The sequence below is a fragment of the Cyprinus carpio genome, chromosome A13 (assembly GCF_018340385.1).
Source record: "Cyprinus carpio isolate SPL01 chromosome A13, ASM1834038v1, whole genome shotgun sequence".
Lineage (NCBI taxonomy): Eukaryota > Metazoa > Chordata > Actinopteri > Cypriniformes > Cyprinidae > Cyprinus > Cyprinus carpio.
Window position 1 is genome coordinate 13,223,778 of NC_056584.1, and position 52,464 is coordinate 13,276,241.

The window sequence follows — 52,464 nt, forward strand, 5'->3', positions numbered from 1 at the left end:
GATATACACATTACAGCTGCTCATGACCGGATCACAGATGTCAGACAGACAGGCGCTGTAAGTACACAGACACTATAAAGCTTTATAAGGAACTCCTTTTGTCAGCCTGAGGCTTTGTTTTACAGTTTTATGTGAACTGTATGCCGGAGAGCTGTAGCTGACAGGTGCGATTGCAGCGTTTTAAACATTTAGTGGCTTCATTCAGGCTTTTCTATCTTTTAAGAGGAAATTCTAGAGGGTTCTGTTCATGTTGAAGCACAATACTTTTAGCACTAGCTGTGTATGGAAGTCATCAGAGATTAACAGTTCGGCTTTTTCTTGGAGTTGTGACCCTGTAAATTTTTTAACTTCGTCTTTGTCACCGCACAGACTTATTTAAGCTTTATTTCATGCAATAAAGTAATAAATTCAATTTGCACAGATCTGTTTTAGTTACCATGAACTGTTGTGCTGTTTCAGAGCATGATAATAATACCTACAGCGGATATGAATCTGCTTCAGGAAATTAATAAAAATATTAGGACTTTAAAACATGCAATGGAAACATGAAAACTGTTGAGGACGAAAACAATAAATTCCAATAGTGACCTATTTTCCATTCTGGTGTAGTATTTATGGAGCAGATGTAGTTTTAGTCAGGCAGCGAGTTTATGCATAAGGAGCCTTTTTGATAATGCATGACTACAGCCCTTGTCTGGGGTAATCACATGACCGAGTGAGTAAAGCATGCCTCGCTGTCCAGGAGGTGTCACTCAGCAAGGATGATGTCATTCAGGAAGTAGATCGAGTAAAACAGGAATAGTTACCCAGACCTCTGAATCACCTGTATGGTCACTCCTTTTTCTCATGAAGGATGTGAATGCAAATTGTGTATTGCATGAAGTGTTTGGTTCATTGTTCTGTGGTTTAGATATGAAAACTTAGATAAGATATGAGTACCCATTTTTCCTCTTTTTCCTCTCCTCTTGCTCTCGAAAAGAGATTTTTGCTGAAGTCCATGCAAATCAAAAAGCAAAATTTAAAAAGTGGTTAAAAAAAAAGTCACATGCTTTTCATAAGCGCTATAAATTTTGAAGTTAAATGTTGTGGGCTGCTAGTTATTTAAAGAGTGTTTTCAACCAGGGAGAATAGATAACATCTCTGTAGGACATTAGAAGGTCAGCATGCGATTTTTGCCTGATTTTTTTTGTTCCCATGTTTAGTGACTGTTTTGTTTTTTGCATAACACAACACTGTTCTCATAAGAATGATTTGACTTTGTCACTAGGTCATTACTGTCAGTGGAGATGCTATGTTGTGGAGATGTTGGCTTATATTAGGAAGGCTATATATTGATATACTGCATGTAATATGGTGTGATCTGTAGGTATCTTATTATAATGACTTGTTGCACAATATGACAATTTCAGGGTTTTGGATATCCGAAATCAAATTCATACACAAAACAAAAACATTACTGCTAGAAAAGTTAATTAGGTGCGAGTTGGAAATAGTATGAGTATGGTGGGGGGGCATCGTTAATGAGTACAGTTGTGAAGCTATGAATACAATTTGTCATGTCTATGGGACAGGGGTGGAAGCTAGTGGTGGAACTAAGAGTGCAAGCATCGGGAATGAAACCTTTTGTTTTTAAACATAAGCTTGTCTTTTCAGTGAATAGCCCATTGTGGGAAACTGTATTGGTTTTCCTTATTTAAATTGTCACTGCTAAAATATTGTTGTTGTTGTTGTTGTTTTTTCTTTTAATTTATTTCTTTTAATTTTTTTTTTTTTTTTGGGGGGGGGGGGGTCTTTTCTGTGAAATATTGCCACTCATTATGTTGGATTGTGGGTTTTTCTCCATCTACTGGTTTCCCTCATAGTCATGATGTTTCTCTTTTTTTGTGGTTTGTGTTTGATTCTCTCAGGGTTTGTTTATGGGTGTGCAGACTGGAAGCTGTACAGCTTTCCTATACATGTTTTTTTGTTGTATTTTACAGTTTAAATTCCATTTCTATGCAGTGATGTGTAAGAACAGTAGCCTCATTTCTTTCTATAATAGAATGGTGTAGAACCGGTTTGGTTTATTCAGCACAAGCATTTCAAAAATCACTGACAACACAAAATGCCATTGTATGTTTGGCACTATCCTGTTATTCAACTTCCTCCAATGTGCCCTGGCAAACTTGTGAAATGATTAGTGAAATTGTTTGAGGCAAAATGTATATTAAATTAAATTGCCTTCGTCATGGTTTATGGTGCTCTGTTGTTCATGCTTTGGTGTGGTCAAATCTTTTTCATACTTAAAAGTTCATTACAGTCACCACATCAGTCAGTTTTTTTCAGAAGGAAAAGCCTTTAACATTTGCCAATGTAAAGTTCTGTGTGGACTGGCCCTCCCTTCCCTTCATTCCTTTGACCTTGCCAAAAACCAACTATATTTCAGTTTAGACGGGGTCTCTGTGAAAAATCATTGCAAAACCTGATACTCTTTTTGGTTTTGACCACAATTTGTCATGTTATGACTGATATACATTAAAATCTTGATTATATTTTACAGCATAAATTGGTTAGGATAAGAAAGAGATGGAAAAAATGAAAATTCTGTCTCCTCTGTTGGAGAGTGTTATATAAAATACAGCAGTGCTTGGTGCATTTTAATCATTAACCAGTGCTAAACTGCACTGCATCATATAATTACCAACCCAAACCATCAATGTATGAATCCAACTCACTAAGACTGCCAACAGTTTCTTTTCCATGCATAATTTTTTATATCCATGTATGTATGTGTTTACTGTCAAATATAAACGGTGAAATCGCTCTGGAATTCTATCCTGTCTTGCCTGCACTCGAGCCACTGACCTGAGCGCCACTTACAGAGTCTTCACTCCTATTGGTTGTTCGCCAGCTCTCCACTGAAAATAAAGGGGATTGTGTCACTGTGTGTCGCTGGCAGTGTGAACAGGGCTTTAGTCATATTTTTCTGATGGGTAATACAAATAGTTTCTCAATCTGTGACACTTAAGTCTTCCCACACGTCATATGTTTTTAATCATGAGTCTTGATGGGAGTTGCTGGCTGCTCTCCAAGTTAAACTGTTCTTATGGCCCTGTTAATTATCTCTGGGTGGAGGAAGTAACTTGCCCCACACACCATGTTATTTTCATTCAATCAGCAGTCAGTTTTTGAAATATGTGCTTGGTGCTTGTCTTCAGACTCAGAGTAAAGTTTTTTTTCTCCATGACTTTAGCTTTTTTTGTCTGTATTTTAAGTTATATGCTGAGTTTATTCTCAAATACAAATACATTTTTGTATTTTATTAGTATCACTTCAACTTAAAAATATGTTGGTGAAGTTTAAGACTGGCTCACAATAACTACCAAAGTCATGTTTTCTAGGAAGCATTGAGGTGAACACATTATACTATCGAGATCTATTGGTTTTTGACAGCTAAATCACAAACCAGTATATGCTCTCTTCCGCATCACCTTTCTGCGATTCTCTGATTTAAGGGCCTTTCACACCAAGGGCGATAACTTAAAAATAACTACAATCAGACTATAAGGTTTAAATAATTGTTCTAATTAATAGGGAAGTCTACACCACAGCTATAATAAGGAACGTGAAGAATGACAAAAACATTGACAGCCAATGGGATGACAGAATTGCAGTGGGTTCGTAATAAACAGAATGCTATCATGCTTTGGAGTGGACACGGTTATTGTTATAGTTATCATTTTTGGTGTGATCATGGCCCTTTATAGGCCTACTAAAAACTAGCATACTTCATAAACCTTCTGTACATCAAGTATGGAAATTTGGACAGCTCATGATTTATGTATTAGTGGGAGGAAAATTCTTACAAAGAGTGTTTGATTGGACAAAAATGTATAGTGCAGGATGAGTCCTCATTTGTGTTTTACTATGTATATATCTAAATGTGCCCCCCCCCCCCAACATTTAAGTGTATACTAGCATATACAGTAGATACCCTCAAAGTTAAAGCAAAGGAACTAGAAGCTATAAATCTACAGTTTTTTGTTTTATTTAATGAGGGCTTTGAAGTGATAAACTCATCTCTTTTCAACAATGGGCACTGCTCAGTAGTTCACCCGCCCCCACTTTATCTCGGTGGCTGCAGGTGATAGCCCCGCCCCTCCCCCTCCCCTCCCCTCCCCGCGGCCCCTCCCCTCCCCGCGTTTGGCCCGCCGCGTCGGGGAGCCGCGGCCCCTCCCCCTGCTCGTCCGAGCTTCCTCTGCATTAGCTCAATAAACGCGCGCCTAATGAATGTGCTGAGACCGGTAACTAAAGCTAACGGCCCCGTTGTCAAGTAACAACCGGATGTTCCAAGCCACAACTTTGTAAGGACGCGGTTTTGAATGAAACCGGTGAGTTTTACAAACATTTTGGGGTTTTTTTTGTGATGAAAAGTTTAGATGAATGGCTCTGGCATTCCTCACAGGTTTTGGTTTGGAAGAGACGCGTATCTGAATCCTTATGGAGCAAAGCTGGAGACAGTTAGCGTTAGTCATTCTTCAGAGGAAACAAATGTCGGTTTCACAAAAAAAGTATACAGTTTCTGAACTAAAACTTTTGAAGAAATGTGCGAGAGTGTAACAGAAATGTAACGTTACCTGTTTCACCAAAGCGCACTGTAGCTAAATAGAAGGTGTAACGTTAAAGTTTTAAGATAAAACTCTTATTTTCTTCGCTCTTGTGTTTTTAAACGCAGCATTGATGTTTCAGAGAATGTTAAGCGCATCTAGAGAAAGTTAAACTTGAACGGGTAAACGTAACGTTATATAACAAGTGCTTAATGTCTGAACGTGTGTGATGTGATTTCATGTGAGAACAATTTTTATCTCAACTTTCAGCTGTTGCGTTCCTTTAATGGTGTGGGATTTTTATAGTTGTGCACCTGCTGAACTAATCGTAATACCAAGATTTTACCTGTTTCCTTTTAGTTTACTATTTCTCGGAGAGATCTGTGATTACATGAGGAACTTGTGAAATGCTGAAGTAGACAAGATGTTAGGCTATGTATCATGACAGAATGTATGACTCTAAACCTGAAATCTGAATATGGTCTGCCCAGAAATACAAGTCTTTAGTGCATACAGACATTTGTGTCAAGAATTCTAGATCAGATTTCTTAGTGGTGCTTAAAGTATTCTACTACCTTGTCTTTACACACCCAATGCTTTGTGTGAATTATGGGAGTAACTTCTGTTAAACTGTGAACATTCAGATACTGCCAATGAACTTGTTTTAAGTCTCCTCACCCTTCAACAATCAATCATCAAAAGGAAACTTTAAGATGTGAAATTGACAAAATAAAGGTGAAAAACACCAAAAGTGCATTTATTCTTAGTGCATTTAAATGAAAAATTAATGTTCAGGACATTAAGGAGAATAGACCACAAGAGTGCAGTATCTGTTGTCTTTTACATTGGAAAGAAAAATAAAATTATCTTGAAGGACATGACAAAGCAGACTGAAATATACATACAGTAGAGAGAAAAAATTGAGTATTGGTTGAGTATTTGGAAAATGTATGGCTTATTCAGTCAAAGGATTAGCAGCCTTATTATTTGAAATGGTTTGCTTCAGTCCTTTTGAGTGGACATTCCCCAAACTGGAGGTACCACCCATAATTTAAAATGCAATAGACTCGATGGGAAAAGGTGGATAGGCTGCTCAAGAGTCAATGGCGTAAAGCGTTGCAGGCCAGCTCTAGCAGTCACATGTCTGATGGCACTAATGTGAGATCTGGCTAAACCTTTGGTCGGGTCAGCTCCAGATCAAACAGACCACACTAACAGGCTTTGGCATACAAAAGAAAGGGCTCGTGGGAAAAAAGCCTGTTGATAGTAAAGCCACAGTAGCATGACAATCGCTATGAGTTCCTGTACTATTTGTGGCTGAATTTGATGAAGAGTATATTTATTTACTGTTGATTAATTATGTTTTGTAGGTATGCAGGTGAAAATTCCTATACATACTACATGTGCTATGCTGGCATTGTAACTATATGGTGAAACGGTGAATTAAAAATATGGAGAAATATAAAGCTTGATTTAAATATGTAGATTAAAAAATATATATTTCATGTTTACTGCGAAATACGCATACAGTATGTACACAATTATTTGTATTCAATCACAGTACTTCATGGGAGTAGGTGCGTGATAGAGAATTTGTTTAGCAGGATTAGCTTGTTTTGATGATCTAATTGTTTTTTTTTCTTTTCTTTTCTTTTTTTCTTTCAGAATCATGGGTAATGTCACGGGGAGTTTTGCTGTTAAACATGAATATCTAAAAATAAGCTAAATGAATGCAGGCTGATGGCTTCAGTAAAAGCATACCATATATTAACAACCTTGTAGCTCACAGAAGGTCTATAAGATGTTGTGAAAAATCAGAAAAATCAGTTCCCCTGTTGAGAATGGGTGAATAGGATTTTTTACTTCCAGAACCTAACTGTTGCACTTTGTGGTGTTCTTTGACTGACCTATGCTTACAACAAAAACTAAAAGAGCTAGCCTATAGTTATTCGCCTTTGCTTGTTTTCAGCTTTTTGAATCTGATGTCTCTTTAGTTCCTGGGGCTTTATGGGACATACTACTTTTTACACACTGTATGTATGCTTGTTCAGACACAGAAGGTTGACATAGATGGATTTGTTGAAGTGACAAAGCATTTGGATGATGATGATGATGTGTAGATGAATTGCTGTTAGATGGAACTTTATTTTCAGGTGTTATTGCTGATTATTTAATGGTTGCGGTTTCAAACAGCTGAATGAATTAACTTGTGTTGTAACAGCATTGAAGCCATTTCTGATGTGACCGACAGGTTAAATTTGCCCTATAGTTGCATTTGTGATCTCAGCCTCTCTCTGCGCTGTGGAGAGAGAGTTTGTATTGAACTGGCCCAGATTCAGGTGGCCTTGCAGCTTCACAGATGGTACGAGGGAAATGCAGTTGCTTGTGCCAGGCCAAAGTGATGCTCACTGGCTCATGCTTACAAGAGAATGACTAAACTCTCCAACCGTGGGTCACATTCTCTGATCTCCTGGTATGTGATCTGTGCCATTTCATGCTATACATTTATGCAGTATTTTTTGTATGACAAAAATGACTTCTTTTTTTTTTATTCAATTTTTTTTTTTTAATCTAAAGTCATCTTGGATGTAATATTGGAATAGGACGTATAAACATAAGGACGCTGTTTGTGCCTGGCTGCATCTTGTGCTTGACCCACCCCATGTGCTTGCACCTCATCCTTCCAAAAACAGCACCAGGTCTATGTCTCCATGGCAACCGCAACCCACCCTGTCTTATTTCTGTTTAGTGGAAAATAACTGCTCTAGCCTGGACCTGTGCTTCCTCAGCACTGGGCTCCTGCTGCGGGATGATGTCAGTCTGGGCCTGATGGAGACGGTGGAGAACGTATCACTCAGGGATGGGCCTGTTTCTGTTTTCTATCGTCCTACTAAACTTCTCTCAGACAGTAAAATAGCCTGAGCTGCTAGTGTGAACATTCAAGGTTTTCTTGTCCTTTCACACTCCAGAAGCGGCCTTTTAAAAGTAGGTTAAGGCTGATTATGTAAGCAGAGTTGTGTCTTATTAATATAATTAACTGGACAGAGAAAATCCCAAACATAGCTTTTGCATTTGCTTTTTCTGTCTAAACAGCATTGTTAATTTGTCATCCAAAGATAAAATGGCATAAAACCTCTGACGAAACTAGAGCTGTCACGATTATGAAATTTGGCTGACGATTCACTGTCTAAAAATAGTCACTGTTATTGCGATTAATTGTGATTATGCCGATTATCACGATTAATTCTGTTTATTTATTTATTTATTTTTTGGCTTTCATTATTAAATTGTGATTAATTTAAGTGTTCAGTAAACTTTTAATCTTTTTTGAGTTATTATTTTGCCGTGTAAGATTACATAGAGTATTCCAAATTCTAAGAATCGGCCAATACCAATCCAACATCAGTGCTATTTTTTTTCTACACCACTACAGAATATCAATGATGTGTTTGTGGAACTAATGGTCACTCTTTTTTTAAACCCTTTGTTAAACGAAATCCACTAAATACTCACTTCCTCATTATAGAGAGAAACTACATTTGAATAAAAATATATAAGCTATGAAATTAAGCTAGCTGACTGTATAATTAAGCAGCTTAAACAATATCTTGGAAAAAAATCTTTGGTGCATATTATACAATTTAAACATGTTTATTCTGTTAACTGTTTGTATTCTTACAAAATACATTTATGAAAATAAAATAGAAATCATGAGAAAAATAAAAGCTTCTAATAATCTTTCTGTGTGCAAAACTTGGATAATGTGAAACGCTTCAAACAGATTGGCACAAAGCTCTTATGCACATCCAGGGTGCAGAATGGTGCACTTGAAGCAACAGGGAGTCGCAGCGCTTATGCACATCTAGGGTGCAGAATGATGTGCTTGAAGCAAAATAAGTCACAGCGCACTGCACTCACAGTACCAACGAAATGAGAGAGCAATGAACTCCAGCCAGATGTCATTTTATGCGAATCCCCTGACATTTATCTACACATCAAGTATTATAATGGGAATAAATCATCTTGGAGAGAGAGTTTTTTTCAAACGTGCTGTTTGAATGCTGAGCGGAGAATGACTGACAGCTGCAGCAGAAGGAAGATCACTTTCTGTAAACTTAAATTTAACAAATATAATTCTGTCCCTCACATTAATATAAGAAATGGCTTCAGATGATATAGGCTATGCAGTGCATGAAAACCAAACTGGTGCTCTTGTTTTTTTTATTTTTTGGTGTATGACTCCCCCTTGTGCCATATAAAAAGCACATAATAAGTTAGATAAAAAAATCGCGATTTAGATGGTTATTTAATTATCGCAACAGGCCTAGATGAAACGGCTTCTAAATCACTTTCGCTAAAGTAAACTGTAGCAGCACTTTGGCCAGATAGATCGCTTGTTTATCATTCACTTTCATTAATAGAAATGGGATGCCAAGACCGTCAGGCTCATCCAACCGCACTGTTGCCCGGCGACATGTTTCCCTCAAGCTTTTGTCCCTGTTGGATATTTTCTCACTGTTGGTTCAAGTGAAGTTTTGGCAAAGCAGTAAGTGTCAGACTGAGGTGTGAAGCTTCTCACCAGTGAGACATTACAGACTTCATTAGTGGCACAAATGTGCCCTGCTGGATTGAAAATGTCAGATAGCTGCGTCAGGGTTGGTGGCTGGGAGGGATGGAATTCTCTCACTGGCTAAATGGGCATCGCTGTTCCTGGTAGAGTCTATTATTGCAGGAATAATCCTGTGACACCTTATGTTAGATTGGGTCAGGGGATCCATCACCTGCATCTTCCTGGCTTTTCCTAAAATGGAAACTGCTAGGCTTGTGGAGCATGCTGATTTGCGCAGTGTGGCAGATGCAATTGACACAAGTTCATGTCAGAGTCCAGTATATCTTAAACCTTTTGTATTAAATTATGCTGGTTTAAGTTCTCTTAGGAAATTGTTTCTCGTCAAAAAAATTTTTTTTAATAGAGTCAAACCAGTATCCATTTCAGAGTTTTTATCCAAATCCTTATATAGGTTTTCAAACGGCTCTTTTATAGTATTTCAACTTGTTATTCACTATAAAAAAATCCAAGGAAGCTGGCATGGAGTTAAAACACCAACCAACCAAACCAATGGATGCAGTTGACCTTTGTTCTTTTAGACCTCTTCTGTTATTGTTCCTTGTGGCCTGCAGAGGATGTTTGGTGCTCAGCATTGATTGTTTGTGTGAGGTGACTGGTGGTTGAATTGTAGCCTGTTGGCCAGAAAGTGAAGTCGTGTGATGGTAGACTAAAGCCAAGTTGAGGCATCATATGTGACCCTAGACCACAAAACCAGTCTTAAGTTGCTGGGGTATATTTTAGCAATAACCAAAAATACATTGTATGGGTCAAAATTATTGATTTTTCTTTTATGCCAAAAATCATTAGGATATTAAGTAAAGATCATGTTCCATGAAGATATTTTGTAAATTTCCTACCTTAACTATTAGGGATGCACGATCATGATTTTTCTTGGCCGATTCCGATACCGATTTTTTTTTTAAATGCAAACTGGCCGATTCCGATACCGATTTCCGATTTTTTTTTTTTTTTTTTTTTTTTTTTTTTATCTTTAAGCAACAAACAAGAAAGAAGGAAAGTGTGCATAAACAAGATGTTTATTTGGTATTTAATAGGCCAAACTGGCTTTTGGCTATTGAAAACGATAACCGTAACCATCTGAAATTAACGCCAGTAACTGCACAGTAAGTAGCCTACATTCAGTATAAACATAGATGGTACAGACATCAGCATTTAGCTTTTGTTTTTGAATTGGGTTGAAACTACATAGAACTGGCCTTAAATTAAAAGATTAACTGTAACCATGTGAAATTAAAGGCAAAAACTACATAGTTCTACAGTCCAAACAACACAATCAACACATATTCAATAAGATGTTTCTTAATCCGCATTCAGTATTTTAGTTTTTAAATTTGGTTTTAAATTAAAAAAAGGTCTTTACCAGTGAGACTAAATAAAAGTATGCTATATAAATACATTATTCCAAAATGTTAAAATCAAATAATGTTGGTGCGAATAAAACAAAGATGCAAAGTGTTTCATTTATCCAATAAAAAAAAAAAAAATAGGGTAATGATTCACATCTGTATTTTTTACTTACTTGATTTTTAAATCAAATTAAGTCGATGTAATTTTAAGGTAAAATAAAAATAATCATCCTATACAGAACTGACGTTTACTTCTGGCTTTTCAAACGTGTATGCAAGTTCTACATTACAAAAAAAAAAGTAAAAACAATTCCGTTTAGACAGTTTCGTTTCTCATCCAACACGCGAGTAGTTGAGCTGAACGTCCCTTCACTATCTCCACTTGTGTAGGGCGCGGACAGCTACAGTAGGCTCGCGCAGCTTTATTTTGTGCAGGAAAGGGGCTCTTATTTGTGCGTCAGTACACCAACAGCTGTTCGCTTCCTGCTATCTGTGCCTCAGACATGTAGCTCTGCACTTCCAGTGCTGAACGGCTGCCCGTGTCCTGCGCACAGATTTCGAAATACTGCCACACAAATGACAAGATAGCGAATGATTACAATGTAGTCTGTGCACGCGGGCGCGCTTCCGAAAAAAAATCGTCCGGAAAAAGACCAAAAACCGTCCGATTGCCGATCGCGTATTTTAAGCAAAAACCGTCTGGTTCCGATTTATGGCCGGTCAACCGGTGCATCCCTATTAAATATATCAAAACGTAATTTTTGATTAGTAATATGCATTGCTAAGAATTAATTTGGACAACTTCAAAGGTGATTTTCTCAGTATTTTGATTATTTTTTTTGCACCCTCAGATTACCAAGATTCCTTGGAAAACCTTACAACAACTTTCAGATGATGTATAAATCTCAGTTTCGAAAAAGTGACACTTAAGACTGGTTTTGTGGTCCAGTGTCACATAAGTGATTAGAGGGACGAAGAGCTCAGTTTCTTCCATAGATATCATGTTGCATAACAGAGTAGAGCCAAACAATTGTCAGAAACCTTTAGGCCGTGTTCTGCCCCCCAAATTAAGACTCAGATTAGGTGAAATGGATGGAGAAGGGTGATACTGTAATAGATTTGTTAAAGCTACACTATAGCCCCTTTCACACTGCACGTCGGACCCGGCAAATTGTCGGAACATTGCCGGGTCGACTTCTGTGTGAAAGCAAACACGTCCCGGGATTGATTCCGGGATTGAACCCGGGTCGGGGACCCAGTAACATTGCCGGGTTCAGTCCCGGAACGAGCGCTGTGTGAACAAAAGCCAGAACTAATGCCGTGTCGTAGTGATGATGCGTGTTATCGTGCGACTCTTTTACCAGGTGTTTTGAAGGCAGATCAACGTTCGCGACGAAAAATATGTGCAAACTGTAACGAAGCAGAGGTCAGTTAGTTCCTTACTTTCCGCACTGAAGCTGAGATCGTTCACCAGCTTGAGTGAAAGTTAATGTGCCTAATGTTTTCGACTCGTACATTTCACGTCACACCCTGACATCACGTATCTTTTACGGGACCTTTACGGGTTGTGTGTGAACGCACGCACATATTCCGGGTAATCACTGGCAGTGTGAAAGTGCAAAATCTAGCGACCCGGGTACAAATGCAGGGACACATTACCCGTGTATTTGCCGGAATCGCAGTGTGAAAGGGGCTTAAGTAACCTTTGGCCCTCTAGTGGTTAATACATGCAATTTCATGCATCTTAAGGAAGAACATTGTTTTGGTAGTGCTTTGGTGCTGCACCTCTGCACATATGTATGTGGTCCATTAGGGCTGTCAAAAAAAAAAAAAAAAAACGAATTTCGAATATTCGTTTATTTAAAAAAATAAATAAATATCCACATTCGAATGCAAAAACGTTGCATTCGAATTTTAGGTCTGCATCAACCGTCAGGCAGCCTGATCAGTGGCGCATGAAATGTGATGATGATGTAAGTGTAATTGCATTTTAATGCTTTTGTTAGCCTATCCAGTTGAACCCACTAGATGCAGCACTGCTACGTTGTTCATTCAATATATTGTGGAAAACAAGAGCATCAGTGTGGAGATGATGTTGTTTACGTCAAAACTGAAACCAAGCTGTTCGCACAGAATGCATATTTATCACATTTTCTAGAGGGACATCTCTCAGCATTGTACTCGCATCTCGCAAAGAGAGCGGCATCTTTGTATTAAACTATACAGGTGCTGGACATATAATAAGAATATCATCAAAAAGTTGATTTATTTTTACTAATTCCATTCAAAAAGTGAAACTTGTATATTATATTTGTTCATTACACACAGACTGATATATTTCAAATTCTTAAATAAAAAATTAAAATTTCTTTTAATTTTGATGATTATAACTGACAACTAAGGAAAATCCCAAATTCAGTGTCTCAGAAAATTAGAATATTACTTATGACCAATACAAAGAAAGGACTTTTAGAAATCTTGGCCAACTGAAAAGTATGAACATGAAAAGTATGAGCATGGACAGCATTTAATACTTAGGTGGGGCTCCTTTTGCCTGAATTACTGCAGCAATGCGGTGTGGCATGGAGTCGATCAGTATGTGGCACTGCTCAGGTGTTATAAGAGCCCAGGTTGCTCTGATAGTGGCCTTCAGCTCTTCTGCATTCTTGGGTCTGGCATATCGCATCTTCCTCTTCACAGTACCCCATAGATTTTCTATGGAGTTAAGGTCAGGCGAGTTTGCTGGCCAATTAAGAACATGGATACCATGGTCCTTAAACCAGGTACTGGTAGCTTTGGCACTGTGTGCAGTTGCCAAGTCCTGTTGGAAAATTAAATCTGCATCTCCATAAAGTTGGTCAGCAGCAGGAAGCATGAAGTGCTCTAAAACTTCCTGGTTATACGGCTGTGTTGACCTTGGACCTCAGAGAAAACAGTGGACCAACACCAGCAGATGACATGGCACCCCAAACCATCACTGACTGTGGAAACTTTACACTGGACCTTAAGCAACGTGGATTGTGTGCCTCTCCTCTCTTCCTCCAGACTCTGGGACCCTGATTTCCAAAGGAAATGCAAAATTTACTTTCACCAGAGAACATAACTTTGGACCACTCAGCAGCAGTCCAGTCCTTTTTGTCTTTAGCCCAGGTGAGACGCTTCTGACGCTGTTGTTCAAGAGTGGCTTGACACAAGGAAAGCGACAGCTGAAACCTATGTCTTGCATACGCCTGTGTGTAGTGGTTCTTGAAGCACTGACTCCAGCTGCAGTCCACTCTTTGTGAATCTCCCCCACATTTTTGAATGGGTTTTGTTTCACAATCCTCTCCAGGGTGTGGTTATCCCTACTGCTTGTACAACGCCTGTGTGTAGTGGCTTTTCGTCTCTGTATTAATGTGCTTGGACACAGAGCTCTGTGAACAGCCAAGTGATCTTTTGTGTCTTGCCCTCCTTGTGCAAGGTGTCAAGTTTTGGACAACTGTCAAGTCAGCAGTCTTCCCATGATTGTGTAGCCTACAGAACTAGACTGAAAGACCACCATTTAAAGGCCTTTGCAGGTGTTTTGAGTTTAATTAGCTGATTAGAGTGTGGCACAAGCTGTGTTCAATATTGAACCTTTTCACATTACACAATATTTTGCCAAGAAGAATCACAGGCAACTCTGTCTTGTGTACCAAAACGCGTGAGAAGAGATACAAAGAATCACAAAAGACTACGACTCCTTCCCTTATTTCCTAGACCTCTCTCATTTCTCAGGCTTTTGGTGATGCATCTGCGATTCTCTCAGAGTGCGTTTTTGAAAATTTGCACTATGCGATCGTCTCACTCATGTGAACAAGCACAATTTGCCTAAGGCTTTTGTCTGCAATCTTCAGAAAACTATCAGCGAGTAAAAAAACTGGGCCTAAAATTGTGTTGTGTATACCCGGTGAATGGTTTTTGTTTCACAATCCTCTCCAGGGTGTGGTTATCCCTACTGCTTGTACACTTTTTTTTTGCCAATGCTGACTTTGCCCTTTTTGGTGTTTCTTTGTGTTCACAACTGTTGATTATTGTGACAGCTAACTTTCTGCTTCACATTACTCCTGCACCATACATGTGCTAGAATAACCGGAGCTACATTTTTCTGTTTATGGATATGACATGACATGCTCAGGCAAATGCATGCAAAATCTGCTCTAAAATAATAACAGTTATTATAGGCTTACTGCAGTTATTCAGTCCAAGTCTTCAACGTTTTTACTGTATCTCTGTGGCAGAATTACAGCTCCACATACTGGTCTGGCATGTAAACTACATCGTTTTGTGTCGGTTTCGTGTGGATGCATATATTTCTGGAGACGAAGGGGAAAAAAGATCGGATGGGGAAAGCTCTGGCTTAGTGTAGACATAGCCTCAGATGTTGATTCATTAACCAAGGGTTTGTCAGAATGATTCATCTTGATAACTTTGTTAGTGTGTTTGAACTGTTAGACTCATAAGATTCATTTGTTTGTGAATCGGAATACACTGGTCACCCTGTTTGTTTTTGTGTTCAGCTTTTCGATGTGTTTCTTGCCATTATGTTGTGGCACATGGACTATAATGAGTTCTTAAAATATGAGTTCTTGGCACTGTAGATTGTCTGCTGCTGGAAATGGGTGCAAGAAACATCAAATGGATGCATAAAATGATGTAATATTTTATTAATTATACTTAATTATTAAAAAATATTTAAGATTTTAAAAATAAATTGTGCTATATAATAGCATGAATTACAATTTTACTTCACACCTTTCAACAATAAGAAAATAACAATTCAGATGTACATGTTGTTTTTTTGATGACGTTGAGTGACTCTCTGAGACATGATTGTTTATCAGCTTGTGGTTCACCAAAACCAAATGTTTACAAGAACTTACTACAGGGCCCGGCAAGACAGTCTTAGCCACTGTCTGGAAGATAACGAGGGCCTTACAGTAGACACTATTAGTTCTGTTTTCTGCCAGACAGGATAATCCACCGTCTGATCAGGATAATCTGCCTGCCTGACCTGCCATTCGACCACCTTCACCCCCTGCTGACCAAGCAGAGGCACAGTTCAGTCTACCTGGGATGAGGAACCCACCATGAGGGTTTCCTCAGTGTTAAAGTACTTTCTACTATCCTAGTTTAATGTGCAGAGACCTCTAAGAAAGCAATTTTTTTTTTTTGGGGGGTGATTTCCCCAAACAGTGTAAACACCTCTGCTCTGTGGCGCTTTAAACATTGCTTGGCCTGTTTGCATGGCGCAGTGAGGTCTGCAATATCTGGAGAGAGCTACCAGTTAGCTTTCCCATTCATCACATGGCTGTTGCTCACTGCCACTGGACAAATCTGTCCCGAAGACTAATGCAGATGGGTGTTTGAAAGAGGACGTTATAGCATGTTTTAAGAGGGAATTTAGGTGTTAATGTGGTTTCAAAGTCATAAACAAAGGACATGGAATCCATTGACATCAGCAGTGTAAGGTCAGCCAAAGACTCACTGCTGGATAAACACTCATCTTACTAGAATTTCTCTCTCCAGTTCAGTTTCTATCAGTCCCTTTTCTTTGTAAATATTTTTTTCAGTTCATCCATTCACTTCAGCTCTTGTCATCTTTGTTTCTCTCTGCCTTTTCCTGTCAGTCTGTTATCTGTGGTCTTTGTCTTCCTTTCTGTTGTTTTTCCCTCTCTTGTTTTATTCTGTATTCTTTGGAAACTGCCCTCAAGGCTACTTTCCTTAAAAGCACATCAGACAGTGATGGACGTAGCCAGATTTGCTAAACTCTTGAGAGGAACTGCTCGAAGCTGCAACTTTTAAACTTCCTGTCAGGAGCTTGAGGTAAATTCTAAACGTTGCAGGCAATGGATGTCGTCCTCACTGGTTGTCTTTTTCACCTTAAAGCAAGTTTGTTGCCTGGCTAAGTGCTTCTAATATAAGCCTGCCGGTGGGAGACTGGTTTAAGAGCTTTGACTATCGAATCAGTTGTTGAGTTATGTCAGAGTTTCATGTCTGGGAGGTCAGCCTGTGAGTCATGTGTAGGAGTAGCACATGAACGCTCAGCTAAGATGTTCTGTATGCTGGCTTGGACTGGGACAAACAGATAAATCCTTGTCTGCACCCAAGCGTTATTTTATACAGCAGGATGAGATCTGAGTCAGATTGTAAAGGAAATTTCACAGCTACAGTGATAAGACGTGACTATTTGTGTTTTCGTGGAGTGAGAGTCTATGCTCACTCGAGGTGTTCACACATACAGAGATTTTTATTGCTGTAAGTCGCTAAGTGGCTCTAAGGGATAGTTTGCATAAATATACTGTCATTTATTCACTCTCATGTTGTTCCAAACCTGAATGGCTTTCTTTGTTCTCGGAAACATAAAAATCAAGGAAGACCATTATTACTTGATTCGCTTGGTTCCCAAAATATACAGAAAATATGGTGAAGAAACAAAGTCATACAGGTTTAGAAAAACTTCAGGGTGAATAAATGATGATTTTTGGGTGAACTAGCCCTTTTTGGGTTCCCATGGTCATGGAAAAGCTTGAAATATAAGGATTTTTTTAATCAGTTTTTCCCTTTAAGACATGGATATTAATTAAGTCTGAAAAACAGGGATATACTGTATATAAATAGATGAATGTACATTTTAATAGTTATGCTATTATTATTCCTGTATAAAATAAAAAGCCACAGTAGTGTCCAATTTGTGAGAGACTTGTTTTTTTTTTAATTAATTGGTTGAAAATGTACAGAAATTTATTTTAATGCTTTATTAGCGATTTAGTATCAATAATAAAGAATGACTCGAAAGGTTATGGAAATTCATTGGTCAAAAAATATGGGAACCCTGTCTATTATTGCAGGTAATAACTTTTTACTGCTGGATGCTGTAACGTTATTGTTGATATAGCATTGCTTTTGAAAATCAAATGAGATTACAAATTAGATTTAAAAAAAAATGTCATTCTAGTCCCATAAGCAATTATTTTTCTTGTAGCAGAATTTATTTTTATTTTTTAAATCTTCCTGGAGGGGAAGCAGTTTGAATATAAAATGCAGCAGTGCATAATACATCATATCAAGTCATGAACAAGATTAGCAATTATCAATACATGAATCAAACTCAATCAGAATGCAGACAATTACTGACACTGAATATTTTCTATGCACCATTTGTTGTTGTGTCTATGTGATATATGAACTTATATCTTTGGAGCATTTTATTATATCCCTCCCTGTATGTAAGCAGAGACAGATTGTGTAGTGATGTAATCATAAATCAACAAAACAATAACTTCTCATCCATCTTGTCTATGCTAGACTACAGTATCTCAGAGATCATGTGTCCTCCAATGAATTCACTTCTGTGAATCAATTCTGAGTCAATTCACTTCCCATCTGTATGAAGTAAAACTTTCTATGATCCACTGAAAATCAGCAGCTCTCACTGAAAATGAATGACTTGTGGTCACTTTATTACTGCAATTACATTTCAATCTTTATTACTGCAAATGAGCGTGAGGAGATGTTAACGTTTTTATTTCTGTTTATTTTTTCAGATATACAGTGTTGTGAAGATTCACACTTGTTAACAAGCAGGACGAGACACTTGCCGTCAATCTGCACACTGTTGCTACTGTTTAAGGGTGTAGCACAGAGCGCTGCAGTGAAGATCATCACACCACCCACAACCCAGAATCCTGAGTATAATGGTGTGAAATTCCACAACCAAATCCCAGAGAGCAGTTAACAAGGCCAAGAGACAGCATTTGCTTTTTCTGTCTGATGAAACGACAACAAGAAGCCAACGACCTTGGATAAACATTTTTTCCAGAACAATTTTATATATATTTTCTAGTTTATGAAAATTGCCATTTTTAGATCTTACATCTTTTGGATAAAACAGTAATAGATTCGACTCTGGAAAGATGAACTTGGTATTGTTAAGGGGAGGGACGATTTAGAATTCAAGCGATACTGATTTCCTCCACCATGTCATGGAAAAGAAACTACTTTGCATCTGGCAGCAGTGGCTTACAGGGTACATTCACCCCACGAACCATGACATCAGTTGCCCCCAGCAAAGGACTCATCAATGAGCCAGGACAGAACAGCTGCTTCCTGAACAGCGCTCTACAGGTAGGACTACACATGTTCATGTTAACACATCTTAAATGTTACCTTTTATACTTTTAGAAATCTGATTAGGGTCTTTCTGAAATATACAAATAGTTTCTTAGTTGAACAAGACTCTTAACCGAAATGATTAGTCTTTATATGGTGCTTTTAGAGATGTATCTCTGATGTGGCTCAATGTGGTCTCATTATACTTAGCAAACTTTGAGGACACCCCGCATGAGCTTGCTGAGATGTTTTCATCAAATGTTTGGCTCTACTTGTAGTCTGTGAGGATAGGATAAATGTTTTGCAGACTCTCTCATTTATTAATGACTCGTGCAACGCATGACCTCAACAGATGCTTGCTCTCATGGGTAGAAATTACCCCCACCTCCCCTTGTGATTACCCATTTGAAGTAAGAAGTCAAGATGCATATGGCAGCAATAGGAATGGTATGCTGACTCTTCACTTGTTGCTCTCCACACAAATGAGTACTATTAGACAGAAACCGCTGTGCTTTTTATCCATTGTGCTGCTTGTTGGAGCCTGCATTAGATTTAGTGATGATCCAAGCACTGTCTGCACTAGACCCCACAAACAGCTGTCAGACGCACACTGTCCTGGCCGGTTAATTACCCTGCACAGCAACCTGCCATTACTTACCCTCTATTTTTGGATTACTGTATAATCAGCTATATGGAAATACAGGGGCTTAGCTGGCACATAATATGTCTAAAGCTACAAATTAGTGTCAGTTATGATTGGTTTGGGGGGTTGGGTGTTCGAGGGAGCATTGCGGCTGGATTGTCTGTTGCCATGAAGCATTACAGTATGGCAAGACAATGAACTTAAAACCTAGGAGTGAAAACAGTAATTTTTTTTTTTATCTGTACTGTAGAACAAATTGTTGTGCTTTCTTGAATACTTTTCTGAGGATTTGTAAATAATTCTTATTTTTTAAGAACTTCTGTAAAGTCTGTAAAAATGTTACAGACATGAGTTAATTTTGGCTCTGATGGCTTCACAAATTATAATATCGGCCTATTTACATGTAAGGTGAGTTAGTTCTCTAGTATTGTTCTCTGCCCCTCAGTTTTCATGTTCTTTTTACATGAAGTGATAATATCGTTTTATTTTTGCGTTATATGCCCTATAATGCAATAAACTGTCCTTTAAGCTTTCCCAGAAACCCCTTCCAAAATCAATGCAGTTCACACCAGCCATTCAATAAAATGTGTTATGCAATCAATAAGCATAAATGAATTTGAAGGAAGGAGAGGGTATAGAGCATTTGCTTTTTCTGTCTGATGAAACGACAACAAGAAGCCAACGACCTTGGATAAACATTTTTTTTCCAGAACAATTTTATATATATTTTCTAGTTTATGAAAATTGCCATTTTTAGATCTTACATCTTTTGGATAAAACAGTAATAGATTCGACTCTGGAAAGATGAACTTGGTATTGTTTGTTAAGGGGAGGGACGATTTAGAATTCAAGCGATACTGATTTCCTCCACCATGTCATGGAAAAGAAACTACTTTGCATCTGGCAGCAGTGGCTTACAGGGTACATTCACCCCACGAACCATGACATCAGTTGCCCCCAGCAAAGGACTCATCAATGAGCCAGGACAGAACAGCTGCTTCCTGAACAGCGCTCTACAGGTAGGACTACACATGTTCATGTTAACACATCTTAAATGTTACCTTTTATACTTTTAGAAATCTGATTAGGGTCTTTCTGAAATATACAAATAGTTTCTTAGTTGAACAAGACTCTTAACCGAAATGATTAGTCTTTATATGGTGCTTTTAGAGATGTATCTCTGATGTGGCTCAATGTGGTCTCCATTATACTTAGCAAACTTTGAGGACACCCCGCATGAGCTTGCTGAGATGTTTTCATCAACTGTTTGGCTCTACTTGTAGTCTGTGAGGATAGGATAAATGTTTTGCAGACTCTCTCATTTATTAATGACTCGTGCAACGCATGACCCTCAACAGATGCTTGCTCTCATGGGTAGAAATTACCCCCACCTCCCCTTGTGATTACCCATTTGAAGTAAGAAGTCAAGATGCATATGGCAGCAATAGGAATAGTATGCTGACTCTTCACTTGTTGCTCTCCACACAAATGAGTACTATTAGACAGAAACCGCTGTGCTTTTTATCCATTGTGCTGCTTGTTGGAGCCTGCATTAGATTTAGTGATGATCCAAGCACTGTCTGCACTAGACCCCACAAACAGCTGTCAGACGCACACTGTCCTGGCCGGTAATTACCCTGCACAGCAACCTGCCATTACTTACCCTCTATTTTTGGATTACTGTATAATCAGCTATATGGAAATACAGGGGCTTAGCTGGCAGATAATATGTCTAAAGCTACAAATTAGTGTCAGTTATGATTGGTTTGGGGGGTTGGGTGTTCGAGGGAGCATTGCGGCTGGATTGTCTGTTGCCATGAAGCATTACAGTATGGCAAGACAATGAACTTAAAACCTAGGAGTGAAAACAGTAATTTTTTTTTTTATCTGTACTGTAGAACAAATTGTTGTGCTTTCTTGAATACTATTTCTGAGGATTTGTAAATAATTCTTATTTTTTAAGAACTTCTGTAAAGTCTGTAAAAAATGTTACAGACATGAGTTAATTTGGCTCTGATGGCTTCACAAATTATAATATCGGCCTATTTACATGTAAGGTGAGTTAGTTCTCTAGTATTGTTCTCTGCCCCTCAGTTTTCATGTTCTTTTTACATGAAGTGATAATATCGTTTTATTTTTGCGTTATATGCCCTATAATGCAATAAGCTGTCCTTTAAGCTTTCCCAGAAACCCCTTCCAAAATCAATAGAGTTCACAACAGCCATTCAATAAAATGTGTTATGCAATCAATAAACTCCTGATTGAGCATAAATGAATTTGAAGGAAGGAGAGGGAGAGAGTTATGTCTAGACTGGATGGGTTTTCAAAGCTGACATCTTCTGGTCTCCTGCTGATTCTGAGACAGAAGGTAAGTGTCAAGATGTGTAATCAGCATCTTCCTGTTGAGTGCGTCAGCAGCTAAAGGAATGTTTGGTCTTAGGCTATTAATAAATGTTTAGCCAACTTGCTACTAACTTCATTTTTAGTAAAATTCTCTTGATCAGTTAAATCTGAATCAAAAAATTGGACTATTGTATTGTTTGCAAGCTAAGGTGAGTTTGAACGACTTGTACAAAGTCCTCCAAACTCCTATGCTAAGCCAGGCTGCATTTATTTGATCAAAATACAACAGTATTGTGAAATAATATAAATTTTAATTGTGATAATGTGATGGCAAAGCAAAGCTGAATTTAAGTAGCCAGTCAGAAATCATTCTAATATGCTGATTCGGTGCTCAAGAAAAAATTATTTTTGTTGAAAACGGTTGTGCTGCTTAATATTTGTATGCAACCTGGAAATTCATTTTTTTCTGGACATGTAAAACTCTGAACATTAATTCAAAAAATCTTTCATGTTGAGCCCTGATTATTGTTGTTAGGCCAGGTTTGTTCTTGAAATAAACTTGAATGGTTTACTGCTGCACATGCTGTCAAATGATCACATTCCGTGAAGGGAAGTCTTTACATGACCGGGCACATTGTTTAATGTCTGATGATCTGAAGGAACTAACTCGGATTTAGTCAGTCATAGTTATTTTCATTCTGTTTCAATCCATCTCTCTTTTTCATCAACTATGCCTCATGTCCGTTTTCCGTCCCCTGGATCTGAAGCGTGTAATATATAGTTAGTAATGGGCCATGTTGTCCCTCTTTGCAGAGGGCTATCTCTGATCTGTCCAGTTTGGGGACTCTTATTGATCTAATTTTTATTGATGTGATTTTTCATTTACTGCGGTTCGGTTTTTTGAAGTTGACAGACTCCACAGTTTATCAGTTTCATCTTCCTTTCTCCTAAAAGACCATTTTATAAAGTTCTTGTCTAAAGGATTCTGCTGGCATTTATGCGTTTGTTAAAAAAATGCATCAGATCTGAGACTAGACAGTCCCCTTAGCATGACGGTGAGTCAGAACATCACTTTAATGAGAAGAAGTGACCTAGGTTGTCAAGCAAACACCTGTACTGCTTGTAAGACCCTGTAGGCTTCTCATCAATATTGCCATTCTCATCCTATACAAACTCTACTGGACATTTCCAGATATCAAAAAAATAAAAAATGAAAGGATGGATTTTGTTGTTAGACATTCTCAGAGGCAAATCAGTGATGTCAGATCAATAGAAGGGGACACTGTGCCCTGATGTTGACCGCTTGAGACATGGACACACTAGCTAGTCCATGGCCACTGGCTCAGAATGTTCCTGTTTCTGCCGACCTGCATACATGCACCCGGAGACCAGGAATGTGTTTCAAGAACAACAGTTATTGTAGGAAACTCCTGAAAATGTTTTTATGTATGTAGTTGTGTATAAGGTTTTTGGTTACAAATCAAACGATTTCTTTCTTTTTTAAGTGCAGTTAGAGTATCTTTTTTTGTTTAAATCATGCTTCTGCTTTTGCTTCAATCATATCATGCTATTAAAAAAGATGTTGACATGCAGAATACACATGTCTAATAAAAAAAAGTTTGTTTTGAGTGATTAATGATTTTTTTGATTATTAAAGAAGGTATATATATATTGTTGGCCAAATTGGGGGATGATGACTCTTCTGTCAGTCTGTCTGGAAATACTCTTGCATCTTTATTTTATTTTATAGCTCTGCTTAGCAAGGTAGAACAAAAATAGTGAGTTTGACTGATTGAATACTTGTGATAGTGTAGTCCTCTGATGGACAGATCGCACGTTTTCATGCCTGAGGAAACATTTACATTCAGGCTTTTATATAACAAAAACAGCATTGCGTTTCATACATTTTTTTTTTATTTCAGTTTCAGTTTCAATTGAAATGCGAGTGAGCGTGAGGTGGTGGTGATTGATCGGTTGTTGGTTATGGGATAAGTGTTCTGTTTTGTTGTGTTATGTTTTGTTTTGTTGTGAGAGACACATGGTGCCAACAGCAGTCAAACAAATGTTTTCTGATTTGTGAAATTACTCTCTGAAATTGATTCGGTCAGCACTATAGATATTAAAGGGGTTCAAAGTAAAACAAATGGACAGCTATGCTTAAGACTTTTGACTGAAACAAGTAGATCTCTTGAATGTTTTGGTTTTAAGGCCAACTAACTTTGGAAATTCATTTACAGACTTTATCACTATTAGAGTGATTAAGACATCTGTGAAGGTAAAGTTAGACAGTAGATTCATTTTGGTAACAGTTGTGTTAAGTGGGACTGACAGCTCTCTCAATAATTCAGCATGCAAGCATGTAGATCCGCCGGGCGAGCAGCGGGGACCATGGCACACACAGTCCCCGCTCATGGCTGGCAGGTGGGGTCAGGTCAACTCCGTAGCCTCCCAGGCACGGCCAGATGGGAGGTGTGTATGATTGTGTGTCTGTGCGTGCATGTGAGCTGCCCAGCAGGAAGCTAGCAGGTTTTTGTTTGTTTTCCACTGACATTCTCCATCATCTTTCACCTGGAGATGCATATGTTCCTCAAGATGAAAGACTAAAGCTGGGAAACATGCTCATCACTTCATCTTACTCTCAGACTTTGCTCTGCTTGTTAACCTGCTCCCTGTTTCTTCAAACTCTTGGATGAAGCACACAGGCTTATCAGATCTTTGACACTTGATTGGTTAGACGTAATTGCTTCTCTCATGTGATTGGTTGAGATTGTATTACGGGGTGTCAAGAAAGCTGGATTTAGGAGGTTGTTGAGGAAAGGAGTCTGTCAGCTTCAGAAACAACAGAAACAACTTGCACAATCTCAATCTCCATTTCCAACCCGCCTCCTGTTCTTTAGATGCCTTGCCCTTCTGAGAGAGACACTTAAGAAGAGGTGGAAAGTCAACTGGAGGCAGTGCTGAGCAGCAAGTGCTTTTTGAGCCTGATACATTTTTGATGACTAGAGCTTCTCAGGCGTTTTAGAAAGTGTGTTGAGTGTCTGATGCTTGATTCAACCTTTTCTCAGCCTTTCAGAGAGCTCTCATATCATGTGCAGGCAGCATTAAAGGTCAGAGGACGATGTACACATTTCTTTCGTCTAATTGCACATTTTTCTTATAGGTTCTCTGGCATCTGGATATCTTCCGGCGAAGTTTCCGACAGCTCACCACACACAAGTGCATGGAAGACTCATGCATCTTCTGCGCTCTGAAGGTAAAGCATGTATTTACATTTTTAGTTTAAAGGCATAGTTCACCCACAAATGAAAACTGTCATCATTTACTCACCCTCGTGTTGTTCCAAACCTGTATGACTTACTTCTGTAAAACATTTCTCAAAATATCTTTGTCAGTGGTCACCAAAACTCGTTTTGTAATGTTGTGTTGTGTAAGTCTATAAAGAACAGCACCCAACAACTCCATTACACTACTGTGCATTCAAAGAGATAATAACTTGTTTCATGTTTTGTTTGCATTAGTTACTCCACTTTGTGATATATTTGATATCACTTTTGTGATGTATGTGATAGCTATTCATTCTCAAGTGAGAAATAATTAACATTTAGTTAGTATAATTACTAGTTTGCATCCCTATTCTAATTCTTATTTAGGCCAAGTTATTTTGTCAAAAAGCTTAAAGGAAACCAGTTCTTGATATCATTTGTCTGATACAAAACATAAAAATCAGTGTTGGATCACTTCTTTGTCATTTTGTCCATGAATTGTTTCAGGAATTGTCAGGGCATTGTATGTATTTTGACGTACTATTAAAACATCAAATATATGGTAAAGCATTAAAAGGAATAGCTATGCATTAAAAAAACTAGCCCTCCCGTGTTTAACTAGAGCTGTGAGGCAAGCAGTGTCGCGTCTATGCAGCTCTTGCTGTGTCACTTCTTTTTCCATTCCATTTCTTTTCAGTCCCTCCCTTACTCTCATTTTTTTTATTAGATTCCTTCTTATGTTCAGGATTGCCATTGGCACTTTCCATCAAAAGTTCAATAACTCTGGAAATTAGAGATCTCTCTCCTGAGCCCTGTGCCAGCGCAGTAGGGGGCTGCCTGTCTGCTCTCACACGCAGGACTGGGACAATGTGTCTGTCAGCCTGTCCACTCTCTCTCATGGGTCTGGTACTGCCTCTGTATTCAGCTGACTATGTCTTTCTGACTTTATTCCACTATGTTTCACGGTTAGTGACATAAATGCAGTGCCTTTCTTGTTTCCAACCTCTCAGGGTTACATAACATAGTTTTCAGCCTTCAAAGTAAAGAAGTTCTTAATTCAGCACCTGTATGGAAATCTCTGTTTACTGCTGTTTAATGTGGCTTTTTTTAAAATAAAGTGCACTATCCACAGAATTGTTGTATTTCATTACAGCATGGGAGGTTGGTCTCTTTTTAAAGATGAAGATGAGTTTTTCATATAAACCAGAATTTTAAATGAGACACTTAATTATATAAATATGCTGTTTACTCTAAAATGTATAAATTAAAAGCCTTTTGTCTAAAAGAGGAAAAAAAGACTGAGGTTTTAATATTTTTATTTAGTTCATACCCAAAAAAAATGAAAAGTTTTCATCTGCATTTTTTCAATACTCACCACCGTGTGTCCTTTCCAATGATATGTTTGTTGGCAAGATTGACTTTCTTTTCTAAAAGACCGTAATGCATTTTGTAATATGAAAACACTGCCCACTAAGGGGGAGAGACCGCCTAAGATTTTAAAAACATCTTTGCTTGTCATGGGCTTCTAAGCTTTCAAATTTGATAATAAAAGAAAAATAAAAAAAAGCGCCAAGCGGTTTTTAATAAAATATTAAAAAAATCTTTTGTTGTTGTTTTAATTTTTTATTAAATTTTTTTAATAAAAAATTGTGATTGTTTGTGTTTGTTTTAAAATTTTCGTAAAACACTCTTAAAAACATCTTTGGATTTTGAATATCGTAAAACTCTTGCCACATTTGAAAAGATTTCAAAATTGTAAAACTTTTTCTTTACCCACTGTATACTGTCAGCAAAAATTGTACCTTATCTACCCCTAAAAGGTGCATATTAGTTAGGGATGCACAATATTATTGGAACCGATTTGAAAAAAATATGCTGATAAGCTTGCCGATAAATAGCTCACAATGTGCTCAGGGTATGATGGCTATAAGATCACGTCAGCAGTGTGGTCATTCTTGAAGTGAACTTTTTCAATGTACACTCATTAAAAAATAACTTTTAATAATGTTTATTAGTTCTAACAAATAAGTTTTTGCTCAAAACGAACCAAAATTAAAAATAATTTGTTTATAATTTCCAGGAGAGACTTGGGCCCTATTTTAACGATCTAAGCACATGGTCCGAAGCGCACGGCGCAAGTGCACTTAGGGCGTGTCCGAATCCACTTTTGCTAGTTTTACAATGGAAAAAAACGGTTTGCGCTCCAGGTACATGGTCCAAAAGGGTTGTACCTTTTCTCTTAATGACTCATGGGTGTGTCTTGGGCATAACGTGCAAAAAACCAATCAGAGTCTCATCTCCCATTCACTTTTAAAGCCAGTTGTGCTTGCATCATGCCAGATTCGCTATTTACATTCTTCTCCAAAGAGGAAACGGATCTGCTCATGCGTGAGGTTAAAGCACACTAGCAGAACTATGAGACAATAATAATCTTTTACATTGTAGTCCTTTCATTTTTAATATTTGGCATGTTTGTGTGCTAATGCACGTCTCTGTGTGTAATAAGCAGAGTCTACGCGCGTTGTGCACCCGCCTATAGGTGCATATTACTAACTCGCCCTTTACATAAATTTATATTAATTTTGATAAAAATACTGCATCATTGACTTTAGACCAGGTTTTTGTTGGTCAATGGTGCAATCATTTTCAGTTGCCTCAAAATAACAACGCGCCAACAATGTACCTGAACACACCTAATTTCCAGACCAGCGAACACTGGCGAACAGATGTGCACAAGTGCGTTTTGCTATTTAAACAACATGGTGCTGGATGTGAAAATGATAACTGCATCGGACTGAAACCAGCAAAAAACACTTGTAACGCATAGCGCTGGGTGTATGATAGGTCCGTACATGTTGTTTTAAAACAAAGGGAAATGTATATTGGTATTGTCATCAACTAAATGATTTGAGAAATGAAGGCAAAAATCTAATATCACACATGCCAATATTAGTACCTTTAGAGTAGTAATATGTGCCGTTATGGTACTACTATGAACCTTTTAGGGTTAAATAAGGTACTGCTCCAGTGACAAACTGTGTATAAAGGTACACTTTTTGCCCATTTTTGAAGAAGTTGTGTGATGAGGTGTTGTTGATGTTTTTTTGACATTAATCGAGAGCTGTGGTTGTTTTTCAGAGCATATTTGTACAGTTCCAGTTCAGCAGTGAGAAGGTGCTGCCTTCTGATGCTCTCCGCTGTGCTCTGGCCAAAACCTTCCAGGATGAGCAGCGATTCCAGCTCGGCATTATGGACGACGCAGCTGAGTGCTTTGTAAGGGCTTTTGACTCTATACTCCTCCATGTCCTTATTTATTCCATACTCTTTATTATACTTTCACATGCCAAATTAGACTCACCTCAAGATGTAGATTTTCTTAAAAAGGAAGTTGTGCAGTCTGACAGATTTCTTGTGAACATTGTTAGCTCAGCTATGTCTTGAGTCCACCAGTGCAAGTAAAAGGAAGATGTTCGATATCCTTTTGGCCCTGTATCTCTATCTGTCCTTCCCTGTCATTTTTGGTTGCATGTCTGCTTTCTTGTCAGTTTTTATCTATTTTCTCTTGGCAGGATGCTTAGTATAGTACAAAAATGTAAAACTTCTTGTTTAAACCTTCGCTGTAATCTTTTGTAATCTCACAGACATGCATCTACTATTTTGTACAGTGATTAATTTCCTCCTAATGGCTCATTTTAAAGGCTATAGCATCATAACATAAGATAAAGACTGACTCCCTGCCTCTGCCTCTCTTGACTGCTGGTTTAGCAACATCATACAATGTGCTGACCAGTAAGAACTGCAGACACAAACTGCAAATGTTCATTTTTTTCTCCCCTTAACCACTGTTGTTGTCGGGCCATTATGCAAGACTGGAGACACTGGTAAAGGGCAGTTGCTTAGCAAACTTTCAACATCTCCCTACAGAACACAAGCCTCCCCCAACCCAACGTCCTCAGTCATATCCTTGAGTCAAAAGGGCTGAGCATGCTGTTATTCACAGATTCAGTAAACACCCACTGGACAGCAAGAATCAATTAACATGAGACATGCAGGACAGAAGCATGCAGTTTCTTTTAAGTGGGATTTGGATTCAAGCACACTGATTGGTAATAATAAAGTAATAAGTCTCTCTCACAGGAGAATATCCTCATGAGGATCCACTTTCACATCTCTGATGAGACTAAAGAGGACATCTGCACGACCAAACACTGCATCCCTCACCAGAAGTTTGCCATGACACTCTTTGAGCAGGTGAAGCCTCTTTATTAACAAGTAGCAATCTTTTTGAAGACTATATGAAACCCATACGCAATCCATATAACTTCTATAATGGGACATATTTCTGAATGACACACATTTGTTGGTGCGATAGAAAATTTAGAATGGTAAAATATACATCAGGATTTGATTGGATCATGGTCTGACCTGTCTACATTGCACATGTCAGTAAATGTATTTTTAATATTTTTTGATAAATAATCATTGATCATTTCTCTTTTATAATAACATGCATTGATTTTATCATGCACAAAATGTATTAAACTTTTTTGCTCACTTAAATACTTCTTATAACTTAGTGATAAGTGATATCTGCATCATGATATATACATCAACTGTCATTTAATTAATTTATTTTGTGTCAGAAGGTGTGGGAACCCTAATAAACCTAGTTTTAATATAAAATGTTTGCACCACTGTCCATTTGAATAGAAAAGATTATTTAAAAGATATTGTTTTTTGTTCTCATTTAGTGTGTGTGCAGCAACTGTGGAGCATCCTCAGACCCCTTGCCCTTCGTTCAGATGGTCCACTACATCTCCACCACCTCTCTGTGGTGAGCAAAATCATTCCTGCAGCACATACACACAAAAATGAGTGATGCTAAAGAATGAGGTCATTTTGAAAGCTGGGACCAAAAAGGGCCACACTGTGCAGGGCACAGAAAACATCATGTCCTATACTCTTCTCCAGCTGAGCAAATGAGCTCTCTGCCACATCAAACACAGTGAAATCAATCAGAACAGAGAGAGATTCCCTCAATGGCCAAGAGCACATGGCAACAGCCAGATTAAATATTACTCTAGGTCTTCTGGACAGCAGTGCCACTGCTTTTAATCATGGATGGTGAGCGGCCAGATACAAAGCAGAGACTCGCATTAAAGCAGCTCCCCTTGAACCTCTGCAGTCAAACATTGTCAGCATCTGCTTTTAGAGCTGCGCATTTGCAGGCGCAGTCTGGATTACTGCATTCAGCCTGCCAGTGCAGCAGATTCATAACGTCGTGAACAAACAGTCGTAAGCACAACAACGATGAAAGGACTGCATGAATATTCCAGCATGCAGCTCTGAGATTAAGGTGGATTTTTATGATAATAACTGACATTGCAGGGGAGAAGTACTTTCGTCTGCACAAAGACATTGACTCTCTGTGTCTGTGAACCAGATAACTGTCGTCCGACCGCAAATATTACAACCAATGGATTAATAAATGAATACAAAAAAAAAAAAGGTCACTTATCTCTGTTCCAAAACCTAGTGATCTCTAGGGCTGGGTTTTGACACAAATTTCACAATTTGATTTTATTATCCTTCACAAGCTTTCGATTTGATTCAATATCTATTATTTTGGATATATATCAGGTAGAGGACATGGCAAATTTTTATACCTAATAATGTATAATAAATAACTAATGCTGTCAAATATATGAGAGTCAGTGATATGGAAGGTTGAAATTTGCTGATTTGTGTACAAACACAATATACTCAAAGTTTTTCTAATATTAAAGCTATAATGCTAACGTTAACTTTAAATTACATAATTTTATTTCTACTCCAATCCATTTTTTGAAATTTAATGGTGGTTGTCAGAAAAACTTGACTGATTTATTCAAACATAAATTAAATATTGAAGAACTGTAAAAAAAAAAAAAAAAAAAAAAATTGGAATGAAATATAATATGGTCCATATTTAGCAAAATGCTCCACTCTAGATGAAATTTTTCTAGCAGACTAATGAGTTCATGCTCATTGAATATGTTTTTTTCTGAGGTAAATGTGACATTACGTCACAGGAGATGGATTACAGTAAATTGTACTCTTTCTTTTAACATACCTTCAGATGTTCATTGATGTTTATTTGATGCTGTAACTGCTATTAAAGTGGAGGAGACGATCAGTTCACAGCGATCTGTCACTCCACATTAAACAGCATTTAATATTTGAAGATTGTAATAAAATGGACAGAATTTGAAATCTGAGACTTTATTTTATATCAAAAATAACAAATCACAAAGCTTATTGCAATTTATTGGATAGGGGGTATGCTACAATGTTCCGTTCATTAGCCTATCTGACAGGCTAGACTAATTGAGTCTTGGGATTTATGAATGGATATCGTTTCATCAAAATGAGAATCGATTAAAATCGAGAAATCAATATTTTTCCCCAGCCCTAGTGATCTCCCTCACTACCTACTGCCTATTGGCTACATGAAAGGTTAAGTGCAGTCTACATAAGCAGAAAATTAGTTATACAAATAGTGCTGGCTCAAATGAGTTACAAACATGCAACACAAAAGGAATTATTCAATGTTCTAATGAGAATAAATGTACTTAACACAAGTTTTGAGAAAAAAAGTAGTATGTTTTAGTTCTTATTTTAAATTACTATTAAAACATGATAATAATAAATTACTATTATTATTATTAATAGTATTGGTAATAATACCAATAATAAATAATGAAAAATCCAGGCTATTTATTTTGCAGTATTGCATGAATTGTTTTTATACAGTTCAGATGCCTTTAAAACTGTTTATTAGCTTTAATGCAGACTGTTTATTATTACCAATCAATGTGGCAACTTTGCCTATTAATATAAAATTCAACTGATGTTCAGTCAAAGATGAGCGCATATCTGAATAATAGCTTCAAACTTGGCTCTCAACCAGGCAAAATTTCTGAAGTAGAAGATTTTAGACTTTTATAATGTTTTTATATTTGATGTTTATATTTTAATATCAGTAAGAATAACTATGTTTCAGATATTCTTTTGTATACACACATAATCTTACTCATTGGAGCCTGTCCAGGTAACATTGTGACATTGGCAAGACTGTCTCCCTGAAATCTGCCTGAGCTGCGATGTTGCTCTAGGCACGCAGTGTTGCAGTGTCTTTGAGGTGCAGTGACCTCTGCTGCAACAATAAGATCAAACTGGTCTGGATGGAGACCTCATGAATACAAAAACACTGTACACAAACACACCTAAACACTTGAATCAAATGTTTATGTTAGTGTCACAAATTCCATTTCAATTTTTAAAATTCATATCGTAATTATAGGCTGTTTACATGTTTACTAAATCAGAGCCAATAAATACAAACACTTCACCCATAAAAACAGATTTGAGGGCTTCAGTGTATTGCTTGTGCTATCTTAATGTGTGACATGTGTTGGTTATGCTACAGTAACCAGGCAGTGCGGATGCTGGAATGCCGGGAGAAGGCCACACCAGACATGTTCGGAGAGCTGCTGAGGAACGCCAGCACTGTGGGAGACCTGCGCAACTGCCCGGTTAGCATTACCACACGCCGCCACACACTCAGCTGCATCAAATCAAGTGCTAAAAAGGCATAATGAAGCCGGGGAGTGTGTGTGTGTGGATGTGGCGCTTGTCTGGGGGTTGAATAGGATTGTGGCCATTAAGTATTCGCTGGGTCAAAACAGGATGCAATCAGTGGAATGTTAAGTCTCGTGGCCCTGAGGAGGTCCAACTTCTTACGCAAAACACACACTTGTTTTCATGTCAGATCAGGATTTCCTTGGATAAGGGATGACGGCTTATCGCATTGCAAAAAATAATTTTCTTAATCAGTATTTTTGTCTTGTTTTCCAACAAAAATATCTAAACATCCTTGAAACAAGATGTATTTACTTCAGTGGCAAAATAACATAAGACACACTACACTACAGTAGGTTTGTTTTTAATGCAATAAATACTTCCTTTAAAAGTGAGAGTAAAGATTTATAGTGTTGCAAAAGTTTACTGTTTCAAATAAATGCTGGTATTTTGAACTTTCTGTTCATCAAACCCTGAAAAAAGTATCATGGTTTTCACAAAAATATTATACAACACAACTGTTTTCAGCATTGAAAGGATCATGTGACACTGAAGACTGGAGTAATGGCTGCTGTAAATCTAGCTTTGACATCACAGTTTCTAAATTGTAATAATATTTTTCCCATTACTGTTTTTACTTTATTTTTTGTTCAAATAAATGCAGCATTAGTAAGAGACTTCTGATATTCAAAGGAAAAACTTTTTTTTCTTCTTATTGGCAAGTATTTATTTATTTCATTTTAAGCGCAAACCAAACAAAATTTTGACTTTTCATATAAGACATTCCCGTAGTAATGAATCATTACATTATTAGATGATATTATGCTTGGTCTGTATTCACTAGTATTAATGGAAGTAAACATGTTTTGAGATTTGACACTACAGCAACATTTTCGGTATGTATTGAACACATATGAAAGTTGAAGAACAATGTGTGTAGATCTGAAACAGATTTGTTATCCTGACCCGCAGACATGCTTCACATGCAATATAAACACACACAAAATATGGTTGTTCATCTGTGATTTATGATCTGTGTTAGGGTGACTTTGTAAGTTTGGCCTGGGGGATTGGAATTAATGGTAATGGCTAATGTAAATGTATATATGTGTTTATTTAATTAAGCACCAGTGTGGAAAAAAGCCCTTTTTTTTCCCTCTCCATTTTTCTCATCTACAGGGCAACTGTGGAGAGAAGCTCCGTATTCGACGTGTCCTGATGAACTCCCCAGAGATCATCACCATTGGTCTGGTGTGGGACTCGGACCACTCTGACCTGGCAGAAGACGTCATTCATAGCCTGGGCACCGTCCTGCGGCTCGGAGATGTAAGACATGCTCCCTGCCATAAGTTAAAATATCCCACAAATTACACTCAGTTCTGCTGACATAAATCAGTTGATAAATGAACAAACCCACAGCTGAAAACAGAAGCTTTTGAATGTTATGGATGGTGATAAATGGAGTCTGCTCAAAGCAGCAGTGCTGCAACTCAGAGATCACTGTGATGCACATGGGATTTACAGGCAGAACTTGTCAAACTTGTTGCGTCAATGACAATGACTCACACATAAAAGAAACTGTCTGGCACTGATTTCACACAGGATGTCCTAAGTGGTTCGCATTTCACAAAGTACTGGGTTCATGTTTCAATTGAAATGCAAACTGTTTTAAAAGGCCCAAATGAATGATTATTTTAAACTAAAATACATCTAGAGATCAAGAGTGGTGTGTATGTATTTATGAGTAATTAGTGACCTCTCCTTCTTCATTTCACCCATAGCTGTTCTACAGAGTGACAGAGGACAAGGCCAAACAGGCGGAGCTCTACCTGGTGGGCGTGGTCTGTTACTATGGCAAACACTACTCTACTTTCTTCTTCCAAACCAAAATCCGCAAGTGGATTTACTTCGATGACGCTCATGTGAAAGAGGTAATCATCTGGGCTTTGTGTAACCAGTGAATGTGGAAAAATGCAGGCCTTAGTTCACCAGTTTGCCAGGGTTGTTCGTTAGGGCTTTATTTATACATGCCCTGATCTAATGTTCCTTGCTTGCTCTGTCCACGGGGAGTTTGTATAGAATCATTAACTGGGATAGACCAATGTGTTGGCTCGTTATTTAGCAGTGCCCCACAGGCTCCCAGCATGTGGTGGGTGGGTGAATGTATGTGTTTTCTCCGTTAGTGCTTGCGTGCTGTTTTACATAATTCAACAGTTTGTTGAATCACCACTTAGGAGTCTGTGTTAGTCTGTGTGTGCAGGTATATGTGAGGGTCTATAGAAAAAGAAGACCCTCAAATGTGCGTGTGTGGCATGCGACAAACGGTGAGGTCTGTTCTAGTGTGTCATACACGTTTGAGATTCCCTGTTCAGTGTATTTGATGCACACTTTTGTAACAATCAGTCATTCATTTATCGATTACTTTTATCTGCCGTCAGACTATCTGAGACGTCGTTGTCATAACTTGTTGTGTCTTGTTTCGGATTTGACTGACAGAACGGCATTCTGACACCACAAACTTCATGGTTTCTAAACTTATCTTCACTTTGTTGCAATTATTTTGCTAATTGTACATGTAAAATAAAAGAAGTTTGTATCAGTAGACCCATATTCATAATTGTGACCACACAGTCTGGTTACATTGTCTACCAATGAAACATGTTTACATCAGCCAATGTCTTTATACAGTGTGTACAGAGAGAGAGAGAGAGCGCGCCCCGGCCGCGCGTGCTCCCCTTCACCGTCTTCAAACAACACGAGCGCTGTCTTTCTCTCTCTCGCGCGCATATTAATCAAAATCAATTGACACGATGGTGTCGAGAAAAAAAAAAAACTATCCAGTGATGAAATGTTTTTTGTGTTGTCAAATCTTGTGCGATATCCTAAACTGCCGAGATAATTACACAACGCGTGCCGTACACGTCTGATTCGTGAACTAATGATTCCTTTGAACCGATTCAATTTAATGAATGGTTTAAACAACTGACCTGTCCAACACTAAACTCACGAGACGTCTGAATTGGTGTATAAAAAAAATCTGTAACACTTTACCATCATGTTCTATTTATTAAACTATTTAACTACATTATTTAACATTTACTATTACTAAACTGCACTTCTACAACATTGTTAATTTCAACATTTAGGCTATAGCCTTCATTGTTGAAATCAAAAGTTGTACAGTATTTTTTAACATAGTTAATGCACTGTGAAGTAACATTACCAAACAATGAACAGCTGTGTTTTTATAAACTAAGATAAACAAAGATTAATAAATATAGTAACAAAAGTATTGCTCGTGGTAAGTTCATGTTAGTTAATATGTTAACAATTCAAACCATATCCTAAAGTTACAAACTTGTGCTCACCCCATTTTTGTTTGTAAGAAAAAAAATATCGCAATGTAATTTTTTCCCAATATCGTGCAGCCCTAATATATATATATATATATATATATATATATATATACATATATACATAAACATGCATCATACATGTATTTCTTTTACTCTCTGCACAACTCTGTATACATTGGATTGATTTTAATAATCTGAATGTACTTGTAATAATCTGAAGTGTATACCAAACATAAATTCCTATAGGAATATACAAGTATCGGATTGGGACATGGTATCAGCAGATTCTCAATATTCAATGACACAAAAAACCTGATCTGGGCATTCCTAAGTATTAATGTTATTAAATACTAAAATTCTATACTATTTTACCTAAATAAGAAATAAAACCATGTTTTATAATGTACAGAATGACAAATGGAGATTAATTTTGAAAATTTCTGAAGAATACATTTAACATGTTGTTACGTTTAGTATTTTTAAAAATTAACTTTCAGATGACTGCAAGGATAATCTGAATATAAAAATAGAGTAAATGAGAATGCTCAATTAAATTCTCATTATCAGCTGATACTAATCAATGGACTGATATTACCAGTATATTGTGCATGCCTGCTTTTTACAGTGATACGTTTACTGTATAATTCCTGTAACTATTGAAATTACTTGTAAAAACATAATCCCCCAGTTTCACAGACAAGGCTTAAGCCTACTCCTAGACTAAAATGTAAATCTGAGCTGTTTCAACTGAAAGAAACTTGCACTGAATGATCTTTAAATCATGTCAGTGCCTTTGTTTTGTCTTAAGATGCACACAGTAATGCATTTTTCTAAGGCAAGTTTATAAAAATTACTTTAATGTCCTAAATGAACTATGGCCTAATCCTGGTTTAGGCTAAGCCCTGTCTATTAAACCAGGCCAATGTGTGTTATGTCACTCAGAGTGGTGTCATTTCCTTAGTTCTGAACTTGCAGAATTGTACCTTTGTAATAGCAGTGCAGAACTGTGGATCCTAGACAGTTGCAAATGAAGCAGCTTTTTCTGTGGGGTCTGGCAAGCCTATGCTGACCTGCATGTGAGCTGCGCAGAGCTCTTTCAATAGCCCTCTGAAAATAAGGATATCCCACTATTGTTTGCAACCCCAGCTGGACAGTGGTAGGGTGTGGCCTACAGAGAGAAACCGCCATGATAGTCCACCGCAACCAAACACATACACTCTCCCGCTCACATATTCATGTTTTCGTGCATGCTTGTCTGTTACTGCGGCTCGCTCGGACGTCCTGTCTGGTTATGGAGGGAGCGTAGAGAAAGTCATCCATTTGGGAGTCAGGGTAAGATTGGTCTGAAAATAATGGAAACATGTCAGGCTCGAGTTTCAGTGTCAGTCTTGTTATTCAGGGTATCCAGAATATTTCAAACAGGTCTTTGCTTTTGTTTAGTTTTTCACTAGGTGAGAGTAATTTGCTTGAGCTTTTTAGGCACAGATTTTTCTAAATCTGTCAAATGTATTATTTAAACCGCTTTAAAACTATACTTTCTCAGTCTCACTCTTATTTTCTCTCTTTTACAGATTGGGCCCAAGTGGAAGGATGTGGTGTCCCGCTGTATAAAGGGGCATTACCAGCCGCTGTTGCTGCTCTATGCTGACCCCCGGGGGACGCCAGTCTCAGCTCAGGATTTGGCTTCACGCCTAGACCTACATCACTACACTAAAGCATACTACGACAGTGAGGATTCAGGTACTTTCACACCAGCATGAGGCCAGTTTACTGCGGCAGTTTGTTTCTTTGCATTTCTTTGGTGCACCTTCAGGAGGAAGTTCTAATTAATAACAAAATGAGTAATATTTCAGTACTAATTATAATAATTATATCCATGCGTTGCATTTTAGACAGATTAGTGGAGTTTACGAAGACTTTCACTGTAAAAAAAACAAAAAAAAAACACATCCTGTTAAATTTACGGTAAAGAATCAGCAGCTGTAATAACCATGTATTTCATTAGGTGATATGATGTAAGTATACCAATCTACTTGAACTACAAAAGTCTGCTTTTTACCATAAAATATACTGAAAAGCACTGTGATAATATTGGTGGTAGTAGAGTTCATTGTAAGTGACCTGTCCATAAAACATTGACAATACTTATGTTAAAATGGGGCACAGGATTATACCTACAAAGACAAAACAAATCAGTATAACATACAAGACACTAAAATAATGCAATATATATTGACGTGAAATGTAACACAAATCATCCTAATAGACATTATGTAGTTAAAATATAAAAGAAACAAAACTGTTTAAATAATATGTAATCTCATGTGAGGTCATGCAAGGATTTCTGGGAGTGACTTTTTACTGTTTTTCTCCATAAATTATATAGTAATTTATTATTTTAACTTGCAAAAACCATAAGTTACTATTAAACAATTTACTGAAAATGTACTGTACAATTAAATATAGTGCTATGTTAAACCATTTATTGTTTTTCATTGTGTATGGTAAGGTAATTTACAGTTAACCAATTAAAAATTAGAATAAACATTAAATTAAACATTTTTACAAACATTACAAACTATTACTTCGCCTAGTGTGTTAAGTGCTACGGACATGATGCCTCATATTCTGAGACTTGTTTGAGGAGCAGTGTGCTGTTAATTTTCTAAGCTTTTGGACTTCTTGACAGACAATAAAACAGCAGGGAAAAAAATCATATAAGGGTGCACCTGAGCTAAATCTAAACTTCGGGATGGGCTTCTTTGACCTGAGTAAACATCCACCCAGAATACCTAGATGTGCCCCGTCACCTCTCATAATTTTTTTTGCCGGTCACATTTTTATCGCAGTATGGGATCTCCAGTTTGTAGTGTAAGTAATAAGCATCACATCTTCTGTTTGTTTTGTCAGGCCGTGAGCCATCGATTTCCAGCGACACACGGACAGACTCCTCCACAGACAGCTACAGCTATAAGCATTCCCACTCCCACCACGAGTCTATGGCTTCCCACTTCTCCTCTGACTCCCAGGGAACAGTCATCTGTAACCCAGACAACGACTCTGCCTCCCACAGCAGCCTGGAAAACACAGGTACATCAGTATATACATTCACCCTAGAATCAAACACTGTTTAGACACCATATTATGTATATTGACATTGAGGTGATCCATACAGTAGTTAACTTAATGTTTTCTGTCTTATGCCCTTATTAGGGCTGCACAATTAAGTGTTATTACTCAAATTGCAAAGGCTGTGATATAATTACAGTGCTTGAGTGTTTCAGAGTATAGCATTGCACTGTGTTCATTTACACATGAGCAGCTCATGATCCAGTGTTTTCAGTGTCTCAGAGTGCCTAGGTTCACAGTAAATGTGCGCCACCCTTCTACAACAACTCAAGCGGTGACTTTTGTTGTTATTCATTTGTGAAGGTCCTGACAGCGATCCAGTGCGACGCCACACTCTCAGACAAGATGGGGTCTCAGACAGAAAGGGAGGAATTTTGGACAGGAAACGAAGTGCCAGCAGGCCCCGAAGATTTGAGGCCCGGGTTGATTCAAGGAGTCGTTGCTCTAAGACAGATGAGGTGTTGTCTGCCGGCTACCACAGTGAAGGTATGCAGTTAAACAATATAATGCTGTCACCACACCAAAACATTGCGGTGTTATTTTATTGGAAACCTGGTTAATAATCTGTAACTGTGTCAGTTGATTGATGCTGACAGATCATTAGTGGATCGAGAAGCATGTTGGACAATAAATGCGAGCTGCATTAGTCATCACTGTTGCTTTTTTTTAATGATTTCCTCTCCCTCTCTTTTACAGGCGAGACTTTAAAAGAACAGCAGGTTCCTCGTTCCCTACCTAAACCTAGCTCTAGTCGGCTTCGAGACTTTAAGGAGACTATGAGCAACATTATCCATAATCGGCCGCTTTCTGCATCATCCTCGAGCTCTCTTGGCCCACCCAACTCCACTATTAAGACCCGAGACTGGGAAGCTGACAGCTCCAGCAGCGAGTCCAAGTCCAGCTCGTCAGGAGGGCGGTACCATCCACCCTGGAAGCCTCGTCGAGAGGCCCTCAACATCGACAGCATCTTTAGCAGGGAACGTCGCAAGCAGGCCGGGTATAGTCCGCTAGGAGCTCTCTTGTCTGAAGACCCAGGGCCTCAGGGGGACCTGGCGGCCTCAATGGGGCAGACCATCTTTCGAGACCTACCAGGACCCCTGAGACGAGGATCAGAGCAGCCCCCACGGCTTATCCAGAGGATGGAGAGCGGCTATGAGAGCAGTGAGAGGAACAGCAACAGCCCCGTCAGTCTGGACATGCCCGTTAGTGAGGGCGCCAGTAATGGCATGCACAGGTATGACGCAAAAAATCTTGTCAGAACTGATAAGGATCTTTGTTAGCTCATCATTAATCTCTTTTTTTGTTGTTGTTTTTTTAAGTTACGGGAGGGAGGAATGAAAAAGCCTCCTCCTGATGTCAGCCCATCATTGAAGACTGTCTCCAAATCCAAGAGCAGCAGTGCCCTACTACAGGATGTCAAAGCATCAGCCAAGGGCAGCAGTCACATGAGTTTAGGTGTGTACAGTATGAATGTGTGTTTATAGTCGTCATACAGCCAACATGTGGGCAATTTCACCTGTTCTTTACCTTATGGTATGAATCATTCTTTCTAAATGTTTAAACTAGGTGTCACATGCGCTTCTTGCTGTTTCAGTATATGAGCTTAATATAATAAGCAAGCAGTATTGAGCAGAATCAGCTGCAAAATACATCCTGTTCTTTTCTGTGAAATGTTATCTCTGTATATCTGTTATGTAAACTGAGGAACATGAGTCTGCCATGGAGAACTATCAACTGCTATATCTGTTTGTGCTTCTTCATGTGACCAGAATAGATGCTTTTGGTCACCGCCTACTCTTTGTTAAATATGTAGAATTGTGTGCATATTAAAACTATGTGCCACTGCGAGACTTAATCCACAAATACAATAATTTGACAATGCATCCTTTTTTTTCCAAGTCTATTTGCTTAGGACAATGTTTACATTAACAGCAGAGATTAACGTACGTACCAGAGTTATGAAGTGACAGCGGTGATTAATCACAATAATTGCATGATATTATATTTTATATTATTGAGTTATTCACTTTAATTTTAGTTTGAGTAATTTTGTGTTTTTGTCATTTTTATTCTTATTTTATTTTATATATTTCTGTTTAGCATTAATTTATATTTCAGTTTTAGTAGCTTTAGTACTTCAACTTAGACTTAGACTTCAATGAGTTGCCGAGGCAAAAAAAAAAAATCATTAAATATTTTTATTTCAGCTTTGAAATGACCAAAAATTATAAATAGATTTAGTTTTAGTTAACAAAAACAATACTGCATTTAAGTCACTTGGCATTTGAAAGTTGAATGCCAAAAAGTTTTTGTTACTTACCCTCATTCAAAAAGAGCTCATATATACTGCATGTCCAAGGTGTCAGTAAAACAAAAACAGAATTGGTTGACACTGTAAATGCAACAATGGATTGTCCCAGACTGTTTCCTTAATATTCTCATGTTTGTGTGTAGCAGGCGAAGGCCACAGTGAACTGGATGAGCTACAGGAGGAAGTAGCTCGCCGGGCCAGGGAGCAAGAGTTACAGAGGCGAAAGGAAAAGGAGAAAGAAGCGGCCATGGGCTTCAATCCCAAACCCAGCAAGTTCATGGATCTGGATGAGCTCCAGAACCAAGGTGAGGCGCCAGCATGCTGTTCAAGGGAGAAGGGAGTGGTTCTGTCTCCGTATGCATTTCCTTGGGTTTCTGCTGTGGCTTATCCTATGGAGCTTGGGACTGCGTGTGTGTGTGTGTGTGCGTGTGTGTTTGTGTGTGTTCGTGTGTGTGGGTGTGTGTGTGAAATGCAGGTGTGCTGGTTTCCATGCTGAATAGCACTGTGCTGTGATGTTTGTTACCTGCAGGGAAAGGGGAAGGCTTTGAGAGGTGTGTGTTGGAGGCAGAGTCTCTGTTAGACCAGTCTCTGAGGTTGGAACAGGCAGGAGAGGTGGCTGCTGCTCTGTCTGTAGTTAATGAAGCAATGTGTAAGTAATCCTGCCCTTAACCTGCTGCTACTATCACTACTGCCATGTGTTTGTGTGTCTTATGTTCTCTGTGTTTCTTTCTGTTTCCATATAGAAACAGTCACTAATGCTATGTGCTATGTTTCGTACACTAGATACATTTTTTCTATAACACATATTACTGTCTGCCTTCAGACAATAGTAGGGTCAGTTGGTAATAGTTGGTATCCAAAATATTCTGGAGTTTGGCTATGAGGTCATAATGATACAGGCCAGTTTGCTTGTAACCAGAGAAACCCACCAGCAACCATAACGTGTAACCTGGGCCCAGCGCTATGGCAACTTTAATGAATTCCCAGCGTGTAACGATGTACTGTACACTATAAGTTCTGCTCTATTTTAAATATAGCCAGTGCTAGTCTTGTGTGACCGTGTTGAAATCTGCACCAGCTAATCACCTTGTCCCTTGGCTAATAAACAAAAATTGTTGACCTTTTGTTTCAGTTCCAAATCTTATCTATAGCACCGTCACCATTTTTTATTGCAGTTGTTGTAATCTTTTTAAATTTTATTTTTTTATATATATTTATTACATTTAAACATTAGTAGTTGAATTATATGGGTTTTTCAATACAGTGCCTATCATGCAGCCCCTTAAACAATGACTATATTTACAATAAAGCACAGCCTCAGGCAAGTGTTTTAAATTAACAGAAATTGACCGGAATCATTGACCAGACCGGATTCACAAAACATTCTTAAGAATTCTAAACTGCTATTTTATTCTTAACTTCTAATTTAAGAATATAGTTGAGAATATTTTGTGTTCCAAAAAAAAACATTTCTTATAAATGTTTTATTTTTTCTTAAGATTGTTATGAAGACAAAACTTAATAAGGATTTTAATTCTTGAAAAGAATGTTCTTAAAAACCATCATAAATACCAGTAATAAGTCAAATAGGGACCTCTTTTTTTAATTGTATAATTTTTACATAATTTGTCATTTTGGAGCTTTCAGCGCGCACAAAGATTTTCTTGTGGGTAATTCATCTGAGCATATGTTTATTTTATTTTATTTTATTTTATTTATTTATTTATTTTTATTTCGACCTCATAATTTTTTATCAAAATGTCATAACGTGACATTTTGAAAACAACAGACATCTGTGGTGAAGAATTTAGGACTTATCCAATCAGTTAGTCTGCATAAACCATCCCATGCAAGCCTGTTTATTCTGCCTTCACTTATATTAATAAAAAATATATATATTTGAGAACTTAAGAACTTTTAAAGAATTGCACTTCTAAACATTCCTACGAACTAGGAGACACCACTTCCGAACATTCTTACAAACTACTACGAATTTATCTTAAGAAACTTCTTAACTTCTTTCTTAAAAAGATTTTTGTGAATCCAGCCCTTGGGCTAGAACTATCAGTTTTTATGAATGTCAATAAAATGCTCTCTGTGTCTTTCTGACTGCGATTGATGTGGAAACCGTTTAATAATTACCAATGTAATTTTATGTCTGTCTGTCTTTTGTGCGTAATACCCTGAGGTTTGTCATTTATGTAGTGACCATATGCATGGACACACACACACACACACACACACACACACACACACACACACACACACACACTCTCTCTCTCTCTCTCTCTCACATCTTCCATGGCCTGGCCCCTGTGTGTTTCCTACACCTCACTCCTCCACCAGCCTCATGGTTTCCAGAGCCTCTGTAGGGCTGGGTAGATTGCAGCTCATATGATGGGATAAGAATTCTTGTTCTGTAATTATTTATAATTAATTATACTGAGATGCGGTGTTAGGCTCGTGTAATTTGCTTTTTTTTTTTTTGTTCAGTGGCTGAACTACAATTCATTTTGATTTAAGTCAACTTCATTATAATTTTATCATTTTGTGCTTGAGAGAATTTAACATTTGTGTAATGGATTTTACTAGGTTCCCCATCTTCCCTATTTGTGTGTCCCACCCCTCAAGACCCTTTTCATTTCAGTTCTTTGTAATGTGTGTTTGCATGTGTCCCATGACTTGGCTCTTTATTTTCTGCATCTGTTTCATTTTTCTTTTGCCTGTTTTTTTTTTTTTTTTTTTTTATTTGCGTTGTAGCTAAACTCAGGCATACCTTGCATGAGAGCAGCGCTAACTCTCAGGGCAGGATGCAAAAGTGCATGAGGAGAGCACGAAGTCTGCAGCAACGCATGCAGCAGCAGGAACTGCAGCAGAAGCAACAGGAGGAAGAGAAGGAACAGAAACAGCCCCACAGGTACCTGCTGCTGGCTGCAGTTGTGTATATGTGTGTGTGTGTGCTCCAGGAGCCCTGCACACAGGAAGAGGAAACATGCATTGTGCCTAAAAATAATTCTGTTTTAAGGATTGAAAGCTAGGTTAGTGTAAAAGATCATATTGGAACGAGCTGCTCAGGTAATGTCATGTTAGAGAGGCTGAAACAAATCTGTATACTTTAAGATACTGACTCAGGTAGGTTCACTTCATTTATTATCAGAAACTCACTGTTCTTTTTCATGTTCTGCATTTAGTGAACAGTCTGTCCCGGTCCAAATACTTCTGACAAATGTTAAAGAAGAGGATGAGAAGTCATTTTCTGAAGATGCATTAAGACCACCATCACCTCTCCACATGAAACCTCAGTCTACAAATAAACCGATTTCTGAAGCCCCCGGCCCTCCAGTCTCCTACCATACAGACACACTTTCCCAGCAGCAGGGCAACGCAGGGGACAACTCCAGTCCTCTTGCTGTGACAGATAATGGGCCGCAGTCACACACGTGGGGTCCCAGAGAACCTGTAACCACCACAAACTCTCTTGTACAGACTGCTAGTATACACAGTTCTGCCACTGTGCCTGTGGTTGCAGTGAATGGCTGCGAGGATCCTTTCAAATCGTCAGTTCAGCTCAATACCCCCTCTAGTCCATCTCATTTCAGTGCCCGTCAAACACCTTCCATCTCTGATCACCCTAACTCTGGGGAAGGACCGCAAAACCCGCCTCGTCCTCAATCTCTCCATGGCCTAACCCACGCACCCCATAGCCGCAATTCTGATGCCTGTCAAAAATCACTCCCGGCACCCTCACATAATTGGTCCTGTCACAGTCTGGAACGTCCTGATGGCCGTCCTACAGTGATGGAGTCCTCCCCGTGCTCTCCATCAGACCTCCACTCCCCCTGTCCTCCGTCCCTATCTTCACCAGCACTGGATCAGCATCCAGCTGGCCCTATGCCCGTGGAGCGATGGGCAGAGAATGTCAATCGATACTACAACTCCCAGAATTATGCACAGTCGGGACGTGGCTCACCCTGTGAGGAGCTGTCAGACCTGGACTCACTTTATCAGGCCAGCTTGATGGCTCCCAGCATGCCTCGAGCCCCTCGGGGACCCAGCCCCCACCTTGCCAACAGATCCGGTAATTATGAACAGTGGGAATTTAGTGGTGTCCTGTTGAAAATAACAACAGTAAAACTCAGTTATTTAAAAATATTAATAATATGATAATAATAAACAATGAGTTGTCCTATCTGGAAACTGGTTGTATAAATGTAGTGTTCTCCTAGGTCCTGCTGCTTCTCGAAAGCACAACGCTGGGTTCTCTGCCACACTTGGCCGTTCCAAAACCCCCACAGCAGAGATCGAGAGGAGTGCCTACAGGACGCCAGCATACAGCACTAAACCACTTCAGAAGGCGAGTTGGCATACCTGCATTATCTCAGTAGAATTGATAGTGTTGATACATGATATAAGATCTGAGAATAATTGTCATTGCCCAAAGTGAAGAACTTTTACTGTTAATAATGATGTGAAATGCTAATGCACTATTATTTTTTTTTTTGTGTGTGTGTTGTGTCTGTTTTTGCTTTTGATTATGATGTGGGTGTGGGTGAGTATTAATGTTACGGTGACGTGAGACTGATTGGTATTGCTCGGAGTCTCAGTGGGACTGTTGTCGGAGGACGGACTGATGTACCCCCATCTCGCAGCTTTGTGGGTGTTTCACAATTTAAAGTCACTTGGTCAAACACTCAAACCTCATATTATGCTCTCAAAATACAGCTTTCAAGTACTTTTCTCAGTATTTATGAAATGATACATCATGGTTTTCGGCAGTGTGGTCTTAAATGTTTGTAACCTCATTTTAAAAGGGAAATACTGCCATCTGGTGTGACTAAAGAGAACACAAAGAAACTTTAGTACATAGTTGTTCTCAGGTGGTGTCAAGATGATTCAAGATTTTTATTCGTCACATACACGATAATATAGAGCATATATAACCAGCAGTGAAATGTGAGTAAAGTAGTGAAATGTCACTTCAGCTGCAAAACTATTTACAGTTGTAATAATATTTATTTAGGTTTTTTTTTTTTTTTTTTTTTTTTTTTTAAATCAGCCGGTCATCTCACAGACCTCTTAGAATCCTTCATGGACCACCAGTAGTTGGCAGACTCCAGTTTGAGAACCAAAAGTTATTTTTGTTGTTTTCATTTTTATAATTTCTATAATGTGTATGTCCATTGTCCATCTATTCCGTAATTACCTTTTTTTGTCCATTTATGTCCTTGTCATGGTGCTTATGGGAACTCGTATTATTTTCATGCCTCCTCCTCTCTCATCCTGTCATTGCTTTTTTTTCTTTTTTCATAAAGGAGCCTCATGTCTCCAGGATCTCGAAGCATGTGAACGTGCAAATCCCCACACGTCGCTCCACCACCTCCCTGCATGTTTTACCCCCTCCTTCCCACAATCCTCCTGTGTTCCCTCATGAACTGCAACCCCAATACCTTCACCCAAGCCACCGCCCCGCCCCTCCATCACACCCCCACCAGCAGACACTGAGGCCCTCTCATGGACAAACAGGTAACCATCTCACCCCACTCACACTTTCAGCCTCCATGTAGCGGACACAGATGTTTTTTTTTTTTTTTTCTGTCTGCAAGAGGCTGCCATCTTTGTTGTCTGTGAGTGTTTTATCAGTTTTGTTGTTAAACTAGTCAAAGGACCTAACACTCTTGAGGTTGAGCTTGATGATTCTTGCAAGATGAAAACAATTTGTCTGTAACAGTTTTCTGTCCATTGCATTAGGGCTGCATGAAAAATTTAAATGATTTAAAAATGTGATTTATTTTATGATTATTATCAATATAACCTTAATAATATTATTACTATTAAATTAAAATATTGTACTAATGATTAAAAAAAGAAGCTTAACGCTTCTGAATCAAGCAAAACACATTCAAATAATTTAATCAGCCATTGTGATTTGTTAATTGCTCTAAACTATATCAAGATTTAGTTTTATTTCAGTTGATCATGCAGCTCTACACTGAATGCATTATTGCTATAAACAATTCAAATCTTCTTCGCTCCTCTCTGCAGGAGATTGCCAAAAGGCCAACAAGTTTCTGGCTGTGCTTGACCGGGGTGAAACGTTCTCCCGTGAAAACTACCACAACGTCGCACTGAACTACGGCACCCTTCCACGAGCCCTCCGTAGGTCAGTTTCATCTGGGCCTCCTGTGCACCAAATGAGGCCGGGACCCCCAGCGGGCCCTGGGCCCCAGAACTACCCAGACGCAGTCTACGCCACTCTGTCCCATCCTCACCGCACTGCAGCATCATATAGGCCAATGGATGGTTTTTACAGACAGCCCCACCAGAAATCTGCTTCAACCACCCTGATCCCGCATCACTCCAGCCATCATCACCCACACCTAGAGCCACCGACCCAGCCCCTCCGCCTCGATGTGCCCCCCGAGAGGGACTGGAGGGCTGCTAGGGACTCTCATGTCTTCCCCAGGACAGAACCACGTGGTGGGACATCCCGTGGCCCTCCTGTTTATATCTGTGGATTGTGCAAGCAGAACCCAGCTGAGCCCACTAGAAGCTACTGCCAGACCTGCAGAGCCCATATGAACCACTACAGGAAGACCAGCTGAGTCAAACAGGAAATGCATCCTTCAATGCACTCATTCTCAGATTTGGAAGTAAACATGAGGAAATGTGTCATTTATTTGAATCTTTTTAAGATTTGGAAGTCAGCAAGTTCTTGTTAGCTACTTTGGCTAAAGTGAAAGGCAATGATGTTTGACTCATATGTGAATCTGGAGTGCTTATGTTCTAAAACCATATTTTAACACAGCTGCTGCATTTAAACGCTTAAAGAAGGATGTCAGCTCTCTGTGCTTTTACCTACAGTAAATGTTTCCACTGCTAATTCAGTTAAGTTCACTTTAATTGGCCACCATCTCAGCACAAAGCTGTGAAGAAGAGAGCACTTTGCTACGTGGGACGCTGCATCTTAACTGATGCAAACACAAAATGCCAAGACTCTCAAACTTTGCCTGCTGATATACAGTACAGTGTCTGCGCCGTGTATGCACAAAATACGCTTTAGTTTCCAATTAGCATTCCAAGCTAACCTTACTTAGTTCTGTGATTGTAATTTAACTATGTTAACTCAAGTTTAGTGCACTTCAGAAGTGTTAAGTTAGAAGAAGTTTCTCTGTTGTAACTGCTCCCATTTTTATGGGAAAACAATGTTTATGTGTAACTACTTAATTTAGAGGGCTGTAACGTGTGTGCAAGTAATAAGAGGTACATCAGGTTCCTCTAGTGTACCAACAGTCAACTTTCAACAACCTCAATGGCATTTGTGTCGATATTTTTGTTGACAGTATTGTTCTGCCTGATAGTAGCACCTACACCTGTTGTGATCTTTTTATATATATATATATATATTTTGTAGTAGCAGCAGTTTAACTTTTTGATTTATACAGTATATCTTACATTAACTGTTAAGAGCAAAACTTTTTCAGGCTGTTGTAAGACTTAAGAGATCGTAAACAGAAGGACAGAACATTCTGCAGTGCCTTGGTTTGCAAAAGGCAACGTAACTGGGTGCCACTGTCCATTTTATAGATTTTCAGTCATAAAATAATGCTTATTATAGTAGTGCTAAATTCGAAAATTGCAGTTCTCAATTGAGATCGTTTCAGTTTTCCCCCCACTGGAGAATAATGGATTTTTATATTTATTGTATTTAATTTCTTAGATGCTGTTGAGGAGGATCTTGTGGCTTGAGATGGTTAACTAGTTGAAGTGTTGAGTGTCTGTCAGCTACTTGCTGAGTTTGACGGTGCAATGTGCCATTTCATGGAAATGAAAGTGTTACCTGCTCATCCTAGTGAACACGAGTAGTTTATATTGAAAAAGGGCCAAACATTTGTTTCATTTTAGAGCATGTCAAATACCTCAACCAATCACATGCTCTCTTATTTTTATTTCACCAGAACAGTTTTGCATGTACTATGGTTTGTTAATCAGGGCCTAACGGTGGATCAGAGTGCCTCTGCATTAAATTCCTGTTGAATTATCTGAAGTTTATTTTTTGGTTTGGCCAATATGCAGTGTAACACTGCCATGGTGTGATTACAGACAGAACAGGGATCTGTGACTGATTTACCAAGTTAAACTACAAACAGATATGGCAAAAAAGCAAGGCTGTATATATAAAGTGTGTACAGATATTCAGTCTTCGACCTTAAGAACAGACCGATTTGGATTTGTTGTAAATGCTGTGCTGGAAATGAAACTTGTATTTTTGCAATAAAGATATATTGAGCTCCATTCAGGAGCAGGACGTGCTACCTTTTTTTCTGGCTGCCTTTTTTCTTTCAAAAAAAAAAAGATCTCTGTCCATTTGTCTGTCTGTGTTTGTCCATCTTATCTAGTTTGTTTTTACTGTATCTTAATGATTGCTCACCTTCAACTAAATTTAGTTTAAATTAAGTCTTTTCTCTAGGAGCAATCTCTAAACGGATTTTTAAAATATCCATTAGTCATGAACAACTGGCTAAGTCATCGATATTATTTGGGAACCCTTTTCTAAGTAACCTAGCATAGTGTTGCTTATCATAAATGGGCCCAAATCTCAGGCATGAAGGTGTCAAGCAGGGCAGGCATTTTATGATGGTGTCAGAGTAACAAAAAATTTTGGTTTGATGGGGAAAATCTAATGTCTGTATGTTTATGTGCCACTCTTAATATGCTAATTTAGACTTGAGATGCCCTCCAGTGAGCAATGTGCACTGCTGTGCTTGTTGCATTTTTATAGTCTGAATTTTTTCTGCCATCTTGCTAGTCATAACAGGAACCATCTCTAAAGATTTCACTTGTAGTTCAAACATAAACAATTACAGTGAGATGACAATGAGTTTTTATTTTTTGCATAACTTCATAACTCTAATGAGGTTGTTTCAGTTTCTTAGCCACAAGAAAGAATTGGATAGGTATGAAACAAGCTAATATGTTGATGGCATGATTGCCTTTGTGTTTAAAGATAAATGAATGTTTGTATGGAAGAAAGATATATAAATATCTAAAAAGCAAAGGAATATTAAAGTATAAATTTAAGTCAATAAAGTCATTGATCTCTTGAATTAAAAAATAAAAAAAGCAATGGGCATAAGGTGTAAAGATTGTATGTGGAGTGAATTAAAAAGAAATAATTAAAATTAGGCCAGTTAAATAATCTACACTTAAGGACACAGCTCTCATTCTTGTCTGGCTCCTTTAGAATAGTGCAGACTGGGTGTAGCTACACAGGTAAAGTGTTAACCAATGTCACACAGCCAATTGCAAATTAACTTGCAAGAGGTCAGTGTGGCAACTGCCAATTCAGTTTGCTGTGAATTGATTTATGCTCTCTGGGAGGAAAAGAGCAAAAGGTCTTTAGTTTTCTTCCTTGCAGATTCACAAAGAATGCCATGGGTCAAGGCAGCATCTGCAGATGAAGGTCTGGCTGCTTGAGTGAAAGATTGTCTCTTTATTGGAAAAGCATACTTCTCACAGCAAAGCACTGGATGCAGAATGTAACACAGTAAACACAAGGTACCGTACGCACCAAGAACAATAACTGTAAATATAACTATATAAGTGTCCACACCAACACAAAATAAAGACCTGTTTATTGTAAGCGCGCTGCAAGTATGTTGTCTGCCACTTTAAATGCTTAAAGGTTTATGGTTGGACCTCAATGTTTTTATGGTTCATCAGAAAAAAAAACTTGACTTTTAAAACTAAATCTTTTTTCTATCCATTTATAAAACTATATTCATCATTGTCGCTAGTGTGAACGGGCCTTATACTGGAAAATGCTCATTTTCAAACCAGGCCACTGCTGAGCATTTTCGTTTTCCGTCACAGTTCATGATCCATAAATTGATGTACCAATTTAAAAGCGTGAAACTTTCCAATCTGCCTGTGGTGGTAAAATTATCTGTGCTCTTTATGTACTCTTTATGTACTTTCTATAAGATGCCATGGTAAGAAAATACCTGCTAAGAAAGTAAATGCTCTCAAATTAATATTCAGGGTTCAGTACAATGTTTCTACAATTCTTCTATATTCTATAAGCTGATTTCGTTTCGCAAGATGCTGTCAGTAAAATAGATGTTATTCACAGTGTTCCAAACAAACACCAGCTGTGCTTCCTAACTACGCTTATTTACAATATTGTTCTGGATGCTTGTTATGAACAGCAGATATGGGGATGCATTGATGTGGAGCCATCGATCCACCAAACCAGCCAACCATGGGTCAGAATCTCTCAGCAAAGATGCCTTATCCATTCATCTGAAAATGCAGATGTAAGTGGGTCATTCTCAGGGCATATCTCACACTGGGGGATCATCTGACACTGTCTTTCTGATCAAGCAGTGAGAAATCAGCTCTTGAAAAATGAAGACGCAAACCACGTGGTATTGGACACAGTGGCTGTAATCTCTCATTTGCTGTAGCATCACTGGAACTGCTGTCCAGCTAAACTCCAAAGACGTGTGAAAGCAAAAGAGCCGTGTTTTAGCATAATCTGTGAAAAGCCCATGCAAGTGGTTTGATCATCAGCAGGGGAGTTATGTGCTTTCTGAAATCTGAAGGGAATGAGGGGTTATGTTGGTTTTTAAATCACTGCTCTGCATGCTGCATAATGGATTTTTGTTCTGAAAGCTCTCCATTTGGAATTACTTATAAAGATTTAATGAGCATTAATCTAATCGGCATAGGAAGTCTTCATTGCTGTCAATAAAATGCAAAGTGTATTCTTGAATCTGATTCAGTGACCGTGAAAGTCACATTTCATCGTGAATGAAGAAAAATCCATTCTTGAAATGTATTTTTGTTCTTAAAAATAAAAAGTTCTTCATTGGAATCAGTGAAAAAAGGTTAGTAAGATTAATAAAAATAACTTTTCACTAAAAGGTTCTTTGGAGAATCTAAAATCGATCTGTACCAAAGGCTGTGAAAACCTCCTTTTGGAGCCTTTACTTTTAAGAGTGCATTATGAGAGTTGAGAGTTGTTAGTAAAAAAGGTTTTAACCTAATAGGTAGGTGTCACGGTGTCTGGTTTGTGTATCCCTGGGTGTCCACTAGAGGTCTCACTTCC

The 52,464-nt window shown here is 38.3% G+C and overlaps 2 protein-coding genes across 3 annotated transcripts; both read left to right on the forward strand.

Moving 5' to 3' along the window:
• Nucleotides 1-19,958: 19,958 nt before the first annotated feature.
• LOC109085457 (inactive ubiquitin carboxyl-terminal hydrolase 54-like) lies at nucleotides 19,959-45,816 on the forward strand. Its single transcript, XM_042768846.1, has 18 exons — nucleotides 19,959-20,354; nucleotides 24,839-24,931; nucleotides 28,080-28,214; nucleotides 29,079-29,192; nucleotides 29,693-29,775; nucleotides 32,410-32,515; nucleotides 33,741-33,887; nucleotides 34,343-34,492; nucleotides 37,489-37,657; nucleotides 38,828-39,007; nucleotides 39,350-39,532; nucleotides 39,743-40,299; nucleotides 40,390-40,501; nucleotides 41,504-41,662; nucleotides 41,887-42,006; nucleotides 44,118-44,274; nucleotides 44,549-45,435; nucleotides 45,584-45,816. The coding sequence occupies exons 1-18, from the start codon at nucleotides 20,208-20,210 to the stop codon at nucleotides 45,799-45,801; spliced, it is 3,717 nt and encodes a 1,238-aa protein (XP_042624780.1). The 5' UTR covers nucleotides 19,959-20,207; the 3' UTR covers nucleotides 45,802-45,816.
• A 99-nt stretch (nucleotides 45,817-45,915) lies between these two features.
• On the forward strand, nucleotides 45,916-48,012 carry LOC122147216. 2 transcript variants are annotated; one of them, XR_006161495.1, is made up of 2 exons: nucleotides 45,916-46,010; nucleotides 47,400-47,728. XR_006161495.1 is itself a non-coding variant. In XM_042768845.1 (2 exons), exons 1-2 carry the CDS (start codon nucleotides 46,577-46,579, stop codon nucleotides 47,957-47,959), a joined length of 864 nt encoding a protein of 287 aa, XP_042624779.1. In that variant the 5' UTR covers nucleotides 46,021-46,576; the 3' UTR covers nucleotides 47,960-48,012. The 2 variants fall into 2 exon arrangements, 1 of the variants encoding a protein (XP_042624779.1); XM_042768845.1 differs by lacking the exon at nucleotides 45,916-46,010 and adding an exon at nucleotides 46,021-46,880 and having other exon boundaries at nucleotides 47,400-48,012.
• The last annotated feature ends 4,452 nt before the right edge of the window (nucleotides 48,013-52,464 follow it).

Excerpts from the sequence above, each read along its gene's own strand:
- LOC122147216 (XM_042768845.1), top strand. The coding sequence starts at position 46,577 with ATGTCCTTGTCATGGTGCTTATGGGAACTCGTATTATTTTCATGCCTC. Across the intron at positions 46,881-47,399 it reads GCCCTCTCATGGACAAACAG|GAGATTGCCAAAAGGCCAAC; the intron begins GTAACCATCTCA and ends TCCTCTCTGCAG.
- LOC109085457 (XM_042768846.1), top strand. The coding sequence starts at position 20,208 with ATGTCATGGAAAAGAAACTACTTTGCATCTGGCAGCAGTGGCTTACAG. Across the intron at positions 20,355-24,838 it reads TCCTGAACAGCGCTCTACAG|GTTCTCTGGCATCTGGATAT; the intron begins GTAGGACTACAC and ends TTTTTCTTATAG. Across the intron at positions 44,275-44,548 it reads GAACAGAAACAGCCCCACAG|TGAACAGTCTGTCCCGGTCC; the intron begins GTACCTGCTGCT and ends TTCTGCATTTAG.